This window comes from Equus przewalskii, chromosome 4, assembly GCF_037783145.1.
Source record: "Equus przewalskii isolate Varuska chromosome 4, EquPr2, whole genome shotgun sequence".
In the NCBI taxonomy this organism is placed as follows: domain Eukaryota; kingdom Metazoa; phylum Chordata; class Mammalia; order Perissodactyla; family Equidae; genus Equus; species Equus przewalskii.
Window position 1 is genome coordinate 32366039 of NC_091834.1, and position 68245 is coordinate 32434283.

Genomic DNA, 68245 nt, shown 5'->3' on the forward strand with positions numbered 1-68245 from the left:
AGGTTAGGGTGCACCATATCTCAGTCATTAGCCCTGTCTTCTTCTCTGTCTACACTCGTGCCTCAGGTGACTCATTCAATTCCATGACTTTAAAGACAGATCTGTATGCTGAAGGCTCCTAAGTTTACATCTCCAGTTTAGTGTTCAGACATGTATATTTATCTGCATATATGATATTTCTACCTGTGGGTCTAAGAGACATTTCACATTTGATATGTCCAAAGTGAAATTTCCTCCCTCCAAACCTGTTCCTCCCGAGCCTGACCATGCCTCACCGTATTAACTGCTACCATTCCAGTCCAAACTGCCATCATTTCATTCCTGGATTGTTGTCTTCGAATTTCCTCCTTCCTTCTTCTCTTGCCCCTTCACAGTCTAATCTACACTAAGCGAAGTGAGTGATCTTTTTAAAACATGTTACTCCTCCATTTAAAACCTTATAATATCTTCCCTCTCAGAGACACTAAGAAACCCAAGTCCTTGTGCTGGCCTGTCGGGCTCACAGAATGGCCTGTTACCTGTCTGGCCTGTCTCCATCTGTTCTTCTTCAGGTTCGTTCTACTTCTCCCACACTTATCTCCTTGTTCTTCCTTGAGCACCAAACACTACCCTGCCTTGGGGTCTTTGCGCTTGCTCTTCCATCTTCCTGGGCGTTCCCCTCAGATATCCACGTGGTTCACTCCCTCAATTCTTTCAGGCCTCTGCTCAAGTTTGCCTTGAAACCCTAGAAACCCTATCTAAACTAGCAGCCTTCCACCCTGTTCACTTAATCTGGTTTACTTTTCTTCATAAAACTTACCACCTGACATACTTTTTTTAATTGAGATATACTTGACATATAACATTATATTAGCTTCAGGTGTACAACATAATGATCATCTGACATATTTTTAAAAATGGTTTATTAACTGTTTCTTCCTGCTAGGATAAAAGCTCCATGAAAACAGGAAATTTACCCATTTCCAGCATATAGTTGACTTTCAAAAACTATCTGTTGAATGAATTGTATTTTACCTTCTAAATTTCACATTATAAGTTCTTAAGTGTTCATTCATTTAATAATATTTATAACCACTTTCCTTATTTCATATATGGAATAGAGAATTTTGAATTTCCAATTATAAATGCCATTAATTGGGAGTTGGAATTTTCTCAAGTGAATAATAGTAACTGCTAGTGATGTAGATCCCTTCACTGCACTTCTGCTACAGGATCATACATACTTTAAAAAATTGATGGAGTGGCTTCTTTGAGCCCCACCTCTACTATTTTATAATTTACAAATTTTATAAATTATGCCATGTCTGATGCTTGAAATCCCTTTTTAAAATGACCACTAACCCCTGGTGAAACAACTTCCAATGACAATGAACTCACTCTCTCAAGAAGATCCATTCCATCTTCAGACAGCAGTGGCCCTTATAAGAACGCTCTCATTCTCGGGTTCAGTGAAAAGCATTTCCCTTTAGCTTTCACTTGTTTGTCCTAGTTATCACCCACAGCTTCCCCTCACTCCTTCCGCCTACCATGACAGCTCATCAAATGTGATATTTTAAGATACCTATCATTTACCAAGATTGTTTTAAATTATGATCTTCCCTTTAAAGTGCTGACACTACACTCTCCAGCTCAGTATCAATTGTTGTCTTAACTGTAATTTTTTTTTCCCTTGAAAGCCTGTCGTAAAGGATGCTCATCTGGGGTTACAGCACCAGGTGTCTCTTGAGATTTTGCAATATGACACTAAAAAACTTGCTCCCTCTCCATCATTAATAGGCTCCTTCTTTAATAGGGGCCATGGACTATGCTCCAGGGGTAAGAAAGCTGGAAAACAGCTACGTCTATCTGCATTTATAGACAACAACGTCCATCTATGTTTTTCTATCCTATTGATTAATAAGTATGCCATCTACGTAGAGTACAGAAACCACAGCCTTACGATACTGAGCACTAGCATCAGCCGCCAGAATTTGATATAAAACACTCATTTGTTTAGACTATGACTATAGCTGTTACATTTCATAGAATTTTAGAACTAGAAGACATCTTAGAGACAATCTCATCTAACCCACTTATTTCATATGTGGTAACTGAAGGAACTTCTGGTTAAGCCATTCTTTCATGCTTTTGTTACTCAATTCTGTTCCCTCTGTTCACCTGAAAAAGTACATTCATATTACTTTCTAGTGACTGGAGGTAAAGATAAGACATAAAGTCATCTGGTCTAATTTCCTAAGTTGACAGATCATGAGATCTGAGAAGATTCAATGATTTGTCCAAATTCAAAAATTAGTGTCAGGACCTGGCCCTGGATTCTTTCTGGACTTGTATTCTAGGACACTTTCTATAACACTGGGTTTTAGATTAAATTCTTAAATGATTAGAAAGCAGTAATTATCAGTAATCTAGATCCTTCCTTTGTACTTCTGTAAAAGTAACATGAAATGCTTAAAAAAATTAGCAGAGTTCTTTGGGCCAATTCTACCTTTGAAAACATATTTTGAAAATTTAAATATACATAAAAATAGAAAGTATGGTGTAATGAATACCCATATGCTAGATTCAATAATCATCAACATTGTACCTTTCTTGTTTTATCGATTCATTTTTACTTTTTTGCTGAAATATTTTAAAACAAATCCCAAACATCGTGTTATTTTACCCTGACATGTATTAGTATGCTGTGCTAAAAAATGGACTTGAAAAAAATCGTGAAACCATTATCACCTCTAATAAAATTAACAATTTCTTGGTATAACCTAATACATTCACTATTTATAATTCTCCAAATGTTTCAAAAATATCTTCCTTTTTAAAGGTATACTTTTTTGTGAGGAAGATTGGCCCCGAGCTAACATCTCTTGCCAATCTTCCTCTCCTTTTTTTTCCTCCCCAAAGCTCCAGTACATAGTTGTACATCCTAGTTGTAAGTCATTCTAGTTCTTCTATGTGGGACGCCGCCACAGCATGGACTGATGAGCAGTGCCATGTCCACACCCAGGATCCGAACTGGCGGAACCTCAGGCTGCCAAAGCAGAGTGCACGAACTTAACCACTTGGCTATGGGGCTGGCCCCCAAAAATATCTTTTTATATTTGATTTGTTCACACAAGATCCACACTCTACATTTGGATAAATCTCTTAATCTATAGTAGTTCCACATCCTCCTTGTTGATTTATTGAAAAAATTGGGTTACTTATCCTGTAAATGTTCCATATTCTGAATTTGTCTATAATGCTTCCTTTTGGTGACATTTAACTTGTTATTCTGCCCTTTGTATTTCCTGTTAACTGAAGTTAGCACTCAAGGCTTGGTGAGATTCAGGTTCAACTCTACTGGCAAACATTCATGGTTATGGGTGCTTCACAGAAAGCACATGGTGTTAATGTCTGGTCATCACACTTTTGTGATACTAGCATGATACAATTACCCCTCAACTTTTCATCTAACAATTTCATCTACTGATGAAACCTGCCCAAATCCATTTCATTAGACAAATGGTGATTTTCTAATTTTCTCATTCTTTGTACTTTTATTCACTGGATTTTTTCCTGTGGAGAAGAACTTTCCATCGTCGACTAGGGCTATTTAGTTACTCTGTAGTACAGAGAAGGCAGGATAAATGTTTAATTCTTTTCTTTCTATTGCCAATTTCAAAGTAAAGAAATATTCTCAATATAGTGGTGACCTACTACATTTTTGTTGGTGTGTGCATTTTGGTTTTTTTTTTAGTGATGGAATGAACTCATGAATTCTAATTAATTGCAGTCACTATTTTTTTCATTATTCTCATATTTTGCCAATGGTATTCTTATATTTCCTCCTGTTTGTTTATATTTTCTTCTGACATGTCCCATTAGTCTTTGATTGCCTCCTTGCTTTCTGGTATAACTTATCACAAACTCATTTAATGCATTTTCTTCCCCAAATCTGGAATCAGAATTCTGCCATAGAGCTCTGTTCCTTTTAGTGGGAAATGCTACCTAGAGACCAAAATGTGGCGCTAGGGGACTCCTGTTTTTGAGTGGTCACTGTCCTCTAGATCTTTTCAGGTATAGAGCTAAGGAATACATGTCTTTAAAGGAAAATCAAAAAATCATGAAATAATACTGATAGTCAATATCAATATTCAATTCAAATTTAACATCATAGAATTTTCCTTTAACTTTAAACTCTTTTCTCTTACACCGATAATTTTGGTTCTTAACAACATTGATACTATTATTTGATTTATCTTCATGAATAAATATATGTGTGTGTGTGTACAAACTAGTTTCAAATTAATAATACTAATATTACTAATAGATACTGAGTTAAGTTTAAGATTTATTGGAAGCTCTGTTTCTAATTAGAACTCATTGCACTTAAGATGTGCACTCAAAATATTCAAAAGTCTCCTGAAATAAATCTTTTCTCCATGTTATAGTGTCATTAATTTATTATAGTGATAGGTTCAATTGTTTCCATTTATTTTAAGTTTGAGGACAAAGTGTGGTTTCAAGAAGAGCTGCTTGAGCATCACTTGAGAACTTGTAAGAAATGCAAATTCTTGGGCCCCATCTGAGAACTTCTAAATCAGCAACTTTGGGAGTCAGGCTCTCAAGGTGATTTTTTTTTATTGTGGTCGTAATAGTTTCAGTTGTGGATTTCAGAAATAGATTTCAGTTGTACATTATTGTTTGTCGTACACCATGTAAGTGTGCCCCTTCACCCCTTGTGCCCACCCTCTAGTTACCACTAATTTATTCTCTTTGTCCGTAAGTTTGTTTATATTCCACATGTAAGTGAAATCATATGGTGTTTGTCTTTCTCTGTCTGGCTTATCTAGCTTAACATGATGCCCTCAAGCTTCATCCATGTGGTTGCAAATGGGACGATTTTGTCTTTTTTTATGGCTGAGTATTCTATTGTATATATATACCACATCTTCTTTATCTAGTCATCCGTTGATGGGCACTTGGGTTGCTTCCACATCTTGGCTATTGTGAATAATGCTGCAGTGAACACAGGGGTGCATAAGTCTCTTTGGATTGTTGATTTCCAGTTCTTTGGGTAAATACCCAGTAGTGAGATAACTGGGTCATATGGTGTTTCTATTTTTAAGTTTTTGAGGAATCTCCATACTGTTTTCCACAGTGGCTGCACCAGTTTGCATTCCCACTAGCAGTGGATGAGGGTTCCCTTTTCTCTACAACCTCTCAAACATTTGTTGTTATTTATCTTGGTGATTATAGCCATTCTAATGGGTGGAAGATGGTATCTAAGTGTAGTTTTGATTTGCATTTCCCTGATTAGTGATGTTGAGCATCTTTTCATGTGCCTATTGGTCATCTGTATGTCTTCTTTGGAAAAATGTCTGTTCGTGTCTTCTGTCCACTTTTTAATTGGGTTGTTTATTTTTTTGTAGTTCAGATGTGTGAATTCTTTATATATTATGGAGATTAACCCCTTATTAGATATATGACCTACAAATATTTTCTCCCAGTTGGTGGGTTGTTTTTTCGTTTTGATCTTGGTTTCCTTTACCTTCCAGAAGCTCTTTCGTCTGATGAAGTCCCACTTGTTTATATTTTCTTTTGTTTCCCTTGTCTGAGTAGACATGGTATTCGAAAAGATCCTTTTAAGTCTGATATCAAACAGTATACTGCCTATATTCTCTTCCAGAAGTTTTATGATTTCGGGTCTTTCCTTCAAGTCTTTGGTCCATTTTGAGTCTATTTTTGTGCATGGGGAATGATAATGGTCTACTTTCATTCTTTTGCATGTGGCTGTCTGGTTTTTCCAGCATCATTTATTAAAGAGGCTTTCCTTACCCCAATGTATGTTTTTGGCTCCTTTGTCAGACATTAACTGTCCATAGATGGGTCATTTTATTTCTGGGCTTTCAATTCTGTTCAATTGATCTGTGTGTCTGTTCTTGTACCAGTACCATGCTATTTTGATTACTATAGCTTTGTAATATATTTTGAAGCCAGGGATTGCAATGCTACCAGCTTTGTTCTTGTTTTTCAGTCTTGCTTTGGCTATTCGGGGTCTTTTGTTGCCCCAGGTGAATTTTAAGATTCTTTGTTCCATTTCTATGAAAAATGTCATTGGGATTCTGATTGGGATTGCGTCAAATCTGTAGATTGCTTTAGGTAGTATGGGCATTTTAACTACGTTTATTGTTCCAATCCATGTACATGGAATATCTTTCCATTTCTTTATGTCATTATCGATTTCTTTCAGTAATGTCTTATAGTTTTCTTTGTATAGGTCTTTCACCTCCTTGGTTAATTTTATTCCTAGATATTTTATTCTTTTTGTTGTGATTGTAAATGGAATTGTATTCTTGAGTTCCTGTTCTGTTAGTTCATTACTTGAATATAGAAATGCTACTGATTTTTGTAAGTTGACTTTATACCCTGCAACTTTGCTGTAGTTGTTGATTATTTCTAATAGTTTTCTGATGGATTCTTTAGGGTTTTCTGTGTATAAAATTATGTTGTCTGCAAACAGCGAGAGTTTCACTTCTTCAGTGCCTATTTGGATTCCTTTTATTTCTTTTTCCTGCCTAATTGCTCTGGCCAAAACCTCTAGTACTATGTTGAATAAGAGAGGTGAGAGTGGGCACCCTTGTTTTGTTCCTATTCTCAGAGGGATGACTTTCAGTCTTTCCCCATTGGGTATGATGTTGGCTCTGGGTTTGTCATATATGGCCTTTATCATGTTGAGATACTTTCCTTCTATACCCATTTTATTGAGAGTTTTTAATCATGAATGGATGTTGGATCTTTTCAAATGCCTTCTCTGCATCTATAGAGATTATCATGTGGTTTTTGTTTCTCGTTTTGTTAATGTGGTGAATCACATTGACGGATTTGCGGATGTTGAACTATCCCTGTGTCCCTGGTATGAATCCCACTTGATCATGGTGTATGATCTTTTTAATGTATTGCTGTATTTGGTTTGCCAATATTTTGTTCAGGATTTTTATGTTCATCAGTGATATTGGTCTGTAATTTTCCTTCTTTGTGTTGTCCTTATCTAGCTTTGGTATCAGGGTGATGTTGGCCTTGCAGAATGTGTTAGGAATATTTCCGTCTTCCTCAATTTTTTAGAATAGTCTGAGAAGAATGGGTAATAAATCTTCTTTGAATGTTTGGTAGAATTCTCCTGAGAAGCCATCTGGTCCTGGACTTTTATTTTTGGGGTAGTTTTTGATAACTGTTTCAATCTCTTTGAGAATAGATTCTCTATTTCTTCTTCATTCAGTCTTGGGAGGTTGTAAGAGTCTAAGAATTTATCCATTTCTTCTAGATTGTCCAGTTTGTTGGCATATAGTTTTTCATAATATTCTCTTATAATCTTTTGTATTTCTGTGGTATCCATTGTAATTTCTCCTCTTTCATTTCTAATTTTATCTATTTGTGCCTTCTCTCTTTTTTTCTTAGTGAGTCTGGCTAAAGGTTTTTCAATTTTGTTGATCTTCTCAAAGAACTAGCTCCTTGTTTCATTGATCCTTTTTACAGTTTTTTTTGTTTCAATTTCATTTATTTCTGCTCTAATTTTTATAATTTCCCTCCTTCTCCTGAGTCTTGGCTTTGTTTGTTCTTCTTTTCCTACTTCTGTTAGGTGTAATTTAAGATTGTTTATTTGAGCTTTTTCTTGTTTGTTAACATGGGCCTGTGTTGCTATATATTGCCCTCTCAGGACTGCTTTTACTGCATCCCATAAGAGTTGATATGGTGTGTTTTCATTCTCATTTGTTTCTAAACATTTTTTTATTTCTCCTTTTATTTCTTTGACAACCCATTGATTATTCAGTAACATATTGTTTAGTCTCCACATTTTTGTTCCTTTCCCTGCTTTTTTCTTATAGTTGATTTCTAGTTTCATAGCATTATGGTTGGAGAAGATAGTAGATATGATTTCAATCTTCTTAAATTTATTGAGGTTTGCCTTGTTTCCCAATGTATGGTCTATCTTTGAGAATGTTCCATGTACACTTTAGAAGAATGTATACTCTGCTGTTTTTGGATGGAGTACTCTCTCTATATCTATGATGTTCATCTGGTCTAGTTTTTGTTTAAGTCGCCTATCTCCTTGTTGACTTTTTGTCTGGATGATCTATCCATTGAAGTAAGTGGGGTGCTGAGGTCCCCTACTATTATTGTGTTGTTGGTAATATTTCCTTTTAGGTTTGTTAATAGTTGCTTTATGTACTTTGGTGCTCCTGTGTTGGGTGCATATATATTTGCAAGTGTTATATCTTCTTGCTGGAGAGTCCCTTTTATCATTAAATACTGCCCCTCTATGTCTCTCTTTACCTGTTTTTATTGCAGTCTACATTGTCTGATATAGATATGGCAACACCTGCTTCCTTTTGTTTGCCATTAAGTTGGAGTATTGTCTTCCATCCCTTCACTCTGAGCCTGTGTTTCTCTTTAGAACTGAGATGTGATTCCTGGAGGCAGCATATTGTTGGTTCTTGTTCTTTAATCCATCCTGCCACTCTCTGTGTTTTGATTGGAGAATTCAGTCCATTTACATTTAGAGTGATTATTGATTTATGAGGGCTTAATACTGCCATCTTATTGCACTTTTTCCAGTTCTTCTGCATATCCTTTGTTTCTCGTCCCATGTGTGTCGGGCTACCAATTTGATTAGGAAGTTTGCTATGTTGGCTTTCTTCATTTTCTCCTTGTTTATCATATATGTCTGTTCTAATTATTTGTTTAGTGGTTACCATTAGGTTTGTATAAAAAGTCTCGAACATGGGATAGTTCATTTTTTGATTGCCTCTTATTTCCTTAGACTATGCTGATTCTGTCCCTTTCCTCTTCCCCTTCTAATTTATTTTTGTCCTATCTTATTCCATCTTGTGTTCTGAGTTTGTGGTTAAGGCGATGATGTAATTTTTGTTTTGGTGTTTTCCTTTTCTTTGTCCTTGATGTAAGAGGTAAGTGTTTACCAACCTGATCTGATAGAGAGCTGCCGATTTCTGATTGTTGCCTATCTATTCATCTCCTTGCTCAGGGCTTTGTAGCTTTTTTCCTGTTTTCTTTCTTTTTCCTTTCAGATATGAGAACCTTCTTGAGGATATCTTTTAGTGGGGGTCTTGTGGCAATGAACTCCCTTAGCTTTTGTTTGTCTGGGAAAGTTTTTATTTTTCCGTCATATCTGAGGGAGATTTTTGCTGGATAGAGTATTCTTGGCTGAAAGTTTTTGTCTTTCAGGATTTTGAATATGTCATTCCACTCTCTCCTAGCCTGTAAGGTTTTGAGAAGTCCACTCAAAGCCTGATAGGGGTTCCTTTGTAGGTTATTTTCTTCTGCCTTACTGCCCTTAATTTTTTTTCTTTGCCATTGACTTTTGCCAGCTTTACTACTACATGCCATGCAGTAGGTCTTTTTACGTCAATGTAGTTGAGAGATTTCCATCTCTTTTCCAAGGTTTGGGAAATTCTCCGCTATTATTTCTTTGAACAAGCTTTCTGCTCCATTCTCCTTTTCTTCCCCCTCTGGAATACCTATAATCCTTATGTTGCATTTCCTAATTGAGTCAGATATTTCTCTGAGAGCCTCTTCATTTCTTTTTAGTCTAGTTCTCTCCTCTTCTCCCTCTGAAGCATTTCTATAGTATTGTCTTCTAAATTGCTAATTCGATCTTCCATTTTGTCAGTTTTGTTGTTTAGGGAGTCCAGATTTTTAAAAATCTCATCCATTGTGTTTTTCATCTCCAACAATTCTGATTGCTTCTTCTTCAAAGTTTCCACCTCTTTTGTGAAGAAGCTTCTGAATTCATTAATTTGTCTTTCTGTGTTTTCTTGTAACTCATTGAGTTTTTTCATGATAGTTATTTTGAGTTCTTTGTCATTTAGATTATGGATTTCTGTGTCTTCAGAGTTGGCTTCTGGGTACTTGTCATATTCCTTCTGTTCTGGAGGTTTAGTATACTTTCTCAAATGGCTTAATGGTGTGGATTTTTGCCTCCACATGGTGTTATTATCTGGTCACTGCTGCCATGTGCCTCCACTGGGTGAGGATCAGGCGCTGTGTATTCTGGGTCCAGCACAATCTAGAGATCCCCAGCTCTGGCCACTGGCTGCTTTTCTCACTGTGTGATGCTCTGGCTGATGGCAGATCTGGAGCCCTGGGCAGGGGGAAGGGTGTTCTCTATCCTCTGTGCTTCTCTCAGCCTCCACTTCTCGCTCTCTGTGGAGCTCTGGGTGATAGCAGGACTGGAGTGCCAGGCAGGGTAAGGAGCACTTTCTTATACCTGCATGCCTCCCTCAACTGATGCCTCTCTCTCTGTGTGGTACTCTGGGCACTCACAGGGCTCCACCTGTCATTGCTTTTTCTTCATGCAGTGTTCCTCGTGATCATGTGGCTGGAGCACAGGGCTGGATCACCTGGAGGGACAAGAGCACCTCTCCCCAGCTGAGCCATTCCTCTACCCAGCCCCTCCCTCACTGTGCTGCTCTCCTGGTGAATGTGGGTTTGCAGTGTGGGGTGGGAACAGAGTGCCCCTCCCTAGCTGAGCCACTTGTCTAACCAGCCTCTCTCTCACCGCCCAGTCCTCCTGGCAAATGTGGGACTGGAACGTGGGGCTGGAGTGCTGGGCAGGAACAGAGCACCCCTCCCCAGCTGAGCTGCTTGTCTACCTGGCCCCTCCTTCATTGAGAGCCAGTTCCAGTGGGCTAGTTGTCAAGATTTGGCACTCTTATCTCCACAGCCCAGGGTTTATTTCCAGGTCAGGGAACCACCCCACCCATCTATCTGTTGTTACATTTTGGTGACTGAGTGTTGCTATGATGCTGAAAGCTATGGCATACCAGCAGGGTCACCCATGGTTGACAGGTTTCAGCAGAACTTCCAGACTAGACAGACTATGAAGAAGGATCTGGCCACCCACTTCTGAAAAAATTGGCCATGAAAACCCTATGAATAGCAATGGAGCATTATCTGATATAGCTCTGGAAGGTGAGATGATGAAGCCAAAAGACCAGGCAGGGTTCTGCTCTGCTGTGCACAGGGTCACTAGGAATTGGAACCGATTTGAGGTCACTAGCAACAACAAAAAGCTTGAGAACCACTAGTCTAGTGATAACCATTTTTATCAGTTTTTCTTTTTGCAAATATAACAAAATTGTGTATATATTAATAATCTCCTCTGTTCTTATCCAAATAGTATCATACTATGTATACTATTCTGTATCTTGCCATTGAAAAATATACTTTTCATATAAGTCATTTTGTATTTTTGCCAGAATATTTTGGAAGTAGATTCCTAGAAGTGGGGTTTCTAGATAGATTTCTAGTAATTTTTTTTAGATATTATCAGATTCCTTTGCCTATGAGTTGTACCATTTTGTATTCTCATCAGCCATTTCCTATAACCTTGCCAATAAAATATATTGTCAGACTTTTGGGTGTTTGCCAATCTGATATATGAGAAGTTCTAGCTCATTGTAGTTTTCATTTACATTTCCCTGAGTAAAAGTGAGTTTAAGGGGCTGGCCTCATGGCTGAGTGGTTAAGTTCGTGTGCTCTGCTTCGGTGGCCCAGAGTTTGGCCAGTTCAGATCCTGGTTGCGGACCTAGCACCACTCATCAAGCCATGCTGAGGCGGTGTCCGACATACCACAACTAGCAGGACCTACAACTAAAATATGCAATGAGGTACTGGGGGTGCATTGGAGAGAAGAAGGGAAAAAAAAGAAATCCAAAAAATAAAAGTGACTTTAAGCATCTTTTTATCCATTTAGGTGCCATTTTCATTTCTTCTTCTGTGAATGTCTGCTCATATATTTTGCCACGTTTCTATCAGATTGTTAGTCTGTTTCTTCTCAGTTTGTAGGAACTCTTAATATATTAAGAATATTAGCCATTTAAGTGCAGATATATTTTCTCAGTTTATCATTTGCCTTTTAACTTTGCTTATGTTGTTTTTGTGTCATGCCATATTTTAAGAAAAATTAACATAATTAGATTTATCAGTAATTTACCTCATAGCTTCTAGACTTCCATTTCCTAGGTGTTATCTTATGGTTCTCCAATTACACTTATATTGGATCTCCTTTGTCTGCTGGGTATTTCTATTACTTTCTCCTAAATCTTCTAAAAAAAAATCTTTATCTTTGTTTGAGTTGCTGCACTTTTCCTTTCCATTCTCTATTTTTCTTACTGTGTGCTCATGACATCTCTTTGTTTGTATGTACCTTTTAATTTAGTCCTTCCTTCTCATTTTTTCCCTTTTTTTCAAATTCATTCTTGATATTTGTCAATTCTCATTTCCTGTCTTTCCATAACTTTTGTTGCACAACTCTTGTGTATAAAGAATACTACAATTCTTTAATCCTCTAAATCAGAATAACTCTTTGTGGAGCTACCACTCACCTAGCCAATAGCAGATTAAACTTAAGTAACTCTTTGTGGCTTATTCTCCCTCACTCTTTTATCAAAGCAGAATCCAGGAATTATTTGTGGCTGGAAGATGAGGGGGGTCTGGATTGTGCCAATGGTAGTTGACATCTTTATTCTGGCTCTTCTGGCTGCAGGATACTACTGTTAAGAGTTGGTTCAATTTAGGCACTTTGCTTCAGGTGGCCTGAGAGATGTTTCTTAGAACATTTTACCACACTGACTGAAGATTCTTACTAAAACCTCTGTGTCTTACTAAAACTTAATAAGGCATCTCACAGCATTTGGGATGCTTCATTCCACAATGCTCATTCCTCTGTTTGCCTCAGTCTCCAGGTGGAGGAGAGGTTAAATCCATCCCTTTCTCTCAGATTTGATCATTTTCAACTTTTGTTGCCCAAGCTTCTTACCTTCACAAATCCCCTCACCATAGTTAGCCCCTCTCTGAGACTGTCAGCTTCATAATTTTCAGTGAAATAGAAACACGTTTTTTTCTTTGTGTATGTATTTTTTAAGGGTATTTTATACCTTTAGACCTTTAGAAACACATATTATCTTCCTTTGTATGGGTAGAGGATTGGAGCTTGGGACAGTAGATCCTAACCCTAGTTAGCACTTTCGTTAACACACTCTGGGATGTACATTTTCACTCTTTTATGTCTAGCTTATTCTAATATACAGTAGTTAGTAAAACTAATTTTTGAAGGGTATATTTGGTTGAAATGAAAGACAGTAAATATTATGATCATTAAGATATATTATAACAAAAGAATTTACTTTGCAACTTTTCTGCCAATGATGCTTTGTCAGTTAGGTCCTCCAAGAAGCCGACACCAAGACAGGATAAGAGATGTGTTGGAGGAAATGCCTTGAAGTATATAGGGGGAGGGAGCCTTCATACTGCAATGCAGGTCTTACTCCTGTGAGAAACAAAAGTGAGGGCAAGATTGGGTAGGAAGAGATTCAGATGGCAGTGCAGTTGTGAAAAACTCTTGGCTGGGTCAATGGGAAATAACCAAGCAAAAGCTGCCCTTTAGAGGAATCTTCCATGAGGCGGTAATGGCTTGGTTCTGGTGCCTCTGTCATGGACAGTCATTGTCTGTGAGCAGCCCAGGGGCAATTGGATCCTGTGAATGAGGTAGTACTTTCCAAAGAGTGGCAGCTGGAGGCTGTCAATCAGCTATGCTCCCTTGCAGCAGGTTCTCTTGAAGGGACATGTGAGTAAGTCATTTCCATGGCTGCCACTGCTGCCCACTTGACATATTTAGCCAGTAAAGCGATTTTTACTGTAAATTTCTTTTAAATTAAAGCAGTTTGATAAAGTCTTCTTCATATGGGAGAAAAATTCCAACAGGGATTAAATAATGGACAAGCTTTTGTTGTTGGATATTCCTAAAATGTCTACCAAGAATTTAAATACAATTTAATTAGAGAATGCTAAAGGAGGTAAAACTATCATTTATCATCCTAATAATCATACACAACCTAAACACACCGTTAGATAAGGCTGTTCCTTTACTCGTATTCGTCATTTTTTTAATGGTAAAGTACTTTACCACTTTATCACTGAATGAAACATCCAAAGCTGCTAATGGATATGCCTGTTTCAGATCAGTCTGTCCTTTTGACCCTTTGATTTTGATCTACAACCAATTTGTTTTCAACTGAATCACTTGCTTCCAAAAGGACCAGAAAGACCCTTAGCCTGGGATTCAGGTCATCTGTGGTCTAATTCCCCTTAGTTACAATGTAGCTGTGTGACCTTGCAGAAATTACTTCACCCCCTAGGGCTTCAGTTTCTGTGAAATGAGTTTATTAGATTAAATAATCTTCAGGGCTCATCTAGTCCATGAAATATTGTGGTTGAAGTTGGAGGTTATGGATAAAATGTTTCTATATTTGTTATAAAAAACTAAAATAAAGACATGGAAACTATATTTAGGAAATGTGTGGACAGCACATATATTGGAAAATGCAATTAATATTTAAAACAATCTTGCAGGCTGGAAGGATAGGTTACTTTGTAAAAGATAAACTTCAATAAGGATAGGGTGAGTTGTTTGTTTTTAAAATGTAAGCCTTTTATTTTAGAACAGTTTTAGATTTACAGAATTCTTGCAAAGATACTGCAGAGTGTTTGTTTTTGCTTTACATTTAAGTTTAAAAATGCCAGTGTTGGGTAGTTGGTATTGGTGCTGGAAGAGGGCAGGGATGGGGTGAGTGGGGCACGTTGTGGAGAGACTGGACTTAACATTTTATGTGAAAAGAACTTAGGTGTATTATGTGATGTGATCCTGCTATTATGTGACTATCAAAAAAAATAATAAAAGCTTAACAATATTAATAGAGACACATCATCCAGAATAAGGGAAGCAACGATCATATTGTACTCTAACCTGGCTATACCTCATCTTTTTGGTTCAGAGAACGCTTTAAAAGGAATGTTGAAATGTCTGTAGGGGATCCAAAGAAGAGGGAACAAGGTGATGAAAGGTTTGGAAATTGTTATATAAGAGGAAAGACTGAAAGAACTGGAGAGGTTTAGCCTAAACAAGAGAAGACTTAGCAGGGGTATGTAAACAATTACTTTTTAAATTAAATTTATTTTTAAAATTAGGTAAACTATTCGTATAATTAAAGAATCAAACTCATATAAAAGATACACAGTGCTTCTTCTCCTGTTTCCATTCCACTGTTCCCCATCCTGTTTAGGTATGATTTTTTATTATTCTTTTGAATCCTTCCAGTGTTTCTTTAGGCAATTACAAGGAAATACATATATACAAAAGGAATCAAAGTATACGTGTTATTTTGCATCTTGAGTGTTTTTACTTTATATATTTTGGAGATCTATGTATAAAGAGGGTAGTTCATTTGTTTTAAACAGCTGCATAGAATTCCATTCTGTGAGAGCATCATAGTTTACTTAACCAGTCTCAAAGATGAATCCTTGAGTTCTTGCCCATATTCTGTTTTCACAATGTTATCATTCACAAAAAACAAGAAAAATTAATAGCAATCCCTATTTTTCATCTCAATTGCTTGCAGGCATATCTATAGGATAAATCCTCAGGAGTGGGGGTCCTGGGTCAAAACTTAACTATGCATTTTTAATTTTGGAAGATAGTGCCTAATTGCCCTCCATAGGGGTGGTGCCAGTCTGCACATCCAAGAGCAATATCTAAGAATGCATGTTTCCACAGCCTCCTCCACTGGCTGTGTGCTCATACTTTGGATTTCTGCCCATCTGTTAGGTGAGAAATGGCATCTCAGTGCAGTTTCGGTTTTCATGCATCTCTTTATGAATGAAGCAGAAGATCTTTTCATCTGTTGAAGAGACTTTTTCCTCCTGTGAACTCTGTGTTCACACCCTTTGCACAATTTTCTACTGGATTGTGTAGCAGTTGTTTGTGCCACACTCTCATCCTCTTGGCATTCACCTCTCCAGGCCGAAAGCTGCTGTGTGAACACCTGTAACACTTTGCTGCAGACTTTTTTTCCTGGCCACGATGGCATATGTGGCAAACATATAGGAAAAGTCAGAGGAGCCAGAAAGTTAATGCCCTAGAAACTTGTCTCTTTTAATTACAAACAGGGATTTGTTGCATAAAGCCCCCCATCTTCCTTTCCCCTAGATGGGATAACTCTCTGGTATATTTGACACTGTCTCCCAGAGCTTCCCAGTGGAGTTGAGCCCACAGCAGTAACTGGCTTGAAAACCCACACTTTATTCCTTCCCTGCTCACTATATGTTCCTACTCCATTCCTCGTACTTAATAATTTCATTTCCTGAATAAACTATTTGCATTAGAATCCTTGCTTCAGGGTAGGCTTCTGGAGGAACCCAAGCCAAGCCTGGCTGTTAGGCCTATCTTTGAGTGCTGCTCAAAGTATGGTCAGCAGATGGCGCTGGTTTGTGAACTGTTTGTTACCAGTCTGATAAATTCAGAAATTGAGCTCAATGTTTAGAAATTTTTATAGCAATGTGATGTTGCCACAAAATTTAGGTTTAGTGACTTTGTGTTTTATACACACACACACACACACACACACACAGACACACACATACATACAATGGTCAGTGATGAATTTAAAAAAAACGAAAACAAACAAACTGGCCTCTACCTCCCATGGTTGGAGAGGCACAATCTTAAATGATGGCACTGAGACCAATGGATGGAAGTACAACTGGGAAAACTTTGGTTAGATATAAGAAAGATTTTTCTAATTGCCCAGATTGCCTAAAAGTTGAAGAGATTTCTTTTTGGTGGCAGTTAACCCTCTCATGATGAGAAGAGTTCAGCCTGTGTGGCTGGCTGGCTGTTGAGACTGTAAATAATCCTGAGTTTGGTGGCACATCTCTTCCATTTTAACAGCTTCTCTTACTCTGCCTTAGTGAAATGTGAACAGTAATTCTGTCATTCTTTTTCTTCTCTTTCTGTGAAAGAGAGGATTAATAAAGATGAAAATAATATACTGGTTGTGTTCCTTAAAAACCTGTTGACTTTCTAAAAATCATAAGGGAAAGTGTAATCCTGGTTGATCCTGTTCTGATAGTTTCTGATATACCGTGAGTTCCATCCCAATAGCCTTTCATATTTACAAAACTGAGAATCTGGCAACTATAGGTAATGGGACTGAATCTTTCTTTTTTTTTCAAACACTAAGGTTTCTCAACTAGTATTAAAATGCTAAATGAAAAGTCTTATGAGATTTCCTGTCTGAATCATCGATCTCAGGAACAATAAGTTCACTCAGTACCCAAGGTACTAAAGTAAAACCAGAGAGAAAGGAAAACATTTGCCTTTCAGCTCCTGGAGAAGAGCTGTACTCTCCTTGGCTTCTCCTTTGAGCCCTCCAGTCATGGGGTTTTGCCTACCTCCACAGAACAAAGCTCCCTTTGTTGCTAAGGAAAGCTTGTGACCAGACTGGAGTGGGAATATTAGAATGGCAGTTACGACAGAGTTGAACTCAATGTTGAAACCATAGATTGCACATCACCAAAACATTAGAAGGTGTGCTAAAACCAACAGTAAGCAAATGTGGAGTGTTAAGGATGCGCAATTGGAATATTTAAAGTGCTAATGAGCTTCCTTTTAAAAAAAATGTTTCAAAAAAAGAGTTTCCAGTGGTTCAGGCCATCAAGCCCTAATGTATGTATTCAAAGGGACATTTTGGAGGACAGCATAATTGTCCACCATTATGTTGCGATGTTAAAAGGGAATGGCCCTGGAGTCAGACTGCCTTGATTCACATCTCAGCTCTGCCTCTTCCTAGGCAAGGCACTCAATGATTTTAAAGCTGTTTCTTCTTCTGAAGAAATGGGGATAATAAGAGTACTTTAGAGAATTGTTATGAGGATTAAATAAGATAATGCACATCAAGTAGTTAGCACAGGCTTTGTTCCTATCATAGTATTATACAATAAATATCATTAAAAGCCTTCCAAGATTCCCTCACAGCAGGAAAGATGTAGAACTGGGTGCTTTTGTCCTGGGTGAGCTAGGGCACGGAGCGCTGTCCTGTGCACCCATCTCCCCCTTCTCTAACCCCGTTCCTTTCTCCTTCACCCTTGACCCTTCTCCTCCTTCCTTTGGATCCTTTTCTTCCATTCTCTTATCTTCAGGGTTTTGCCTTGAGCTTCAGGAAAGCTAAGGCACAGAAGAGTATCTTATTCTCTTTTCCTAAATTCTACTGAACAAATCTTTGGAAGAGTGGAAGATTATTCTACATTGTAAACTTAACTCCCTGTAGACAATTGGAGTAGGATCATATGAGGTTATCTGTGGTGTGTGTGAATTAGACAGGTGGTGGTGTGAATGATGGTTGTGGTGATGAAGAATGAAAATTGCAAGCTCTGTGTGCAGCACCTTGACTGCCATTCCACCTTGACTCGGGGGGGAGGTCGAGAATCTTTTGAGCTCCCAGAGGTAAAATTTATTGTATACTTTCATCATTATCATGGTTCCCTTTTGATCCCTGAACAATAAACGCATGAAGAGCTCTTTAATGCAATTTCTAATTAAAGTAGCTTTGAGTAGGGGCTTTTCAATTTGCTTCCAGCTTAGTCCAGGCTGACAACCCTCTATTTATCAATTTTTATTTTGCTTTTGAAAGAATGATAACACCTATCAGAGCTGTAGCTCTCCAGTTATGCAGGGTGTTTAATGTCTGGTCCCACAGGCTGAAGTCCAACTTGAAGTCAGTCTACTCATCAAGTCGTTAGCCCTGTCCGGATAGCAGCCACCTGGAGGAAAGCAAGCCTTTTTGGGGTACTTTTCACAAAAGTCCAGTGTGGGATAGGATACTCCTACCCCTGTTTGGCCAGCTGATGCTCTCCTCTCTCTAAGGGTAGAACTGAGACATGCAGAGTCTCGGAATGCACCACCCCACTGAGCTCAAGCATATATTGCATGAAGTTGTGCTTATATCTGCTTTTTGTGTGTGTGTGTGAGGAAGATTGGCCCTGAGCTAACATCTGTGCCAATCTTCCTTTAGTTTTGTATGTGGGATGCCACCACAGCATGGCTTGATGAGCAGTGTGTAGGTCCATGCCTGGGATCTGAACTCACGGACCCCAGGCTACTGAAGTGGAGCACATGAACTTAACCATTACGCCACTGGACCGGCTCCCTATATGTGCTTTTAATGTGCCATTAATGTGCTTTTAAACCTATGTATGGCCTCTCCTTTTTCTTATCCCTGAAGACAGGTATTTTTAGTTCCAGATGCTGGAAGTACTGTGATTCAAAACCTTTCACTCACTTTCTTTGGAATGCTGATGAGTCAAAACCAGAATTAAACAAAATGAGAAAATATTTTTTAAATAATGTTTAATGAGTATACATTTACAAAGGCAGTCATCCCCTAACTTGGGGAAAACATACAAAAATAAAAGATCTATGAGCTTAATAAAACTTTTCCTAGAATATAGGAAATATACCAGCAGTGAAGAAGTTTAGTCTAACTTTTTTAGGTAGAACAGTTTGGACTTGTTAAAAGGAATACAGTTTACCCAACATACTATTTCCATCCGTTGCAAACGTATTCTTTCCACCTGAAGTAGAGTGGAGGCATCAGCTATGTTAGGATGGTCAAACTGGTTTGATGTTTTGGGGAGGGAGGGATATTGGGAGGGATGAAAGAAGGAAAGGTGGGGCCTGGAGCCCTTAGGGTTGAGGCAAAGGGTCGGACCTGGCAATGCACTGTTATGCCAAAACCACCAGGGGCGCTCTTTAGCTTCATGGATGGCTTTTATTAAGTACTCCGGAAGAGCATTTTTACTAGGTTGTAAAAGTAGAGTCCTTTTTACTCTAGGGAAGCTTTTTTACCTAGGTGTGTCATTTTCTAGTTTTAGTGATGAACTATGAGCCAGCAAAAATATATTACTCTTTTACCAAAAGGGAGCATGGTTAACCCCATAGGCTTTGCTTGATCAGCCTGGTAGTACTTAATCTTTAATCAACCAACCTGTAACCAAAGAACAGGCTCCAACCCTAGAACTCTTGGCTGTTTTGCATAAAATAGAGTGGATGAGCAGGGACATTTTCCCTGTCCTTCCCACTGATGCTCTCAGGCCAGCACCACACACCACAGCTCTGCTCACAGTCTTCCAGCTTCTGTCTTGATTGGGTGAACCAAGGATGAATTAATGGAGCATGTTCTGTGTATGTTCTCAGTGAACGCAAATTGAAATTTAAAAAATCTAAAGGGTGTGAGGAAACCAATATTCTTGTCCAATGCTGATGATATTGACAAGGTCACTTAAGAAATAATTTGGCAATATATATCAAATGCTATTAGAAGTTCTTTAATTTTGTAATCCCAATTCTTGGCAAGTATTCTGAGGAAATAATTTAAAATATGGAAAAAAGTTATAAGTGCTAAGATATTCTCTGAAATGTTATTTGCTTTTATAAAAATGGATATAACATACATGTTTAATTAGGGCGGTGGTTAAATAAATGCCCATTTGATGTAATATTATGCGGCCACTAGTTAAATATGTATACCGTGTAAGTAAGAGAACAAAGCCACTGATATAGTAAGTGAAAAAGGAAGGATATAAAATTGAATATACAGTATAGACAGAACTATTTTCAAAAAGTTTTATAGAAAAGTATCCTGAGTTGTGGGTAATGTTTTAGTCTATTTTAATCATTTTGTGTAATGTCATGTAGAATATATGATAATAAGAATAAAAAAAGAGGAAAATAAATGGCCTTTGTAGAGCAGGCAGAAAAATGTCAAACCCAAAGCTTTTGGTTATTTTGGTATGTGGGAAGATCGTGCATAAGGCTCCTTCAGCTCCATGCATGAGCCAGGAAAGCTAATCCTGCGGAAGGTCATCTTGGAGATGGCACTGTCAGCACAGAAAACAGAGAGAACCGTTTTATTCTGCCTTCTAGCAAGGATTTGAGAAAGAACAAAGTCTCAAATTACAACTACTGCTCACACGTCTCTGCCCTGACTTTCACTTCTATACTTTTTTCTCATCTGTGCATCTGTCAAACTAACACTTTCATTATTCATTTAATTTCACTACTGAACATTATAATAAACTATGATAAATTTTGGAAGCTACTTTTTTATACTAGAAATTCATTTCATAGTGATTAATGTTGGACAATATTTGGAATATATTATTTACAAAGCATACTACAATACCTAAATAATATGAAACCTAATATAGTGCAACTTTACAAAATTTATTTAGCTTACTGTCTAAAATTCTGGTTTATTTGAACTTTTTGTGCAAATGATTTTATCAATCCTTCCTTGCTTATTGTACACTGAGAAAATCCAAGTGGATATCCCTCAATTTTAACTCCATCTTTCCTACCTTTTCCTTGTAGAGGAAGGATCTTATGACAACTGCATAGATTTGCATATATTCTAACCTGTGGTTACCTACAATCAATTGTGATATTTTTGTGTTATAAAATAGTTCCCTACAGTACACATACATATTGGTAAAAGAAAATCAAAGAGCACATTTAACCACAGAATTCACTATGGAAATATTTATGATCACCTTCACTTCCAAAAATCAATTTTAAAAAATCTCATTCCTTTTACTTCATTTGGTCCTCTTCTTCATGCATACCTAATAAAGCCTTTATCAGTGGCCACCATATTACTGTTTTCTCTTTCACTCCACTCAGGCCTTGAACTAGAAAGGGAAGTTGCAAGTACTTCCCCTGGATTTTGCAAGACATTAAATCATGCATGTTGCCCACAACAGAGAAGCTTCCTAGGGTGAAACCACAAAGCTAACTGTGATCTCAGGCCCTCTGCCTCCAGGAAGAGGAAAAACAGGGACCTGCCCTGATTCATCACTAACTGGAGATAAAATGGCGTTCTCTTTTCATCTATCACTTTCTCAAAGTCAGGCAGCGTATCCTTCTTTGTTCACAAACTTCACCCCATGGTGGAAGAAAAAGCTTTCTCAACTATACCCATTATTCTTCTCCAAACGTACAATCTATACTATGGTTCAGAAGTCTGGGTGAATTGAACTTTGCCCTAAATATGTGTTTTTACATTCAATGCCAATTTCGAGAATTTTGAGTTCCTTTCCCAGCCCTGGCGGATCCGTGTAAGAGTCCTGTCTATGCATGGCAGGATGAGGATAAACTTGATCACCAACACAGTGCAAGGAATGATGAGCGCTATCACGTAGGCTGAAGGAAGATACCATTTGAGAATCGAAGGACTGAGGAATCTCTTTCCACCATACACCAGGGTGTGGGCTGTGCACAAGATCAGGGTCAAATAGCCCAGTTTGGACTATAAGCAAGAAAGAAAAATATGTACGTTAACATTATTTACATTTTAAAGAGAAACACTCTAAACCAATGAAGGATATTTGTCAACAACCACAAACCTTTGAAACCCGTAATATTTAGAACACTCTACTACGTCCTGAAGAAAGCATTAACCTTCCTTCAGGATGATAAATATTTCATTTTAAAAAAAGATTGTACTTACAAATGGCATAGTGGTTTCATCTTAACCTGGCCGGATGGGAAAGTTTCCCAGGACTAAACTCTTTTGAATTAGAATAAATAATATATCTTGCCTTCTTCCCCAATGGTAAAACTCTTTCCTTGATCACCTTTTCTGAAGGCCAGAGATGAAAGAGATATAGTATGTCCTCAAGGAGCACCATGTTACTATATATTACTGACTAAAAGCAGATGGTAACTAATTTCTATTGCAATAAAGAGCAATTAGCAAACTTTACTTTTGTTTGTTTTGGCCTAAATACTAAAGCTCAATGTCTATTTTTGTCTTAATGCCTTGAAAAAAAAGTATTAACATGAGAAAATATTGACTGCATTTGGTCCCTGGAAGAAACTGCAAGACTTGAAATTCAAATAGATCTATAAAATTCAAATCTAGTTTCAGTTATGAATGGTCTATCCTTTTATACTGGTTCACAATGAACATGCATCAGAATCATCTGGAGAGCTTGTTAAAATAAATTGCTGAGCCACACCTCCAGAGTTTCTCATTCATTAGGTCTGGTTGGGGCCTGGGGATTTGTGTATCTAACAAGATTTTAGGGGATGCTGACACTGCTAGTCCAGGCAGCACACTTTGAGGAGCACTGGTCTATAAGAATAGTTACGAACCGCTTTAATGAGGTGTCTGATGGTTGGTGTGTGGAAAAAACTGATTTTTCCCCCTGACAGAGCAGCAATGAGTCTGGTATGATGACAGTCTAGTGTATCTTACTTTGAAGGTTTTAAACTTTATTTCAACATGTACCTTTCCATATCAATATGTCCATATTCTAAGGTTGATTTTCAGAAGTAGAAATTTTATCTTTGGGTTTCTCTTTACCTTCCACCTAGGATATCTCCAAACACAAAGTTTAATGGTTAATGCTTTTTACTCTTTCTCTTCACTGTGGCTCTGGGAGTTCAGGAATCTTGGCAAAGGATGCCCTGCCAGGAAGGCAAACCATTATGGAATCTGCTTTTTGGTACTAGAGTTTAGCATTTTCTAATTTGAACTTGTTTCAGTTGCTATTTTTATGAGATTGCTAGGGAAGTGATAAAGCAAAATGAAATTTATGCATGGTATGAGAGAAAAATGAAAATATTTGTAAAGCCAGCCTCATTTTGCAATATAAAGTAGATTAAATCTTGAAGTCCTTACCTGGACAAATCGGAACTCTCTCCAGTTGACCGCGTTGCTAACTGATGGTAAGGAAGTGATTCCCAAGAGTACAAACAGGAAAAATCCCAGGATTCCCAAAGATATATATGAATCATTAAGCCAGGCAGTAGAGGTACTAAATGGATTTTCTTTCTTGGCTGTTGCCTAAGAAGAATTAGAAGCAATTTTTAAAAATTACGTTTTTTACAGACTGCCCAAACTTTGAAAGGGACTGAAAAATACCTCTGCATGGTTTATTTGCTCAAGGCAAATTGTATGACATTTGTTAATAATCATTTGAAAATAATTATAGAGAAAACTATAGTTAGAATTTTTTTTGTAGAAAATGTAATTAGTTCTGCTGGGACTTTATTATAATAGTTGACTCCAGGAGTTGTGTGGGGAGTTTTAATTGACTCTATAAATCTTAAAACAAGTAAACATTTACTTAAACCTTCTTTACCTTATGGCTTATTGTTCCCCAAGCAAAACTTGATGTTCTCAAATGATTACATCAGGATTCTGTTTTTCTGCTTTATATACACACACATTAACACACACAAAGTTTGGGTTCTTTCGTGTTTACTATGTTGTAATATAGCATCAAGTCTGTCACACCACAGATTGAGAAAAATCACCCCCCTGTAATGTGACTCTTAGCCAAGAACCTCTTATGTATTTGTTACGGAAATAATGTAGAGAAATCCTCAGAAGCGCCATCAATGAGTTATTGACTAATAAACTTTGAGACAGCAGTAAGATTGATCAAAACCAATTATTTCCAAACTAGAACTGATGTACAGTACTTTCTCTGGGACTGCTTTAAGACTACCCAAGCTGATTGTTTCTGAACTTTTTGACTATGCAGAAAATAGTATTTGACATTTGCTCAGAATTGTTTAGCTTTCCAGTTATTTTTTTTTTTTTAAAGATTTTATTTTTTCCTTTTTCTCCCCAAAGCCCCCCGGTACATAGTTGTGTATTCTTCGTTGTGGGTTCTTCTAGTTGTGGCATGTGGGACGCTGCCTCAGCGTGGTTTGATGAGCAGTGCCATGTCCGCGCCCAGGATTCGAACCAACGAAACAGTGGGCCGCCTGCAGCGGAGCGCGCGAACTTAACCACTCGGCCACGGGGCCAGCCCCAAGCTTTCCAGTTATTGAGGACAACTTCCCACAAGTCAAACATTAATGGGGTTATAAGCTTCCTTTTGTGAATTTGTTTACATTTCTGTGACACATGTTTGAACAGCCCTGCTACTTATAAGATGGTTGGTTTTGACTTCCAAAAGGAAGTAGCATGCATAAAAATAGAAGCTTGAAAACACATCAGTTTACATTTATTGACTGCCCCCTAAAGGAATTCAAGTAGATATCTTTAGTTTTCCTGAGCCCCCCAAATCTGTCAGTTTGTCAGTATCCCAATGAGTCCTGCGAATATAGATCTGGACCCAAGTGAACCTGGGAATCTAATTTTCATTCTTAATAGTTGTATGAGATCTCAACTGTATTCATTTTTTAAAAACGAGAGAGACATGAGGTGTTTAATTCTAGTTACTTTAAAAAATAAAGATGCTTAGAAGAGTGATTTTTTTTCTATAATTGTGAAATGGACTATGATGTAGCAAGATTCCTCTTTGATTTAAGGGATAGGAGAATATAAATGAGTAAAGATTTACCTGGGTAATGGTCATATTTCTCAATGTCCATCGTACATAGTAACGAATAGGAATCACAAGTGTGTAGATGACATGAAGGAAGGCAAATCCCAGTGCTATCAAGCCAAGCTGCTTTCTGCAAAGCATCCAGTGGTCAAGCCAGTCTGGGAATCGGCGGTATTTTGTACCTCGGTACAGCTGCAGAACGGCAGCAATAACACCAGGGAGGTAAACCAAGGCAAGCAGTGTAAGTGCTGCTATTGGAAAGACACGATTTGGAATGGAAATAGCCATGCGAAATGTGCTATCCTTCTTTTCATAAACATAAGGGTAGATTACTTCTCTTATAACACAGTAGAAAAAGAAGAAGACACACAGAATAGCAGACAAATAGAAGGGGAACTTCCACATTGGAAATAGTTGCAGGGGGTAGTTTTCAATTTCTTTGGCGGCTATGAGAGATCCTTGATCCAATGGAGTAAGTCCAAGAGTACGAACAATATCCATCACTCTTTGCTTAGCTTTGCTGTCATTTCCGCAGACAAACACCTAGATTAAAAATAATTAATTTTGTATTTATTCTTTAATAATTATTTTGAAAGACTATATAAGCACCGTGCAGAACAATGACATGTAGTAGTGAACTGCTTTTCAAACAAGGATGTAGAGTCAACATATTTAACGAGATGATGTTTTAAACTTGCACGTGTGCTGGATAGTTAAGTACCAGGGTTTTAAGTTGGGAATGATTTTAGGCACATCACATTGATATGCTAAAACTTGGTTCTCTGCAGCGTGAATAGTTTGATCTTTCTTCTGTATTCGTGGGTGCCATGTCACTAAGGGATTACTTCTAATCTCAGTGAATAAATGGAACCAATTTCATACAAGGTAATGGGAGTGGAAAGGATATCCATCAACAATTTACCTATGTTATTTTCTAGTACTGACCAGAGGCTTCCAGAGACTGACACCATTGGGTTCCATCAAGGTAAAAGCTGAGGGTGCAGACAGTGGGAAATAAATCACAACAATTGACTACTCGGTCAAACTTGAGAATATTATTCATGGCACATATTAACAAAACAAAATGTTTAGTGGGTATTTTATTTTGGAATTATATTTTGGAATCTTTAAGGTAAGTGCACATTAAAACACTCACTTTTTAAAGACTGAGTGTAAATTCATTGTTTAATCTTACCTGCCGACTTGCATCCAGCGCTCCTGACTGGAGAGCCCAGGCTGAGATGGTGTTAAATGCTTTTACTACGTGAGCTCCTGGCACCAACTGAGCAAGGTACTCTGCATTAGATTCTGGATATTGATTGATTTTGAGGTTGTTGCTGATGTCGACCAATATTTTCCCATTGAGAAGCTCAGTTAGTTCTGTGAGAAAATCATAGTGCTCCCTATGGACTGCTAAGATTATGATGTCAGATTTCTGGGCTGCTTCTGAATAGCTCAAGACCTCTGCACCGTTGGGCAGCAGACTGGACATCCGGGGGTTTCGACTTCCAAAAACAATAGAATAACCACACTGGAGCATTTTAAGTCCCAGTGATCTTCCAAAATCTCCAGTTCCAAAAATACATACAGTCTCTTGCTTTTCTGAAGAATTCACAGTAAGAGGAAGTGAATCTGCAGACGTTTTCTCCATAACTGAAAGATAATAACACAGATACCCAACAAAATATGAATGCTCCAGGCATCGAAAAATTAATAAGAATTATATCCAGGAAACACTGATTGACTGATGTTGTTCTAATCTTCTAATGAATTATCTCAAGTGTATTCCCCACAAAATTTAGAAGGAGTAAAAATTGTCATATATATTCTCATGTGTTTCTTATTTAACAAAATCATTGGTGAAAAACTTCTTCTGTTGATAAGGAGATGCAGTAAAAAACCAAGACGCTTACTGGTAGATGTTTTAAACTATGGTCTTGTATTGCAATGATATTGCATTTACTGAAAACTTACAGTTCCAAAAGTTCTCAGAGCAAAATATGACAAAGAATGGTCTAATAAGGAAATTATAGACCAATTCACTTATGTTTAGTGACACAAAAATCCCAAATTAAACATTAGCAAACAGAATCCAGCAGCTTGTAAAGAGAAAGTGCACACTGATCAAATGGGGATTATTCTAGGAATGTAAAAATTTTGTAAATTTAATATTAGAAAGTCTATTAATATAAGTTACCATATTAGAAGATTTAAGGAGAAAAATATGGTTATATTGATGCATGCTAACTGGACAAATGTTAAAATTCGACACTTCTTCTTCTTTTTTTTTTTTGAGGAAGATTGGCCCTGAGCTAACATCTGTGCCCATCATCTTCTACTTTATATGTGGGATGCCTGCCACAGCATGGCTTGCCAAGCAGTGCATAGGTCTGCACCCAGGATCCGAACTGATGAACCCCAGGCCGCCAAAGTGGAACATGTGAACTTAACTGCCGCACCACTGGGCAAGGCCCCATTTATTCTTGATTCATAGTAAAAAAGGAATAAATAGGTTGTTCCTTAGCATGCTAAGTATCTCTGTCAACCTAAAATCTAGTATCATGCTTAAAAGAGAATTACTAGAAACATTCCCAATAATGTCATAAACAAGAAAAATATATCTGCTATGACCGCTTTAGTTATTATTGTTTGGAAATTCTAGCTAACACAACTATCAGAGAAAGAAATACAGAGGAATAGAAATTCAAAAGGTGTTGCAGATAATCAAATTGTAGTCTTGGAAAACTCAAGAGAGTCAACTGAAAAAGTACCATACATTTAAAAATAATTCAACATCTTGTCTGGGAAACCAATTAATATCAATATTCTTCATATATTAAAAAAACAGTTTGAAGATTTAATAGAAGAAAGGGCCCTATTTATAGCTGCAACAAAAATAAAAAATATTTAGGAATAAACTTAACAAGATAAGATATGTACAGGATCTCTATGAAGAAAAATTTTAAAATTCCCCTAAGACTCTGAGAAGAACATTTATGTAAATGGACACGTGCAGCATGTTCCTGGATGGGAAGGCTCAGCTCCACAAAGATGTCAGTTTTCCCTAATTTAATATATAAATTCTGAAAAGTAGAGTAATGAATATGGGGCTGGTTCCATTAAATATTAAAATATTATAAAGCTAAAATGATGAAATGATATAGCAATGTCACAGGAATAAAAACATTCAGTGGAGTAGAGTTAAAAAATACACAAATGGACCTAAACACCTGTGATAAAGATGGCATCTCAAGTCAAAGAGGAAAAGATGGATTATTCAGTAGCTAATATTGGAACAACTAAATAGCCAATTAGAAGAAACAGTTGAATTTATACCTTGTACTTCACCTAAAGGTAAAATTTAAAATATATTAAAGATTTAAATATATATATATTTTAAAAATGGAACTATAATAGAACTAGAAGAAGCCATGGAGAATTCTTTTATAGCCTTAGAGGGGCAGTGCCCTTTTCCTATGTCACAAATCCCCGAACCCATTAAAGAATAAAAGGATAAATGTGATTGCATAAAAATAAATAATAGCTGCAAAGCAAAAACCACTGTAGGCAAAGTCAGAAGAGAATCAACAAGCTGGAAAAAATGTTTTTAACTCATACACATCAATAAGAAAAAAAAATTCCCATTAGAAAAGTGGGCAAAAATATGAGCTGACACTTCATCCTAAGGAAATATGAAAGACTTTTCAACATAGTAAAAGACCTTTAATCTTACCTAGAATAAAAGAAATGCCAGTTAAAACTAAACTGAGTCACTATTATAAACATGTGACTGTGTTACTTTTTAAAAGTTTGTGAAATATAAGTTAAAAACAAAACCAAATAAAAGTTCTCAAAGTTCCTATGATCTCATAAAGTAATCTAGGTTACTATCTATATTTTGAAGAATATTATTTCTGGGGCTGGCCCTGTGGCCGAGTGGTTAAGTTCGCGCGCTCCGCTGCAGGCAGCCCAGTGTTTCCTTGGTTCGAATCCTGGGCGCTGACATGGCACCGCTCATCAAACCACGCTGAAGCAGCGTCCCACATGCCACAACTAGAAGGACCCACAACGAAGAATATACAACTAGGTACCAGGGGGCTTTGGGGAGAAAAAGGAAAAAAATAAAATCTTAAAAAAAAGGATATTATTTCTTCTTTCAGTACTGATTTTTTTCTCAAAACTTCTTCTCTTCCCGGTATTTAGTTTAAGCTTTCGGTTAATCCTTTTTTTGGTCTCTGTTGTTCAGTGACGTACCCTCAGTGCTAAGAAGAGCACTCATTATGATAGACTAGGCACTTCTTGATACATATTTGTCAAATGATATGAGAAGGATGGAATGTAGGAGTTGGAAGTGGCGGTTTACTGTGTGCCAGGCACAGTGTGAGATACATAATAAGAGGAAGCTGAATGATTCAAGACAAGCCACTGGAAAAGAGTATGGGAAAAGGAGAGAAGTCGAGGGGGAGGATGTTTTAAAGACATTACTTCTTTTGTCCAAATGAGTTTAAAGTAAAACTCAGTGAATTTGATGTGGATTTTCAAACTAGATCTAATCACTATTCAATTCTTGCATAATGGATTTCATGTAGATTGTAAAGCATATGAAGTTTGCACCTTTTTAAAGGGATTTCAGAAATTTTGCCCACTCCATATTAGCCTATGGAAAACACTTGTATTCTTACCTGAGCTTATCCAAAGGTGTGTACCTGTATTACAAGCAGACCATTCATGGTTTTGTGGGTAGTCAGAAGTCATGGCAGATAGGGACAAGAAATACAAGACTTTCCTGTACTTCAACAGAAACTCTCTGAATCATTGAATTAAGCACAGCAACTGGATCCTTTTATATACTAGCCGGTGACTAATATCCTAAATGGTGTCAGGGAAGGGCATGACCATATATAGGAAAGCACCTGGAGATGGGCAGGGCCCATCCTATGGAAACACAGTTGTGTCTTTGAAAAATTCTTAGTAGCATCTACAAATGCAAACTAATTTAGCAATTTATATTATATTGGTTAGTTGCTAATCAGTTAACAACTAGTTGTTATAACTCAAACTTTCAAACTGCTGAATGATACCTTGATTATTCTACTTCGTAGAAATCATTTGTGAGTGTGTTGAAAGAATGTCAGTCTGCCTGACTATCCCCTCACTTCTTCTCCATTCTTTTATCCCAATATATTATTTTTCTCTTTCGTATATTTGGATGGACATTTGCAAGCAAAATACACATTTGATAAAGTTGCCGGTGTCCTGTATGAGATGGATGATGTCTTTATTGACATATTTTCACTTGGGTCATCTTAATCATTGCAAAGAAAGAGTGATTCCAGACTTTATTTTGACTATTTGGCCACTACATTCAGTTATTCTAACCTGCCATAAACTTTTTTTTTTAAACAAAGATATTGACTACACAGTACTAGTTTTTGTTCCATCTCTTACTAGCAGTGTAACCTTGGGTAAGTTACTCAAACTCTTTGTGTCTCAGTTTCATCATCTTTAAGATGAGAGGTTGATAGTCGCTACTTTAGAGACATTGTGAGGATCAGATGAATTAATGTATCTTAAGACAGTTCTTGAGACATAAGTACTCAATAAATTGGCTATTATTAATAGATTATTGAATAATCTGTTAATTAATTAATGTAACCTTTATATGTATTCTATAAATTAAGGGTCAGTTATGCTTCAATAACTGTGATTATTGGAAATACATAAAATTTATCTGAAATAGCATTCAATAATTCTTTTTTTTTTTATTTTTTTTATTTTTTTTTTTATTAATGTTATGATAGATTACAAGCTTGTGAGATTTCAGTTGTACATTTTTGTTAGTCATGTTGTGGGTACACCACTTCCCCCTCCGTACCCTCCCCCCACCCCCCCTTTTCCCTGGTAACCACCGATCAGATCTCCTTCTCAATATACTAATTTCCACCTATGAGTGGAGTCATATAGAGATCGTCTTTCTCTGACTGACTTATTTCGCTTAACATAATGCCCTCGAGGTCCATCCACGTTGTTGTGAATGGGCCAATTTCGTCTTTTTTTATGGCTGAGTAGTATTCCATTGTGTATATATAACACATCTTCTTTATCCAATCATCAGTTTCTGGGCATGTAGGCTGGTTCCACGTCTTGGCTATTGTAAATAATGCTGCGATGAACATAGGGGTGCAACGGACTCTTGAGATATCTGTTATCAGGTTCTTAGGATAGATACCCAGTAATGGGATGGCTGGGTCATAGGGTATTTCTATTTTTAACTTTTTGAGAAATCTCCATACTGTTTTCCATAGTGGCTGTACCAGTTTGCATTCCCACCAACAGTGTATGAGGGTTCCTCTTTCTCCACAACCTCTCCAACATTTGTCGTTCTTGGTTTTGGATGTTTTTGCCAATCTAACGGGGGTAAGGTGATATCTTAGTGTAGTTTTGATTTGCATTTCCCTGATGATTAGCGATGATGAACATCTTTTCATGTGCCTATTGGCCATATTCATATCTTCTTTTGAGAAATGTCTGTTCATGTCCTCTGCCCATTTTTTGATCGGGTTGTTTGTTTTTTTGTTGTTAAGCTCAATAATTCTTAAGAAGCTTCTGCTTTCCTCACTTATTTCTTATAAATAAAACCTTATATGAAATGGCCTTAGGGCATATGAATTTATCAAAACACAGGCATAAAAACAGCTCAAGTGTGACTTTCTCTTATTTGTAATTCTTTCACATTTTATTTTAATATTTCTCTCTTAAAGTGTAGCTTGGCAATCTAATGTAACACACTTGGGCTGTTACCCCAACCATTAAAATTTATTTTCACTCCTAAACCTTCAGAGACATCCTGGGGGAATTGAAGATGCAAAAACATTGAGGAGATATCACTGGTTGACAATAGAAAGAAATATAGTTATTCCATTGGGCAGTTAGTTACTCCTTATCAAGTTATAGAGTTACAAGTTGATAATTCTGTTGGCCACATCTTGAGCTCCGCTTCAAATCCTCCTGGTTGTATTTCCAGTCCTTGGGCAGTGACTGAGCTCTGCTAGCTTCCCCTACCTAACAGAGGCTCACTTGGAGCCCCACATCTTGTATGTCTTGATTCTTGCCCTGGGGCTTCTCTGATCCTGTACCTGCTTAGCACTCAGACATGTACAACCCATGGGGCCACCATAGACCGATGGAGGACAGGACCCCCTGGATAAGTGCTTCCCCTTTCATCTTCTGGCACACAGTCCTGACATGTTTCATAAGGTTCCTCAGAAAGCCCCAGTGGAACAGAGCACCACTCATCTGCTACAGTGGCCAACCTAATGTGTGCCTGTCCTGTCTTTCCCGCATTCCCCGGTTTATGCCCCATGCCCCTCACTCCTGCTCCTTGGAATCGCTTCCCTAATAAGCTATCTGCAGACAAGCCTTTCAACAGGCTCTGCTTGCAAATTGACCCAGGATAATACAATATTATTATTATTATTATTATTTTAATGGAGAAATAAAAATGATCAGACCTAAGGTTACCATAACTGGTATGATGAAATAACATGTAAAAAGGAGTAATTCCTTGGAAGAATTTAATTCTGAACTTTTGGAAAAATATCCTAATAATAGGAGTTCATAAAAATGAAGATATATGTGTACTGTAAACCATAGGTAGATCAAGTTGAGGGTTCATTTTATAGTAAGTATGTAAAGAAGGAAGTTACACCCATTTCAGACTATTTGTAACTCAAAATAGCTCCCGTGTGTAGACACGGATTTATGGAGGCAGTAAGGTTTCTTGTTGAAAGACTTAAAGAAAAGTTTCCTAGTCCTATTTTACTCTTAGATGTAGGATGGAAGGAATAAAGAAAATAAGAAAGGTGGTAAACAGGAAGCAGAGTTATTAAGGGAAAGATGGGTTAAAATAGTTATAACATAGTGGTCTCCTCTCCTTCCTTCAGCTCTTTACAAACCTCAGTTATGTAACAGGAAACACAGCAAGAATATTTCCGGGTTTGGAAAATCTCCAGGACCAGTTTTGCCTCCTATGGAAGCATCTCCCAGAGAGGCTCCTTAAGAGGGCCAAGACAGGTAAAGTGATCCACAGGGTGTTTATATAGATCAGAGATTGGCAACCAATGAGGCGGATACAAAGGTGGCAAAGATGACCTCGAAGGCCACTGAGAAGCTTGTGTGTGTGCGAGGCATAAAAGGGGGACCAGGTGTGGGTCATGTAGAGACTTGCCCATCATCTCCCTCTGTCTGCAGATCCCACTCCAGGCCTTGGGAACCTGAGGCAGCATTCTTCTGGGATGTTCCCAACTAGGCATCCCATGTGGATATTAGGGTTAGACTTCCTTGAGCATTTTACTTCTCTCATCTCCCAGAGGACAGAGATTAGAGAGGCCAGGCCACTGTCAGCTTTAGAGGATTCTACCATACTGAAAACATGGAAATGTCCAAATAGGATTACAAAAATTGCATATTTTAAATGCTTATACTTAACAAAGCATATGCTATTATGCTATTAACAAAAAAATATTTTTATTTGAAATAATTATAGACTCACAGGAAGTTGCAAAGATAGTACAAGAGATCTGTGCATCCTTCACCATTTTCTCCAATGGTTACATTTTACATAGCTATAGTGCAATATCAAAACTAGGAAACTAACATTGGTACAATGGGCATGTATATTTCTATGTGATTTTATCCCATGTGTAGGTTTGTGTATCTACTACTGCAATCAGGATACAGAACTAGTCCAGCATGACCCCTTTATAGTCATAGTTACCACTGTCTCTGCCTGCCCTGACCCCTGGAAACCACTAATCTGTTCTCTAACTCTATAATTTTGTCATTTTGAGAATGTTATACAAATGAAATCACACGAAATATAACCTTTTGATATTGGCTGTTTTCTACTGAGCATAATGCCCTTGGGATCCATCCACGTTGCCGCATGTATCAATAGTTCCTTCCTTTTCACTGTCAAGTAGTCCGCCGTATGGACTTCTTCATTTGCTTATTTGCCATCTGTATGTCCTGTTTGGTGAAAAATCTCCTTATGTCTTCTCCTATTTTCTAATTGGATTGTTTGTTTTTTAACTATTGCGTTTTTATAATTCTTTATATATTATAGATATGAGTCCTTTTGTCAGATATGTGGTTTTCAAATATTTTCTCCCAGTCTGTAGCTTGATTTTCCATCACCCAACAGGTCATTCACAAAGCAAAAGTTTTAATTTTGATGAAATTAAATTTACTGGATTTTTTTTTTATGGATTGTGCTTTTGATGTCATGTCTAAGTATTCTTCACCAAGCCCTAGGTCCTGAATATTTTCTCCTAAAAGTTTTATAGTTTCATAGTTTACATTTAAATCCATTATCCATTTTGAGTTAATTTTTATATAAAGTATGAGGTTCAAGCCAAAGTTCATTTTTTTTGCCTATGAATATCTAATTACTTCCCTGTCATTTATTAAAAAGACTATCCTTTCATTGAATTTCTTTTGCACCCTTGTCAAAAGTCAATTGTCTGCACATGTGCGGGTCTATTTCTGGGTTCTCTCTTCTGTTGCATTGAGCTATGTGTCTACTCTCTGCCAATACCATGCAGTCTTGATGAAGCAGTTACATAGTGAGTCTTAAAATTGGGTAGATTGATTCTTCCCATTTTATTTTTTAATTTTCAGAACTGTTTTAGATATTTTAGTTCCTTTGCCTTTCAATATAAGTTTTAGGATAATCTTGTCCATATCTATGAAAAATTAAACATTTTAAATGCTTATGCTTAACAAGTCAATGTTTTTTAACATATTCTAAAAATACTGTGCAACCTATTTGTTTTGTGTAGGTGATAACTGCAGCCTATATTAAAATATTAATTCATACTAAAGCATAATAGCAGTGTACAGATATTTGATAAATGGATACAAATTTGTGTGATGGGCTTCTTTTCGTCCTAGCAGTATATTTCTGTATATGTGTAGACCTCACTTGGAGAATACATCAAAATAAAATCCTAAAGTCCTTTGTGTATCAGCAGCCAGGGGGAAAATGACCCTTCTCCCCCCCCCCTCCCATGCCCTGGAAAAGATCCTATTCCCCAATCCTCTTAGTAAGAAGAACAGGGATCAGCAACCCAGTCATGCACCTTCTAAAAGGTGGGCACTTTCTTGCCTTGTTCTTGGAAAATAGGCCATTTGTTTTTTCTAAAGTTTTCATAGAATGAAGAGGAAAATATATAAACACGGTTATGTATATAAGAAAAAGGAAAGAAAATCTTTCTCTCTCTCTGGTGCAGATAGGCTGAAAGGAAAAATTAGCCTTCATAAATTCCTCTTATATCTTTTATTTTCAGAAATACACAGAAGATACAAATTAAGGTATATTCTTTTATGTAAAGATTCAACCTTAGTTACACATTATTAGGAGTCTTATTTGTCTTTTAGCCCATCCAATTTTACATATTTATACAAACTAAAAATGCAAAAAATGTTTCACATAAAAAAGGTTTAGAGATAATCACAAAAACAATTATAAAGACAAAACTATCATCATCACAACACACGATTTTGAGTAACAGAAATAGTATGCTGGGAGCCTTAATAAAATCCTAAGTAGCCAAAAAGGACTCATCTATATGGTTTGGTTTGGAGGGAAATGCAAGAAGAGGGGACGTGGTGATGGTACAGACAGACAGATGTCTTCCTGGTACTCTTTGCGATCTTTCATTCAATCCTCAAAGCTACTTAGAATTACTAAGGCAAATAACTCTGCAAAGGATTACTCTAGAAACCAGTAGTCCTCAACCCTGGTGCACATGAGAATCACGTGGAGAAATTTTACAAAACACTGATGACTGGACTCTTGGGGCATCTGAATCAGTTGGTCTAGGGTAGAGCCTGGCCATTGTTTGTTTTTAAAAAAGCTCTCCCAGGTGATTTTACTGTAGAGCCAAGATTGCGAACCATTGCCTGTCAGCTTTTGGTTAATGGCCTGCTACATTGGTTCTCTTCCCTGGTCACATTTTAAAATCAGCTGGGAGCTAGTAAATGCTAGGTCACCACCACCTGAGATTCTGAATCAATGGGTCTGAGGTAAAGCCCAGGCTTCTATATTTAAAAAACCAAACCAAACCAAACAATCAATTCTAAGGAGTACCAAGGCCTGAGAACCACAGAAAGTGGTAAACAATAAGGGGTATCTTTCTTGGAGGGGGATCGTGGGGAAGGGAAAGACAGAGGGAGAACAGGGTACTGATGAAGTTGTAAGGAGCTGCAGAAACATTTCACCTGCTTTACAATTTTTTTCTCCTAAATAATCATTGGCTGGGTCTGAGAGGCTGGAATTCCCATTTTTGTGAAAACCAGAGGCCAGAGTGAATGTGCAGGTCATACAAGGAAGAGAGTCAAGGGAGCCAGACTCAAGACTTGGTTTGAGACTATGTGTAAGCTTTGCTCTTTAATTCTCTCAAGGAAACCTTGAAGAACTGTCTTCAATGAACCACAAATAGGTTGATCAAATCTACCCACAAATCTACTACAGTACTCCTTCATAGCAACTCTCACATAGTGCCATACCACATCTCATTTATCATTTGGGTGAAACTTTCATTAAAAACCTTCTGCTCCTTTCTCCATTTGAGAATTAAGCTTTGAATTCTGAAATGATTGTTCCTACAAGATTTTGAATTCCTCTGACAGTACCTCCTCTGCTCCCCCTGTCCACCCCCACTGGTGTTGTAGCACACAAATTCAGTGATCTGGCCTGCCACCTTCCGGGGAGTCAGAATACAAATAACACGTCTCAACTCCGTAAGATGTGAAAGGATTTTTTATTTTAATTTGATGCCTGTAAACAGGGTTTTTTTTTTCTCTTTTAGTCCTTCCTTCTGCTTTATTATTCCTCCTGCATTTCAACCTGAAAGCCCTGGATAACTTGACAACATATTTGTAATGAGCTGAAGCCCATCAATCAAATATTTCCTTTCATCACAAAGCATTAGGGCAAGAGGGAGTTCTGCAACTCTATGAGCCTTCTTATGATTCAGAGCGTTTGTTTTAATATATCCCAGGGACAACTGGAAAGCAAAAAACATTAAAAAAAATTTTTAAAACGTTACACTAACACATGAACCCATCCAATTTATTCACTGAGTAAGTTCTGTATTTAGTGAGGTCAAGGCTCTTTAGGGAAAGCGAGCATGTTCACATTTCAGCATGTATTCTTTCACTGAGAGGTATATACTACTGAAGCAAAATCAAAAGGCTTTGGTTTAAAAAGACCACTGATTACAGTTTATAAAAAATTTAATGTGCCCATAATCAATGAATTCTTCTACGAATTGGTTGTTTTGGATGGTTCAATCTTCAGTCTATACATGTTATTTGAAAATATAGTATATTTTTTATCTTAGCCTTGTAGTTAAAATACCCCTGTTAGTAACTTTGTTAGTAATAGCCACAGACTAACAGAAATATATCATTTAAGCTCTTAATCCACATAAATAAAACACTGCACTTTACTTACAAAAAACTGATTATTTCAATTGTTTGGTGAGAAACTATTATGTATTTCATCGCAACCTAATTTACTGATGATTAGTTTTTATGCTAGCCAATATAATAACACAAAAGAAAACAGTAATTTTTTCTTGTACAGTTTGATCAAGTCACAAGAGCATAACTAAATACAACCTTTGCATCAATGTTCTGTGGGGACATATACTTCCACACAAATTGCTAATAACCAGAACTAGCTATGGCATGTGCTGCAACTAAAATGATTCTATGAGTAACATTTCACTACTACCCAATGAATTACCAGGAGAGCAACGTAGTGCAGATCTATATTATTGATCTTAATTGTACTTTAGGAAAAAAGTTATTTATTTTTAACTTAAATTATTTGGTGGAATTCTAGTTCAATTAAAATCTTAATACATGTTTTCACATTTAGATCTCAGCTGCATCTGTCAAGATAAATGAAGATGGTTTTATGATTCCCTGGCCAAGAATTTCATCATGTAGGTTAATTATCCACTGTCTAGGCTGGTTAGTTCATTTGATTAAAGCCTGGGGCTCATGACAAGGTCAGGGATTCAGTCATGTCTGAGTTAATTTGCCCCGGCCTCCGTTTACATTCTAAATCCTGAACAACTTCTTACAAATCTGTGGTTCACCAAAGATTCAACATCAGGACCAGGACCTGGATTGCCACCATCAGAAAAACAACTCTCAGTCACTGATTGGGTGGCATGTGGCTTGAACACACTACACGAACATTTGCTTATTGGATGAGTTGGTAATCACAACAACCCACTTAATAGTCTCAATTAGTAGGTTTTGATTTTCTAGGACTACTGTAGTCAAAAATATTTTGGAAGTGATTTGATCATTTCAATTTTGAACTAGCTTTGTTTAAATAAATTTCCTATGAATAGTCATTTATCTTCACATTGAGGCCACTAGGAATTATCTCAATGTTTACAAATTTTGGCTGTAAATCTGATACTGCTTGACTCCTAGTTCCCTCAGGGAAATAGATATAGGGACACCTTTGTTACGTCTCTTCCCCAAATATGTATCTTCCCCAAATACATATCTTCCAATTTCCCAGACATGCCTCAAAAAAAAAAAGCACAACTTGGAGTCTCAGACTCGGAAAACCCGAAGCAACTAGCACACTTGCATTACTAGCTGCAATGAACCATTTACCAGCCTGCTAATTGCTTTCTCCTTGACCTCCTCCCATTTCCCACACCACCTTCATCAAGGCAATTGAACAGGATGAAGAAATTATTTTAGTACTTGGGCACTGGAAAAGAAATAACTAGAGGCATGATAATTTTTTTTGGTATAAGAATGATTTGATAAAACTTAGTTCTTTGAACTGTTCAATAGGCTTCGTAACTTACACCATGCCTTCAGGTGTTAAAGAAGGGCCAAAATGTTTTACTTAAGTTAAACTAATTAAAACCTTTAAAAATTCAATATTCTAATTTTCATGACCTCAGTTAAATACTTTAATTACACTATATCACTCTTTACAATGAATTTGACTCCAAAGTATTATAGTTACAAATTTATTATGAAATTTATTACCCATTATTACAACATAATAGGGTTACTAAAATTAAGGTTAATGCAAAAAAAACCAAGCTTCCTGCAATTTCTTTCTCCTTTTTAAAAACTGTTATAATAATTTCCACTTTTTACTTTACACATACTGTACAGCACAAAGCAATCTCATGCATCTCCCCAAATGGCAGGCAGTTGAAATCTGGACTTTGCCAGTACACTTTGACTCTCTTAACTAGTACAGTGCAGGGGGCATCCATCCTCATAACCTACTATGCCTATAAAGGTCAGCATTTTCCAAAAATAAAAATCAGTGCTACCAACAATGTCTTGGTAGGATTCATGTTTTCGACAGATTTATTAAACAGCCTCTCTGTGCCAGGCACTGTGCTACACAAGAGGGATAAAGGATGAATTAGACTGTCCTTGTCCTCAAGAGGATTCAGTCTTGGGGAGGATGTAGCAACACATAATCAAATGGCTATAATATCATGTGTGAGGACTCGAGCAGAGGAATGTGCAGAGTGGATCCCCGGCCAGAGAAGGGACCTAATCTGCTTGGGAAGCAGGGCAATAAAGCTTACCAAAGTCTGTGCCAAACTGCTTCAGACCAATTTAGCCTGGGCTCAAAGCTGTTTCCACAGCCTGTAAAAACAGCAGGTATAGATGAAAGATGCATAATCAGCATCTTAGTCAGCCGTTAATGGCCCCTCCTACTCCCACGCTCTTCAGTGCTGGTGCCATCTCCACTGAACACCTGTTTGGAGCCCTCAGCTCTGTTCTTAATGCATTTTTCCCCCCAATATTTGGAGCTGAGGCAAAAGAGATGATCTAGTTTATGTTCTAATAATCCGATAAGAGGTGCTATCCAGCTATATTGTTACCTCTTATCTTTCTTTTTATTCAGAATTATAGTTCCTAACTTTCAAAATAAGCCTTTGAATACATTTTCCTCCCTTTAAGATGAAAAGTGAACTTTACTTCATCCTGACATTAGGATCGATCATATAATCTACATTGAAAAGAAACATATTTCTCTCAAAATGTTTTCAGAAATATGCGACTGTTCAAAGTACAGTATGGTAAGACTTCTCTACATGTGGTTAAATAAACTCTTCTAGAACATTGTGGAGAAGCATTTAGATTAGGATGTCAATGGCCTGCCGAGGTAATTGGAGTGGAAATACTTCTTTTAGCAGAACACTGCATTCTTTTTGCAGAGAGAGATTTCTGAAAGATGATCTTCAAACAGTGCAAGCATTCTTTGTTCTTTTTTCCTTAACGATTTTGGAAGAACAAACTGTTTAAGTATATAGGCCAAGTATGTTTTATTATCATGCATTGTTTTAAGTATTAATTATTCCTTAGCTTAGTTCCTTCCAGGACTGATTTCTTCTCACAAAAGAACAAGGGCTAATTTAAATCATTTTGGAAATGACCTAAAAGTCATTTAAACATCTTGAGTAGGTTTAACACATCATGTGGAACTGCTCAGGAAGTCTTCATAATTAACTAATGACCCATTCTCTTTGAATGTACAAAGAACAGAGTCAAACAGGTAACTTCACAGGCCTTGTCTGTAAATCTTATTTCTATTATTTCTGCCTAACTACAACTTCAAAACAAAAAATCCCACTCAGAAAACTTCACTACCCATAGTCTGTCCCAGGTTTGCACAGCAGGAATTATAGGTGGATGTAGATGCAGATTTAACAAATGACCTCATCCTTGGAGAACAACCCAGAGCAAACCAGCTACAAGGTACCCTAGCAATTCTTCAAGTCTGAAGGGTGACTTTTTTGTTGTTGTTGCCAGTAATTTACTAGCTTTCTTAAGGTTTTAAAAGGAAATGATCTTTAAATAGCAGTTGCGAAAAGATCCACATGACTTGCAAAGAGGACTAGATGGTGAGGATCACGAAACACTGGACTGTGTTTCTGAGCTGACTGCAAAATCAGCTACTTTAAAAGAAGACTTTAAAAGGAGAATCTCTATTGCTTTCACAATGGTGTTAATAATGGTAGAGTGACGTAGGGTGGTGCTTCAGGAGACAGGGAGTTACAGAGCGACCACTCAGGGTTTCTTTAGTTTTGAAATTCTGTGACAAATGAATCTATTTTTCTTAATACTGTTCAGAACAAGGCTCAAGGCCTAGGGTTTTCAGTTTATTAACAGGTTTATAAAAATTTATTTGGTTATTTCCAACAACAGTTAGCAAGCTTATGTAAGGCAGAAGTCTAGAAATTGTTCTCAAGTTAAGGGTCAGGCCTTGTACACACTAGTTTCTGAACCTTAAGTCGCTGTGTGAGCTTCAGCAGAACCATAAGTGTTGCCAAGTGGAGAAAGTATGATGACCCAATTTCTCTATACACATGTACCATTTACTTTATGGCCTTAAAGCCTGATAAATAGGGAGTGCTTCATCTTGTTTTCTGGGTTGGCCGTGTTTGCCATGCAGGGAGAATACATGCAGGTAAATTTCATACCAGGCGAAATCACAGCATTCTGGAAAACTCAGGGCCTTGCAAAAGGCCATATCTCAAAAAAGTTACTGCTTCAAATAAATGTGCCATTTTATAAAATTACACCTACTGTATCAGAAAAAATGTTCTTTCATGTGAGTGACATTTATATGACTGCCATTTATAGGCAATAGGACATTCTCACATAGCAAAGGTGAAGAATGGTTTTGAAAGTTGAGAGTATTCTCTGAATGATAAGTGTGGTAGAAGTCTAAGATACTTGTGAGGTACGAGTCTCTCTACAGCTGTGTAGTTTCCCTATAAAAATGAAATCTGCATTATTATGAAGAAAGTAATTACTTGTTTATACTTATGAGAAACTTAATGAGATTTTCAATATATTTGAAACTGTTACCTAGCCCACCAACCCCATAAGACATTAACCACAGCCCTGCTCAGAACAAGCCTAACATATTACCTTTAGCTTACGGGAAACCACAAAGAGAGGAAGGAGAAGATGGCTGTGACATACGGTCAAAACCAATTGAAACTGGTTAAAGGCAACAAGGCAGTCTGATTTGACCTGACATAGATCCGGCAGCTCATTCCACACTCATTGTAATACATTATCATGCTACATAACACCTACAGGTGACCATGACAGGAAATTCTAGACCAAATAAGGGAAGAAAAGGGGTGACACCCCATTTCCCAGAAAAGCCTGCCCAGTTCCCCATATTGCTATGAATATTCCTCCCCTTCATTACCTTGACACCTTATAACAGCTGCCTGATTGCCCCAAGAGCTAAGCTGATTTGCGAACTTTGTTCCCAGTTCTCCATTCTTTGGCCATTGAATAAAGCTTGTGCTGTTGAACACTCAGCTTCAGCCTTGTTCCAATTTGTGACACCGAATAGACAAGGAACCCTGTAAGGAAGGGCAAGGGGCTCTTCCTCTGGTGTCTCCCTGGTTGGGGAGAGCTTGATTGGTAACAAAACCTGCAAGCATCTTTCGTCATAGATTTTCACCTTGTTAGAGTTGTACTTTGTGGATAATCCGGTCCAACAGCCTTTTGTTTTACATATGTGGAAACTGAGGCTGAGGTATTAAACTTCTAGTTAGAACTAGGAATGGAATTCCCCAACTCCCTCGCCCTATTCTCCCTCTGAATCACTTTTCATGACACCAGTTGTCTTTTAAAGACAGTTCCAAGTTACTGTCTAGAGTAAAAACTACCTTCTATCTGCCTCTGGACAAACAACGAACCAAGGCTTTTTTTTACGCTTCACAATAAATTACATTTCAAACAGTATTTCTCTGGAAAAGCAATCGCTAAACTATGGGAGGAAATTTAAATCAAGATCAAGCATGGAAGTGGTTGCACATCTTAGTGCAAATTTCAGCTCGCGGTTAAGAAGTGGCTTCAGGTCTTGCGACTGCGGAGATTGCCAAAACCACATTCTTCTAGGCTCCCTCCTGATGGGCGCCTCAAAATTGCTTTTATCCAGAAGTAAGATACAAAGTGGAATCCAAACCCCTATCTTCCTCCTTTGGGCTTCTCTGCACCCTGGGGTCCAGACGAGTGATAAAACTTCGGGAAGCCAGTGGCTTACTGAATTGCTTAACTGATCGCGCGATACCGAGGGTGGCCTTTCCGGAGAGGAGTGCGGCGGCGTGGCGCGGAGTTTGCGAGCACCTTCTTCCCAGTGCCAGCAGGCTTGGGGAGTGGGGTCCTGGAAGCAAGGCTTGAGGAGGGCTGAAGCCGATAAGGGAGGGGGACCGTGTGGCGAAAGGTACAAGGCAAGAGCCAGCAACGTGAGCCAGCAACGTGACCCACCTGCGGGAGAGGAGCTTCCAAGGCGGCTACGGTCTAGTGCAGCTGCGGCCGGCGCGCCGCGGGCCAGGCTGGGACAGCGACGCTTCGCCGCGCTCCGGTGCTGGGCTGCGGCCGCGCGGCTCTCTCCAGTTATAAGAAGCCAGAGAGCGGAGGGAGGGCCCGCTAGATTACGCAAGATAAATGATGAAGAAAGCGTTTCCAGGAAGAGTTCACGCCGGGAATCCCGGGCAGGTGGAAGGACGAGAACTTCCTGTGCCGCCCCTGCCGCTGTTCTCTGGCCAGCGGGAGTTGTAAGGGTTTTCCCCAGAGCCCTTGGGATCTGTGCATCCCACACAGATTGAGGCTTTGAGAAGCTGAGGAGGACTCCTTTCCCGAAGGACTAGTGGGGCCTCTTTGAATAGCTGAGAAAACAACACCTGGTGTAGGTTTCTAGATATTTATCCTGTTGCCATTTTGTCTCAGTTCTGCTTAAAATGTGAGATCTTTCCCCTCTGCTTGGAAGCCCTGGGTTCTTGTGGGGCTCATAGCTTGGATGATCTTGAATTTAGAGGTTTTAATTTAGGTAGACTAAATCATTCAAAACAAACAAGCCAAATGAAAGAGAGGGATGATGATGATGAAGATAATGTATTGTTAATGTAAATCTATACCTATATGTAATATTGCATAATAATATGCAATAATATATATTGCATAATTATGTATATATATATATATATCTCTCTCTCTGTACACATGCACAATTGGATTGGTATGTCTTTCTCTGTAGGACACCCTCAAAAGCCACAGCTATGATGGTTTAAGATTTGACTAATGTTAACCTATGGGGCGAAGCACCCTGGCGCTCCCAGCCTCTGGGGTCGAGAAGCCAGAGTCCTCCCAATCTGTTTCTCAGCCAGCCATCTGGTCTTAAGTTCTATGGCATGCTTGCCAAGGTCCAGATGTTCAGCCACACTTGAGGCCTGTTCCCAGCACTTTTGAGCCAACCCTCCCCTTGCCTGGATTGCCCCTGTCCGCAGAGCATCTTGTGGAGTCAGCTGAGACTCCATGTCTTCTGGGACCTGTTCTCTAAGCCACTGGTTGCACTTCATCTTTTCTTTCTCCATATAGTTTAGCTGATGCTTCTAATACAGCAGTTTGGGCAATCTGCCTCTTTAGAGAGTTATTACTGTGTATAGATCTCCTCTCCTGGACTGCAAGCTCCGGGGGTTAACACCCTATCCTTTTCAGCCTGGAATTTTCTACGACACCTAGCACAGTGCTTTGCATGTAAGAGGTACTTAATATTTATTTTACTTATTAATAATTTTCCAATTATTGTATTTTGCAGAAAAATCATCTGATAGTATTCTTTGGGCAAGGAAGAAGACCCAGAAGGAGACAGCTGGGGTCTACGGACCGGGTCACTCTGGTTTCTGAGTAGTGTTTGTATCTGTTATGAGCTGACATAATGAACAATCATATTCCCAAATGCAGCCTCCAACTAATAAGACAATCATTGCTTTATATATTTATCATTATTAGGTGGACAAAAAATTTTAAAACCTGATTTTTAACAGAGGCAGATATATTTCAGTTATGTAAACTCTTTTCTTTGCCAAAAGCAACTAGAATCCCAGAAAGGGAAGATTAAATTACTGAAATATGAAGGATGGAAAAAATTGTCTTTATTAGTACTATACTTAAGAGGTACTTGACTTATTTATTTTATGGTTTAAAGATTAACTTTTCCCTTGGTCCTAGGAGGGACACACAATTCATAACTCTCCTAGTCTTTCCTTAAACCCTTGCCGTAGGGGAAAATTAAGCTTTCATAGATGCCAGCAGCCTGAATACCCAAGAATTTGCCATTGGCAGGATTCCTGCTTCTCCCTGAAGCCTTAACATCAGAACTCCAGAGAAGCCTTCCCAGATGGGGTACACTACCAAAGAACTCCTGTTGAGAGAAGCCCACGTTTATGGTGCCCTGAGTCTTTCCTGCTACTTCCTCACTTGCCAGCCTGCTACCTCACTTTCTCCACATGGCAGATTTTAAGAAAATTGATGAGGTAGGCCTAGAGTTAGTGTTCAGTAAATGTTATTAAGTGGTTGAATAAACGTGTGCCTTTAACATCTTGTGTCTCCTTTTCTATGTCATTTTTCTCCTCTTCCGGGACCCCTCTGTGTACATTCTCAGGCCTTAGCCACTCCTCCCTCTTCCCCAAGCCCTCTCCTTACAGTGTCCCATACATTATTAGGGGGTGGGGCTTTCAACATGTGCTGGCCCTGAAGGTGACTGATTTCATAATCTATAATTAACATGTATATGGGAAACTCTTATTGACTTAAAGATTTGCCCCCTAGCTGTTTTTGAAAAAAATAAAATAAAATTGAAGGACTCCTGGAGATACCTCTGCCTAACCCAAAGAAATGAATCTCTAATGGTGGGGATTTCAGGTGCTCTGGTAGATATTTTTGAATATGGGTATAATGAATATTTTGTCTTCTGTTTGCCTAGCATCCAGGGCCGGGACTGGTGTGATGTGACTGAGGAGCCTAGGGCACAAAATTTGAGGAGGGGCTCACTCTCAAAACCAACACTGCATGAACCAGAATATGAGTGTCTCCTTAAATTTTGTCCTGTTGGTGCTTTGCTGACCTCCTCTTGTCCCAGCCTTGTGGAATCGATTTCCCTTTCTGCTAATCATGTCTTCATTTTCCTTTGAGAAACACCCTTGCACAAACTCAGTCCTTGTGGTCCAGGTGGAAGTGACAGCACAGCTCAGGTTTCAGGAATAGACCCATGATTTAGGCCTGGCCAATCAAAGCACACAGCCTTGACCACAATGATTGGTTTAGGAATGACGTGTGACCTAAGCTGGGCCAATAGGAATCTTTCCTGGGACAACCCAGAAAGAAGCACACTCTTTACACAGCATTATTGAGCTGCTAGAATGTAAACCTGGGACACGGTGAGGAGAGAGTGAGCCTGAGAAAGAAACCACTTCAAGGGAAAGGAGAGCAAAGAGATGGAAAGAGACAGATTTCTGAAATTGTTGAAGCGCGGTCCCTGAAGAGGACTCTATACCTTGGGCTTTTTACTTACAGGAGTCAATAATTGGGTGTCCGTTATTTATACAAATAAAATGGGGTTGGGTAGGATGAGAAGGGCACTGCTCAGTCTCACTTCTCCAATCATACTGTTTTCTAAGGTAACTTCATCACAACATATAATCAGAATGAGGATGTCATTTGTTGTTTGAAAAAAACCTCTCTGAGTTTTCTTGTCGTAGATTTGGGGCCTGAGTGAATAATCAGTCTCTGTGGCTGAAGTTTCTCAGCTACTCCCCAGTAGACTTGGAAATTTAATTTCTCGTCCCAGCAAACTTCTTTTTCTACTTCTTTCCTACACTACTGGGAAGTGGGCTAGTAGAACGAACCTCCCTCCCCCAAACTGTGCAACTGCAAATGGTGCAGTAAAGAAACCCAGGCCTTTGACCTGGGCTTTAACCAGTTTCTAGGATCCCTGCCAACACAGAGCAGGAAGCAAAACCAAACAACATTTTGCCACCCACCTGTACCCAAAAAAAGTCCTGATGGGAAAACATGCCAGACACTGACAATATTGGAGACTGGGCTAGGTAATGATGTCAGGAATGACAACAAAGAGTTTAAAAATAAGACATGCCCTAAAGAACCTGACTCTCTCACAAGGAATTCAAGAGAAGGTAAAAGTGGAAGAGTTGAGGGTGTGAGATGAGCAACAATAACGTTTTAAGAAGTCATTGACTAGAGATGAGGGGCAGCTACTTCTGGGAATTGGAAATAGGCAAGGAATCTCTCTCCTTTTTATCTGGGTCTGTGACTCTCTGGGTCACAAAGTCTGTGTGTTAATTTTGGCAGGGCTGTGGACTGACTATCCCCCAGAGAATTCTGGTTGTGGCCCAAGCCATACCTGCCCACCTCAGAGGCGGTCACTTAGCTATGATATTATAAAAGAACAAGATGTTCAAAATTGAAGAGATGGAGAAACATTTATGGTTTTGATAAATAGAAGTGGTATTAACAGAGATGTTATCTTTGTATTATGTTTTGGTAATTCAAAAACTGAAGATAAGCCAATCTCAGCTTTACCCCAGCATCCTGGGAGACATGCTGACATATCAAGCTACTGGGAGAGCTATGATTCAACAGTGGGTGGTGGTTACTGTTAGTGTTGGAAGTATTTTTAGTAAAGGCAATTCCAGCTAATCTGTGACTAGTGCCAGTAAAGGAAGGTTAGTTGGATTTTCGTATACTAAAGTGGAGACAAATAGAAACTAAGTGAATGTAGCTTCATCCATTGGCTTGTTCGCCTTCAAATGGAAAAACAGAATTAGCCATGAGATGAATACGAAGCAGATCATAGGAGGAAAAGAAAAGGAGAAGACTATGGAAAATATTAGGCCATTTTTTTCTGCATATTTTTGACAGTAAAGATTAATTTCTTGGTAAGAGTTATTTTTCTTCCTTGGGATTTCCTTAAAGACAACTATAAAACTTTATCATGCTGGTAGGGAAATACAAATGTAGATGATTTATTTTATATTCACAGATTATTTGCCAAACAATTGATTTAACTACTCCAGATTGTTTTAGGTTATGTAAAACATCATTTTAAAGAATTGATTAAAATATTTGGAAAACTGATGCACATGTACAAAATTCATGATATGAAAGAGATATGTTAAAAAGCATTTTTCCCCAGACATGGAGTTCTCCTGCCTGTAGGCAACCAGGTGATTGGTGATTTATTGGATTCCTTTAATAGTCAGGCTATGCTATAAAAGCATATATATTTAGTCTTAAAAAATACAAATGGCAGCCTACTAGTCACTTTCTTCTACATCTTTGTTTTTTCAATTAACAAGGTAACTTAGAGATTATTCAGAGGAGAGCAGTCAAGGCAATCCTATTTAAAATTACGCACACACATGCCTGATTCCCTTCACTGCTCCACCTTTCTCTGCCTTATTTCCACAGCACTCTTTTCTTTCTAACACACTGTAATTGAATTATTACATTAATTGTTTGTCTTCCTGCTGGAATGCAAGAGCCATGAGGACAAAGAATATTTGTGTAATTTGTGCTCTGCTGTATATATCACACCTAGAATGGCAACTGATGTATTATAGATTCTCAATAAATATTGCAGAAAGAATGAGTGAATGAATAGATTTGAAGGGAAAATGGACTGATAGAAACCCATAAAAGAGGTATGTAGTAATTTAAGATCTTTGAAACCATTCATGTAAAAAATATATTGGTGAAATTAAACTTATGCTTCACCAGCTAAAGCTGAATGTTCGAGTAACCACGTCTACTGATTGCCAAACATTTTTGGGCTAAAATTGTTCAGAAAAGGCCAAATGCCTCTGGCTACTTTATCTCTTGTTATTCCCAAGGTTCTGGTTTTTTCAGACTCCTTTTTCATCTATAACCTTTTCATTTAATTACTTCTTTCCCAATTCCATATCTCCTATGTCTGCAGTAGCATTTTGTGAAAATATAGTAGAGTAATAGAGTTCTTGGGCCTTTTTTCTGAAAGTGTCTCTGTAGTGAGCTATTGCTTACTAAGTCCCAGGAGTTGGCAGGTGTAAACAGGCTGTGGAAAGATGTCCAGCATTCACTATAAAAGAGGAAGCAGAGACTTCCCTCTTCATGTTATGAAACTGCACAGCAGCCACTGAAAGAGTTTTGATTTCTCAGACTGTCATCTGTGTTTTTATATAATAACTGCAGGAAAAAGGAATGTGGACATGTGCTTTCAATTGGTGTAAGTAAAAAATATTTTTATCATTAAAGAAAGGAAGTGAAACAAAATAAATGGCTTACTCTCCTGGTCCCTGTAGATAATCTGATTTGGTTGGGCTAGTGGCTATTTGGAGATATTCTTTTTTTTTCTTATGCAAGGAAAGTTTAGCCCTGAGCTAACATCTGTTTCCAATCTTCCTCTTTTTTTTTTCCTCCCCAAAGCCCCAGTGCATGGTTCTATATCCTAGTTGTAAGTCCTTCTGGTTCTTCTATGTGAGCCACTGCCACAGCATGGCAATTGACAGATGGGTGGTGTGGTTCTGTGACCTGGAAGCACACCCCAGCCATCGAAGTGGTGAGAGCACCAAACTTTAACCACTAGGCCACCAAGGCTGGCTCTAGAAATGGTCTTAATTTGTGCTTTCTTGCATTTTGTAAAGCAGTGATTATATAACAGATTTTATAAATAAGAAAGGTCACGAGGGAAAGAATATTTGGAGGCAGTGGGGACGTAGGTCGTAATTTTTTATGTTATTCAAATGCAAATTACTTAAAACCCTACATCAGAACTATTTTAACGTTGAACTTAAATCCAAGGCCATTCATAACTTAATGGCTATTCCCCATGAAGCTCATTCATAAGCAAGAGAGATATTTTAATTGAACACTAGAGATCTGAATAGAGAAGTTGTCAAATCTCATCAAAATCCACTTGCTAGAAATAAGAGATGGTGATGGTGACGATGACAATGATGATGATGATGATGATGATTTTTAGTGAGAGTTGACATCTGTCAATCCTGGTGCCCTCCCATTCTCTTCAAAGAATAAAACCTCATTTGACCAGAGGGAAGGAAGCCGAGTAAAAGATACCTAAGAAATCCAAACTGATTCAGTCAAAATTCATGGACTTCAACTGTAGTGCTTCTTTTTTTTTTTTTTTGGTGAGGGAGATTGTCCCTGAGCTAACATCTGTGCCAATCTTCCTCATTTTTTTTTTTTTGTACAGAGGACACCACCACAGCCTGGCTTGATGAGCAATGTGTAGGTCCACGCCCAGGATCCGAACCTGCAAACCCTGGGCGCTGAAGCAGAGCACATGAACTTAACTACTACACTACTGGGCCGGCCCCTGTAGTGCCTTTAAGACCCTCACTTGGGGACGTTTTAGTTAATTCTAAGAAGTCCAGTTTTCAGGTTACTATGCCTAAAAGGAACAAAGGAAGAGAGAGAAAAACTCTAAAAAAAAAACCTCTGAAAAGCAGACTCAAGGACAAGTGCCTGGGGTAATTTACTGCTGGGGCAAAACAATCAGGAAACACTGAAGGAGTTACCATATATGTCATAATATGGTTAATCTTTATATTGATAACACTATTATTAGAAAAAAAATTGTGTTTAGTCTACTCCAATAATACAAGGAATGGTGTAAAACCATTTTAATGACATTTCTATCTGAAATGATTATAATAAAAAATTTAAAGTCAGTTTTTGATATTGATCCCCTTTCCTTGCCTCTTTGATACCACTCATATAGTCACCACCTCCACCTGTTCATTACTAATGACTGCCACACTTTCATTTCAAACATCTCATTTTCTGATGATTACCTCTTGTCTCTCCAGCTCACTTACTCTATTGATCCCACTTTTGCAAGTCTCTAACTTCATCAATACCTCCAATCCCCTGCCCTCGTCATTTATTTTTTATATTCATCACTTGCTCTTGCTTCCCCCTTCTTTTCGCTTGCCTTCTTACCCAGCTGAGATTTCATTTTCTTGCAAATGCTTCTTGATTCCCTTGGCCATCTCTGTCCATTTTCCTTGCTTGGCAAAATCTCAGTCCTGGTTTCACCCAACTAACTGTTCACTTTGCACTTCCACTCAAGAAACTAAACTTTGCTGGAGAAAATTAAACAATTGTGCTGGCTAAAGTCATTTCAAATCCATGACAACACATGGCAAAGGCACACTTCACTAAGTGCCATCCTACTGTCCCCGCCAAGCACATTCAATTTCTCACTCTTTGAAATGACTCCTTAAACCTCTACTTCCTTTCCCCATTCACTCACATGTTATGATCTCACCACTATCTAATTTTCCTTCCACTAATTCTAAGAGCCCACCGTATTCATATTCACATACTCTACCAAGTCTTGTTGCCCCAATCTGAGGCCGTTCCCTTGTGATGTTGATGTACTCTGGATCCCATCCCATGCTACCTTCATAAAGATTTCACTCCTCCAACTATCCTCTTTCTTTTCCCAGTCATCAGTTTATCCTTCTCCACTCAATACTATCTGACAGCATTCAAGTAATGACTTAATGTGCCAACCCTGAGCATTTGTTCCTATCTCAGGACGTTTGCATGTTGTAGTTGCTATTGCTTCTGCTTGGAAAGGTTTTTGCTCAGATCTACAAGCAACTGCCTCATTATTCTGGTCTCAGCTCAACTTCTCTTCTTGTAGCCTTTAATGACCTTCTTAGCTCAAATTAGCTCTGCCATCTACCACCTTTTAGGCAGGCACTGTATGTCATATTACACAATTTTATTTTCTTCATAGTACAAATTATTTTTTTATTGATTTGTTTGTGTGTTTCTTTTCCCACTAGAGTGTAAGCTTATTAAGGTCAGGGACTGTCTGCTTTTCATTACTGTCTTACTGTATTGCAGTGCCTAGCATATAATAGGTGCTCAATAAGTACTGACTGATGGATTGACTGACTGACTACTTAGAGGTAGTAACTTCAACAATTTGGAAGACATTGTGCCCCAGTGATGCTGAATAAAAGATGTACTATTGTATTCGCTCATTCAAACAAACCTGTTTTTGGAAGGCTAGTGAATAATAATAATAGGAACAACACTACCAACAAAAATGCTTATATAGAACTTTCTATGTGCCAGACACTCTTCTGGACACTTTTCAAATATTAAATTATTTAAACCTGACAACAACGCTCTGAAGCAGGTACCAATAATAACCCCCATTTTACAAATGAGGAAATTGAGGCATAGAGTCTACCAGCACAATTAGGTGCTGCCCAATCTCAGGTTTCATTGTTAGTTTAGTGTGAAAAATATTAAGCAGTGTTTATCTGATATGAATCCCTTAAGATCATTACATTTGTAGGTGGTCATTTCCATAAGAAGGACCAACCATTTAGTATAAAGTATTAGGAGATCTTTTAGCTACCGTTGATCAGGGATTCACTATATGCTAGGAACTGTGCCAGGCATTGTGGGAGATACTGAAGAAGAATAAGACAGGATTCGCTCTAGAAAGACAGGATTAATCTATTTAATAAGTCTAAGAAGGACTATACATCTACAAAGAACTGTATAATATCATTAAATAAAATGAACAAATTGATAATATATTTTCACCTTTGCACGCATACTTCTAATTTTTAGATGACAATATGCTTTCTAATTTGAAGACATGGAAAACACTGTTGGAGTTTGTCAGCGCAAATAATCCATAATCAACCTATAAATCAAAATTGGGGTGAGTTTATTATGAACCAGAGTGAGGATTATAACCTGGGAAGGCCTTAGAAGGGTTCCAGAGGATCATAGGTTTCACTACAGTCTTATATCTCTTAAGAATAAAAAAGATACATTAAACACACCCAGGATACATTTTCAAAGAGGTATTCAGTTGCAAATGAGTAAGTCAGGCTTTCCAGTTCAAGCCGAAGCAGTTTTGAACTTGAATAGTTACGCCGTACACCTCAATATGTGAAAATCTCTTGTCAAGTTAGATATGTGGATAAAGACTACATCACCAGACCTTGGCACCTGGCTTTCAGAATCTTAGGATATATGAAGGGTGTTGGCTCTGAACAAGAATATCTATATTTGGGCATCAGGCAATTTTCCCTCTCTGAACAATATGACTGCAAGTATCAGTTGCTCTACCCAGTTCAGATACTATTTTTCTCTGTATTACATTGAGTCTTTTTTTCCACTATGTTAGGACTGTATGTAGAAATAAAAGCATTAATTTAGAAGAGTTGGCTACATACCATTAGGTGCACTATAAATTTTTTAAAACTCACAAAGAGGTAATTTAAGAACAAATATAGACTGCATGTCGTAAACAATTCAGTCAGAGCTCCAGCATGGGTTGGGTGATACTCAGCCCATTTGTCTAAGAACTGGGAATACCCTTAGGCAGCAATGACTAAGGGGACATCCTCTTTTTACATCCTACTGGTCCACACCCTCCAGGGCTAGCCAGGGTACATACAGCTTGTTTCAGAGATGATTGCTAAATTCCTGCTTCGCGTCTATAATTTCTCAAAGTTAAGGCCCTCAGACATCTTAACTTTTTGTCTCAACTACACAGTCTGCACCAACTCTATTTCAATTATGTAGATACATATACTCCCTGTGTTTATTGCACAGATTTGCAATGCTAGGAGTTTATGATATGCAGTTTTTTAAAATATGGAAGTACCTACTGATACTGGCTGTAAGAAAAAACATGCTTTATTCTTTGCATTGCCTGTGATCATCTTTTACCAAATCCTCTGTAGGTAGTGTGTGGAATATGAGGATTCTTTGGTGTAGTACATTGAAGCACGCCCCCTAGAAACATATATCCTAGCCCCCCCCCCCCCCACCCCGGCCCCATGCATGTGAATGTGACCTTATTTGGAAATAGGGTCTTTGTGATGTAGTTAGATAGTGATCTTGAGATGAGATCATCCTGGATTTAGGATGGGTTCTAAATCCAACAACTAGTGTCTGTATAAAAGAAAGGCGACAGAGATGTGAGACACAGACACAAAAAGCAGAAGTCCAGCGAGAAGCGGACTCTGGAGTTATTGCAGTCCCAAGCCAAGCGATGCCAAGGCTTGCTAGCAGCCACCAAGAGCCAGGAGAGAGGCAGGGAACAGATTCTCCCTCAGAGCCTTCACGGGACACTGACCCTGCCAACACCTCGATTTTGGACTTCTGGCCTCTGGAACCATGAGAGAATAAATTTCTGGTTTGTTTTTTTTTTTAAGATTGGCACCTGAGCCAACAACTGTTGCCAATCTTCTTATTTTTTCCCTTCTTTTCCCCCAAAGCCCTCCAGTACATACTTGTATATTCTAGTTGTGAGTGCCTCTGCTTGTGCTCTGTGGGACACTGCCTCAGCATGGCCTGACGAGCAGTGCCATGTTCGTGCCCAGGATCCGAACTGGTGGATCCTTACCAGCCCGCCACAGGGCCGGCCCCAATTTCTGTGGTTTTAAGCCACCAGTTTTGTGGCATTTTCTATGGTAGCTCCAGGAAATGAATACACTTGGTTTTAGGTGGGCAAAAAAATTCAGACTTAAGTAATGCCACAAAGATCTTATTACTTACTATTACGTCCTTTATGATTATTTCCTATCTCGTATGTAATCAAATGCCCCAAGGGCTTAGTACCTGGGTTAAGGGCTATTTCTCCCAACCTTTACAATAAAGACAACCCAATACCAATAACAACTCACCAATCGACTAACCAAAAAGAAATGTGTACTTCTATGGTTTTGCTTTTTAAGTATTTCATGTGTATTTTACACATGCTCTAATTATAAAATTCTATTTATCATATTTTTATTGATATTTAATGAACAAAGCCTATTTTAGAATTTTGGTGAAACGAGCCTTTCTTTTGGTAGAATTATAATCAAAATATTGCTGAGAGAAACGTTCTTAACCGCGTGATCTTAGACGCTTAAGATTGTCATTTGCACATTATGGGTTTTCAGGACACAGAGCAATTCAAGCTGGGCTGGGATAAGTGAAGGAACCCCACTGCACTCATCCTTCTGCAGGGCCCTCTGGGAGCCAGCGTGGTGGTGAAGTGGCTCTCTTACATGTTGCTTCTCAGAGTGTATCAGAGCTTCTCTGCATCGTGGACTTTAATCTTTCCCATGCCAGCTGAAGTCACGGTTCTGTCTGCTCTCTGATCACTCAGTGAAGTCTCAGTAGTTCTAGAGTGTAAACGTGTGTGTTTCTTTCATTAATAATCATGGTTGGTGAAGACCAATGGTATTTGTACTATTTATAAGAGGGACAATCAGGGGTTCTTAACCTGGAGTCTGTGAATTTAGGTTCACAGCAAAAATTCTTTATTAAGCTGAAACTAAAACTTAGAATTTCTTTCAATTATGAATGTAGGCTCCAAACCATGGAGCCAAGGAGTGCTATGTTATGTTAACATATACCTGTGATTCTGTCACAATAGAAACCATTGATATTTTTGTATTTCCTCACACACTATAGTTTTTTTGAAATGTTGTTCATGCTAATTACCACATTGGAATTATAGTAGTTATTAGCTCCATTACCAATGTGGTTATTCAATATATTAATAAAGAAGTTGCAAATTACCATGTCACAGCAGTTAGGATAAGTGGTAGCAAGACCAGCATCACTATCCAGTACAAAGATACAAGCTTCCTAGTGCCCCTGTCTGCCTAGGGATTACACAATTGTGAGTGCAGACTGCAAGTCTTTCTGGACGTTTAACTTGTCCCTGTCCATACCCAGTGTTTCTGCATGAGGCCAGAGAAGGCCTACGCATTGCCTGGTCTGGATATGTGCTGATGCTCCCTCGCCTGGTCCAGGTACACCTTATTGAGCTTGGTGTTATATATTATATAATGCAAAATGTGATAGCGGCAGTACACTCAGTCCTCATCCATTACCCTCAGACTCTGGGGCTAGTTCAGCTGATCTACCCACATTCCTGAACTCAGGGTTGTAGAACCAGAACAGGCATCAGTTTCCCAGAATCTTTGGATTCAGTCTAAGAAGATCATCTAAAGGGTGTATCCTAGAAGTCTGATAACATTCTAAAAAACATATAACCTTGTGATATTCATTTGTGTGTTATCTCTCATCCTAGATTACAAATTTATTGTAAGAAGGGATTGTATTTTATTTGGTTTTATGTCTTCCATGGACCTAATACAAACCCTTGTGTATATGTGCACCAAAAATTTTTTGTTAACAAATGAATCTTTATTATTATCCAAAACATGGATATCTACTTACTCCTTCCATCTTCCCTATTTTCTGGAAACTCCTATCTGTCCTTTAAAAAGTTATATTGTTTGTTGCCTTCTCTGTGACATCTCCCTGACGTTCTCCATGAAGGTAGTCACCCGACTCCCATGTCCACAGTAATAATTTGGACATAGCTCTATAAGCACTATTTTCACTGTGTTGTAATAAAATATCCTCCACTAGACTGTGAGTTTATCTAAGGCTTGAACTATGATTTATTCATTTTTGTGTTCTTTTCAAGCAGCTAAAGCTAGAGTCTGTTCATCATAAATGTTTATTGAAGGAATAATTCCCTAGGATCTTCCTCTCTGCTGAGTGCATAGTATGATAATGGAACCCGCTGGAAGTGGATGTGTTTAGCAGGCCGTCTCACACAGAAAAGCAACATAACATATTAGGTAAAAACATGACCTCCAGAATTAGATTGCTTGTGTTGAACTCTGGACCTGGTACTTACTAGCTGTGTGACCTGGGTCAAGACTGTGCCTCAGCTTTTTGTCTATGAAATGAAATATTAGTAGTACCTACCTCATTGAGTTGTTGTGAGTATTAAATGAGATAATATTTATAAGGTGTTTAGAGCAATGCCTGGCTCATAATAGATTCTCAGTAAATAACTATTATTATTAGGAAAGTTTTCAATACATGACTACTGAATTTAGTAAATTAGGGAAAAGAAAAAGAATGGATGAGGTATTTTGCCCTATTGTAATAATGATTTTACTTGTTTTTTTCCTTCCATTGATTCCTCACATACTTTCCCTCTTTTTTTTTTTTAAGATTTTATTTTTTTCCTTTTTCTCCCCAAAGCCCCTCTGTACATAGTTGTATATTCTTTAGTTGTGGGTCCTTCTAGTTGTGGCATGTGGGACGCCACCTCAGCATGGCTTGATGAACAGTACCATGTCCGCGCCCAGGATTTGAACCGATGAAACTCTGGGCCGCCTGCAGCAGAGCACGCGAACTTAACCACTCGGCCACGGGGCCAGCCCCTACTTTCCCTCTTTTTTCCTTCCTCTTTTTGCTTTTCTTATTACATTCCCTTTCTTCTTCTTGAGCTGAGTGGTAGGAGACGTTAGTAATAATCAGAGTCAGGATTGAAAGTTGAAAAAGCAACAGTTCTTGGAAGTCACCAGATTAAGCAGAGTAGATTGTAATGATAATAAGAGTTTGATACATATGAGTCATTTGGAAAGGTTTTCTGGATGTGAGCCTAAAAGTTTTCAGGGGGAGTATCCAAAGATGAAACGAATGAGAACTGGCCAATGTATGAAATGCATTTGATATCTTTCACCCTTCTTAGCTATTTAGTAGCTTTTTATTTAATGCAAATAAAATGCCACTAACATTTTGGGTGAGCTACACTTTCCTGCCTATACATTTAGGACTTTAAGGCTCCAAGGTTGTGATTTCCTTTTTAATAAAGAGGTTTATGCTTCAAGGTGTGCATATATAAATCTTCATCTTTGATCATTATATTAGTTTCAAAATCTCTTTTAGTAAGTTTTTAAAAAAAATCTTGCTGTTGATATAATTTGGTCATTGGTAGTTGAATGAAATATGATCTAGTCAAGGATATTTGTATTGTTTGTCCTTGAAATTCTAGATATAATTGACTACCTCCCTTCAACTCCTTATCATATGATGGTTGTGTACTGCAGAACAGAACTACAGAATTTTTGATTGGAAACTTTGATTTCCGGTTTTGTCTGGAATTTCCTTTTGGTTCTACGTTAGGACAGTGCCACAAACTATGCTTTACTTAATTTCTTTAGCTTAAGCAGTCTTGTTCATTGAAAAACAGGTATTTGCATAGTCAGCCTTAAATTTTAAATGTGTTTCTTTGTCTCTTCAATCACTCTGTCTTTCCCATATAATCAATCATTTTGGGAAATCAGGAGGGGTGTTGTGGGGCATGAGAGTGTGGCCAAGCCATTATGTTTGAATGAGGTAGACTTCAAATCTAGAATTAAGGCTGAGGTGTTAAATGCATTATTCAAGCACTGTGAAAATGGCCTAAAGTTAAAAGATTTTTAAAATGAATTTTACATAAAGTAACTTTGTTCTTAGTAAGTGGAATGTTTGGTTTGGGTAATAAGAGGAACATCAGGGAGAAGCATATATACTATATGGTAATTGGAAGCTACAACAAAGCTATCCACAAATGATGAGAAATAGATTCTGATGACACATTAGTCACAAAGGTGAAGCTTGAGTGGCTTATAAAGCCACTAAAATTCAATGGTAAGAGAGTATACTTATTCATAGCATTCTTTTTTTTTTAAGATGCTGGACTGATGCCTTACAAGGTCAACGAGAAACCCTTGTTAAATGAACTGCTCCCCTAGTTTTCTTCAAAGCCTCATTTAATAGAGGCACCCAAATAAAATGTTCTCATTTTCTTGAGTTTTCAAGGTGTAGCCAAGCAGAAACTTTGGACAAATCCTCCATTTTAATATTTTCTGGAATAACATATTTATATAATTCTTTGAATATATTTTGGTTACTTTTGACTGCTCAATTTGAGTAAGTTAGTAGGTTTCTGACACAAAGCTTAAGGTAATATGTCAATTCTGGCGTCAGGAAAAAATTAGTCTATTTATGGAGACATGTTACGGAGAATTTTTTCAGTTCAGATGGGGTGGTTGGATGTGTGGAATTTTTGAGTAAATATAAGATTAACAAGGGTATTTCCGTTTCCTCCAGTTATTTCCCACAACCACAAAAATTAGCAAGTGGTGATGGATGAATTTAGATTCAAAAATCTAAATAAGTAAATTTTACTTAACTAGCAAACTGTGGCATGTAACACTTGCTTGTGTTTTTTGGCGATGAGGAAGTAAGGTGGGAGGTATGTCGAAATGAGTAATCTGAATTTGAAAGAACTTCTATTTAATATCTAAAAAAATATTTTTTTATTTGTGGTAAAATAAACACAACATAAAATTTGCCATCCTAACCATTTTTAAGTGTACACATTAGCAACACTAGGTACATTCACACTGCTGTGCAATCACAGTCCCCACCATCTATCTCCAGAACTCTTATTTAACACTGTTTTGTGAGGTGAAATTCTCACATTCCTAATTCAACCTACCAAGTGTGGTTGGAACTCAAGGAGGAGAGCTACTTTAAGGAATATAGGAAACGTGAATCATGACTGAAGGTAGAATTTAGTGACAGACAGTAGACCTGAGTAGAAAAATATGAAAAAGCAAGTGGACCATGTTTCAAGTGATTTTGTGGTATGAGATAAGATTTATTTCTCTAAAAATATACTCAATCTGGTCTTGTCCCTATAAAATTTCCACCCCTAAAGCTTTGTTATGTGTTTAATTGTCAAGGATTAAATTAGATGCTGTACTGTGTGCTGCTTTGGCTACAAATTGGATGAAAGGGCAGGGGTCATAATTTCTATTCTGGGGCCGGAAAGAAGTTCTTCACAGCTCTCCAGAGGTTTAATGTCCCCTTCTTGCTACAACCTCATGCCTCCCACTTTCAGAACAGGCAGAAGAACTTTAGGTCACAGAGAGGTCTTTTTTCCCCAGGCAGGAGTGTTCATTTCCCATGTCCTGCACGTTTAGAGAAACGCTGACAAGGGTGAGTAGCTGATGCCAGATCTAGAGATCAGGGTAGTCTGATCTAGCTGGGAATCTTCCAGAGGCTCTGGAAGTGTCTCTGTTTCCCTTTGTACTAAGGGAAAGCTTAACCCTGGTCCTACAGGGCAGGACTGGGCTGAAAAGTGGCCAGAAATGGGAAAAGCACCTATTTTTCCCATGTAATTATCTCATGGAAAGAATTTATATAGTGTTTTTTCAAACACTAGGTCATGACCCATTAATGATGGCAACATTTTAACAAACTACCAAATTTTATTAAAACTATTAACATTTTAGTAAACTGAAATAAAAGAGAGTAGAGAATATCACGAGTGCTACTTCATGAAACATTTTTTAGGTGTGTACGTGAGAATACGTTTGTGTATGTGTGTACTGTAAACGGGTGTTTGTGTGCAGCGTCAAATTTGTTTCTTACCAAGAAGTCACTGAGAAAAAGTTTGAATCTACTGAAGTCAGAACTACTTGCTTCTAATTTTTAGTCTAATTTCCTGAAGGTATTAAGTAACATCTGAGTGCAATTAAATCATATCTGTAAACTTTTCTGGCTTACTTCTGTTTTCAAATAATTTTTGATAGTTAAAGTGAATAGAGCACTAGTCACTATGAAGAAATGGTAGTTTGCTACTAAAAATAGCTAATATTCATAATATTTCCCAGGTTTTTTTTAAGAGTATTATATGTATTGATCCTTACTACAGTTCTTTGGGATAGGAAACATTATTCTTCCCATTTTACAGATGAAAGCATGGAGGCACTGAGAGCTTTAGTAAATTGTGCAAGCTCACACAGCTGGTATGTGGCTGAGCCAGGATTCCAACCCATGCATGTGACTTCAGAGTCCATGATCCTGATGACTACACTATACTACCTCTCACTATATTCAACAGAAGTATTTGGTAAACAGAAAATGTTGTTTCTAGCATCACATTGTGGATTTGAATCTTGGTAACACCGGATTCAAAGCAATTAACCCGCAAAGTGATTGAAATAATGTTATCACTACTCTTCTCGGATAACGGCAGAAATATTTGCCAATCACTTGATCCTTACTCATTGGTGAGGTGCAAAGATGCGGTGTGACGCTGTCAGAAACTAGGCTATCTTACAGTTCATTTCTTTCTGTGTGAAAAGGAATGGTATCTGTGAACATTAAGCAGTGTTTATTGAACAAGTTGACTCAGTTCAAATTCTCAGTTGCACATTTGCAACTGGTAGGTGGTCTCTATGTGGGGCCCAGAGAGCAACTACGCCATTGCTTTACCCAGAAATCAGGTAAGGGCTATTGAATGCCACCCTTCAGGTATGTTATTGTGTCATGAATTAAAAAAAAAAAAAAAGAATTAGACACAAACTAATTGAAGCTATCCACCCTGGATGGTTTGAATCAATTCAAATAGTAACTGTGTGCTGTTTGTATTACTCACAGACAAGGTCTCCTTCTTATCCTGAGGACTTATTATTTCTGGGTGTGCCAGAAGACTCCCCCTGCCCGTATCTGGATCAGCGTGCCATCGGTCTGTTCCTGAACCACTATGCCTGCTCTCATGCAGTCAGCTGGAATTGCTGGGGTATTAGCAACCCTGGAATGGACCTCCAATGACCAATGGAGATTAGCATATAAATACCCCAATTTTCTCATATCTTGGGTGAGATGAATTAATTCTGAAGCATAGATTAGTTCAGAGATTCCCTGTTGGATTAAATTCTAATTGCCTAGTATGGCTGCTGCTGGTGGTAAGTTGTAAAATAATCACAAATTCTCCCCCTCCTTGTCGTGTGACATTGCAGATTCCCTCATGAAAAAGTGGAGTCCATTTCCCCGCCCTTGAATCTAGGTGGTCATGTGAACTTGCTTTGGCCATTGGGAGATAAGCAAACGTGATCCACTCAGAAGCTTGAAAAGTGCTTGCTTGTTGGGGCTTTAGAGAAAGGAAGTTACCTTTGGAGGATAGATATATTCATAAACTTTCAGATGTAATGACTTTATAAACCTTCTAATACAAATAAAATTTTAAATGTGGTTATTTGGGCCAAAATTTTCTAATTGTTGTTTCTTTTCACAAACTCTTCATGTGGTGATTATGTGAATTTAGTAACATAACTCTTGAAATACTTATCACCACACATCAAAAATCAGTACAGTGATTAATATCTTAAATGCTGTTAAAACTTACTGTTCACGCCATCTCACAAAGACCTCTATTTACCAGAAGTGCAGTCTTCTATTCTTGATTATTTATTCTACCAGCATCGTTCTCTAGGGATCTTTTGAATTTGCTTGACATACAACTTTGGGACCATTACTATTACTTTGGCTTCTCATTGTAGCGCTCTGACACAGCTTCATTGTAAGAGTGGTTGTTATTGATTATCATTTCAAGGTAGCAAACTAAGACTATATCTCTAAGAGGTATCACACAAAGTATTCTCTGTCATTGCAATGAACAGCTGTTTTTCTTTCCAATCTTCTGCTGCACATAATGTGCAATTTCTTTATCACATAGTTTAGAAATATAGAGCATTTTTTATTAAAGGTAATACACATTCATTATAGCCAATTTTTGGAGTAAAGCTGTAAAGGCAATAAATAAAAATTATATACAATTAAAATACTTAAGGGTAATCACTAATAATGTTTGATGTATTTTCTTCCAGAATTTTTCATTTGAGTACAAATGCACATTTATTTTTAATTAAATTGGCATTGTACTGTATTAAAAAAATAGAATATATTTTTAAACTTAAAACTATCTTTTAGTTACTTTTCAAAACCTCTAAATATTTTAACATCATGTTAATGGATTTATCATATCTCCCTGCATAGATATTCATGGCTTATTTTACTCAGCCTCCATCGTTAGACGTTTATGTCATTTCCGGTTTTGTGATTACGATTACACACAATAACACCATCTTTGTAACTGAATTTTTCTGTGCGTCTATTATTATTGTTTTAGTCTAAGTTCCTAGAAATAAAATTACTAGATCAAGGAGTAGTACATTTTGAGGCTTTGATATATTTTTCCCTAGAAAAGATCATAACTATTCTCACTCTCTAAGGGTAAATTTTTATATTTTCATTGCTCTTGGAAAATATTTTTATTGCTCTTGGTAACATGAATTTTATTTTCAACTACCAACTAGTATGATGCCCTACCACTGAGTAAGATAAGAATCTATCTACCTGAGAAAGTACATAAGGACACATGTATGTCATGTATTTAGCCTCAGATATTGTTCTTCATAAAAGAAAACTGGTATTTAGCAGCAGGTTGACTCTGTCTCTCTGGAGCACTTCCTTAGCCAAGCTTCTTGTGGCCTCATCTGGTCCTCCGCCCGTGTCTACTGGGTTTGGCAGGAACAGCAGGAGAGGTGCCTGCCTCTATGTGGCATGAATGTCTCAGAGCGTGCTGTACCCCAGCCATATTGGTCAAAAGATCATGTTACAATCCAATTCACAATTACTGTGGAAATCAGATGAAAGTTGTCCTAGTGCCTTGGCGCATTCTGTTGCAAACAAATGGGCTTTAAAGAAGATTAGGAAACTCTCCAACAAAATTCATTTTGTGAGACATAAAATTTAATCATTTTAAAGAGCTTGATTTTTCCCTTCGAATCTAAGGGAAACTATTCTGCAGGTGAAGTAAGACTATGGAATAAGACAATGTTAAATATACATATTTTTTGGGCTAGGTTTCAAAACTAGAAGGGAATATACCTAGTTAATGTATGCAGAGTTATTGGAAAAGCCATTTGGCAAGAAAGAAAAGACCTGTAGGAGAAACTTTGCAATTTTCAGGGCAGATGTTTCATTAGAATTAGCTAGTCTGACATCTTCTTTGCCTCCTTCCAGAGTCTCATCTCTCCCTCCCGCATCCCAGCTTGGGTTGCCCTTAACTGTATGCATTGCTGCCTGGCTCTGGTTACAGCCATTGAAACCACCTGATTTTCTACCTCACAGAGGCCCTCCACCTTCCTAAAGGCTCAAGGCGCTCATCACCTGGTCCCGTAGCAAGTATGTGCTGAAGTGACCTCAGAAGGGAGAGCCGCTCCCTTTGTAGGCCTCAGCCTACACTCTTCTCCTGGAAGATATCTGCTATCATTGTACAGCCTGAGAGACATGAGGGACTGAAGCAAAGTTATTCATAATCCTGAACACACACTCTGGATACTCTGCCTCCAAATGGAAATATCTCAGTGCTTAGATTTTAATCATTTATTTATTCATCCAACTAATAAGTTGAGAAATTTCTATGTATCAGGCCCTTCTAAATGGTGTGGACTCCACATTGAACAAAAATATACAAATTCATGACCATAACAGAGATTACAGTCTAGTAGAGGTGACAGATATTTACAAATATGCAGCAGTTTCATAATGTAATGTAGGTAGTAATTCAGGTTGTGAAGAAAAATTAAGTGGAACATGAGGATAAAGAGAGAGAGAGAGAGAGGCTACTTTTCTAGATAGGAAGTCAGGGAAGGCCTTTCTGAAGGGATGGCATTTGAGCAAAGACCTGAAGGAAGAGAGAGAATAAGCCATATAGATATCTGTAGGACATAGAGGTGTTCTGATAGGGGAAACTGTAAGTGCAAAGGCCCTGAGGTGGGAGTGTGTTTGAGAAGAATAAAGAGGTGTATGCATGGAGGAAGTGAAGGACAGGGTAGGAAGAGAAGAAGACAGAGACAGCCAAGGGTCAGGTAATGTAGGTAATGTAGGGTCCATCCCATGTAAAGGCTGGGTTTTATTTGAAGTATGATGGGCGGCTAGTGGAGGCTTTTGAGAAAGAAGTGATATAACCTATTCAGAACTTTTTGTTGCTGTTGCGGATTTTTTCCAATTCTGCTTTCATGGTCCTGCCCTATGGCATTGAGATAGGCAGACATTTTTTTGAATTTTCCTTTGCTTTTCTTGACATCACCACGTGGGAGACAGTTTAGACAGGTAGATGTTCTCTCTCTGCCAAAGGCATAATTGCAATTTTGGTGGCTTTATATAAAACTTTCCAGGGGACTTGGAGTAAATTTTCTTTGGATTTCAAGTAACAGAATCCAACTTGGATTCCTTTAGCACACTTCATTGGAAAATTGATGGTTTGTCTTTCAGACTCCAAGGAAGAGGTCCATCCAGGCCTTGGGAAGCAGGGCTGCTCCAGGGGTCTCAGCAGCAGCAATTCTTGGTCCCTCTTCCACAGTCTCACATAATTGAGACCAACAATTACTGGAACCCTCTGCTTAAAAGACCAAATTATTGGGAAAGAGAATTTGATTAGTTCAGCTTGACGTAGGTGTCCTCTTACAAACCAATCAGTTCTAGTGAAGAGGGCAATGACAGCAGAAACACAACTGCTCTGAGAAGACCCCTGTGGGTGAGGCACATAGTTGTCGAGGACAAGGCTGTATGGACTACATTCCATGGAGTGGTTTGTGACTACCCTGTGGGCAATCACCCACTAGCTCTGTTTATGCACTTCGGTGGAGTCAGGCCCCAGAAGCAGGGGCTTCTGGGTGGTAGCTATGTCTCTGCTCTCTTTCTCTATGGAGAGTAGATATCGTGAGAAATTTGGTTGCAAAGTCCTTGAGAGCAAGGACGAGTTTTATCCTATTTTGTACCTCCTTGCACAAAATAAAGGGCAGAGGATATTTTTGGCATTTACTTTTGCTGCAGGCTCTGTTCTTCATGATCCTGAATCTGCCCCACAACTATCTAAAATTACAGGTTCTATTTCACGTTCTGAAAAGATTTGCTGATAACTTGGTAGGCAGATGCAGTTCTATTGTGAAGAAAGTTTTGCCCACTCTTACATGTATTGCTGTGCCAAGAACATGGAATTTAGTCAGGAAACCATATTAAATCTAGTTCCTGGGAAACTCTAAGATGGAGATTTGTGAGTGGGGGGTTTATTGGGGTGTGCTCCGGGGATCAGCACCTACGAGGGTGAGGGAAGCGAGATTGTAGAGAGGGAGACGGTGGACTATGGTGCAATTGCAATGAGGCTTCAGCCCGTCCTACAGGGATCTCTGGAGCTAGGATGGCCCTTTAGCCTTCTCCAGAAGTGAGGCAAGGGGCACAGGCCTCTGTACCCAGCAGCGACCCATGTTGTGAGGGGCGCACACTGGGGAGGCAGCTCCCTTAGGCCTAAGGTAAGGGTGCTCTGAGAGGCGTGCGGCGGGAGCTCAGCTCTGTCCTACCAGCCGCTGGGGGATGAGTGTTTGCTCAGGACGTGCAGGGTGGGGACAGGGAAGGTTCTGGTTATTCTACCATAGCATCCACTCCAAAGACTTAAATTTCAACTCTGCTTCACCATACCAGCTTGTGAGGTGTTAGGCAAATCCTCCAATTTCTGTGAGTCATCATGGCCTCATTTAAAAAAAACGGACCCAACCAAATTAACTAAACAAAGCTCATTTTAAAAATGGGATTAAATAAACAGTGTTGTGAGCACTGTGTAGGACACTTTCCCTTTTGTTTTATTGTTTAGTTCTCCCTATAACTCTATGACATATCTGTTTTCAGGACAACTCTGTTGATGAGGAGACAGATCCTTAGAGAGATGAAAGTAGTTTGCTTGAATTTATGTAGAAAAGATATACAGAAAATGCAGTCTCAGGTCTTCTGACCTTAAGTCCTTATTTTCGCCAATTCATTAGAGCTCCCTCTCAGCAACAGAAATAACATTAGTACTACTAACACCAGTAATGACAAGTAACACCTAATTTATATGGTTGTTATAGGGATTGAATGAAAGACATTCACATTGTAACCTTATAAGTTGCTGAAAAAAGTGTGTTAATATCACTGTCCTTCAAAATTGCTTTCTCCATCAGTAAGAGATGGGCATGGTCTAATCAACCATGAAAAGGGGAGGGAAGGTTTACATGGGGTCCACGTGACCTCTAAAAGGCACAGGGCATCATGCTGTTTCCAAGTTTCTTTAACTGATATTTGGACTTCTCTGGTTTACTCTTTAAAAGCTTAAAAAATTCAGCTCACGTATTTTGAGCTGTAGCTTACTCCATGAGGGTTGTGCTGTAGGGTAAGGAACTGAAAGAAATATTGTCCTTCAGGGATAAAAATGAGACCAATCAGTGACAGTGATGGGAACCCGTCTACTGGAGAGAGAAGGACATTAAAAGAGCTTAGAGGCTCTGGGAGTCTGGGTCAGTCTCTTAAATTGTCAAGGTGGCTCACAGAATAGATTGTCAGCTTCGGGTTTGAACTTTGTATGCTTTGACTTTCAGGACCAATTTTTAAAAGGTGAAGAAGTCATGGAAAAGAACCAGTCTGTGGTATCTCTACCAATTTGAAAAAAATGCAGCTCTATACATGAGGCTTTTTTTCCCATTGGCATCTGAAGTTCTTTATATGACACACAAAATCCAAAGGAAGCAAAGCTGGTTTGAGCACACGTGGTCACAGCTATGTTTTAAATCGCTTTATGAATGACTGATATTCATGAATCTTAATGCAAACTTAAGCGCACTTTTAAATTTAAGTTGAAAGAGAGTATCTCCACATTATTGTGAAAGCCCACTTTTAAATTCATCTCATAGTTGCCTTGCTAGAAAATTGCATGTTTTGATCAAATTTTTACTTAGTCTTCTTTCTGAAAACTAATCAAATGTTACTACTAGCATGTACTATTTGACCAAACGTATTGCTCTGTAAACCTAAAAGTTTAAAGTTCTGGGTTTTCCCATGTTTATTTTCCTTGTCTGGCTTCATTAAGTAAATTTCAGATTCCCCAGTGTAGCAAGTTCAATTGAGGTCAATGGATTCTCATGTTACTGGTTTGTTTACTTTTTATTTCCACTTGATCTAGACTAAAAAGTCAAGCTTTTTTGGCAGGAGAAATTATTTGAAAATGAGCTGTAATGTTTTGGAGTTGGTTAAAATGAATCTGAAAATTCTATCTAGGTAATTGTAGAGACATTGAATAAGTTCAATATGTTTGCTTTGTTTAATCACGTTTTCACCTCTTGGCTTCAATGGCAATATGAAAACACATCAATTAGGGCTGTGTTTCTTATCACTGTGAACCACAGTCAATGTAAATGACTGACTTAGTCACTTATACTTTGGTTGTACAGATCTGGCTAATGTTTGGGGCATGATCTGGCATAATACATCAAATTGTAAAACAACATAGATATATACGTCACAGCTAAAGACAATTCTGGTTGTGATTTGCAGCAGAGAAGAAAAA

General features: G+C 38.1%; 1 protein-coding gene across 1 annotated transcript; it reads right to left on the bottom strand.

Moving 5' to 3' along the window:
- Positions 1–19220: 19220 nt before the first annotated feature.
- On the bottom strand, positions 19221–43726 carry STEAP4 (STEAP4 metalloreductase). The gene is made up of 5 exons (XM_008532391.2): positions 43597–43726; positions 26426–26883; positions 25246–25773; positions 23571–23735; positions 19221–22193 (listed from the first exon to the last, which is right to left on the bottom strand). The coding sequence occupies exons 2-5, from the start codon at positions 26879–26881 to the stop codon at positions 21930–21932; spliced, it is 1413 nt and encodes a 470-aa protein (XP_008530613.1). The 5' UTR covers positions 26882–26883; positions 43597–43726; the 3' UTR covers positions 19221–21929.
- Positions 43727–68245: the final 24519 nt, after the last annotated feature.

Coding starts and splice junctions, on each gene's coding strand:
- STEAP4 (XM_008532391.2), bottom strand. CDS start 26,881: ATGGAGAAAACGTCTGCAGATTCACTTCCTCTTACTGTGAATTCTTCA. Junction 25,774..26,425: donor CGCTGGATGCAAGTCGGCAG/GTAAGATTAAAC, acceptor TTTTTAATCTAG/GTGTTTGTCTGCGGAAATGA. Junction 23,736..25,245: donor GAAATATGACCATTACCCAG/GTAAATCTTTAC, acceptor AATTCTTCTTAG/GCAACAGCCAAGAAAGAAAA.